Source organism: Balearica regulorum, chromosome 18 (genome assembly GCF_011004875.1).
Source record: "Balearica regulorum gibbericeps isolate bBalReg1 chromosome 18, bBalReg1.pri, whole genome shotgun sequence".
NCBI lineage: Eukaryota > Metazoa > Chordata > Aves > Gruiformes > Gruidae > Balearica > Balearica regulorum.
The window spans coordinates 2,748,879-2,820,967 of NC_046201.1; positions in this window are offsets into that span (position 1 = coordinate 2,748,879).

Here is a 72,089-nt window from a genome sequence, read left to right on the forward strand (position 1 = left end):
GCTCCCAGCTCCTTTGGGGGTGAAGCTGTGCTCCTCCTGCCTAGAAGTCCTAGGGAGCCCCTTTAAAGAAAGGAGTCTCTTCAAAGGCAGTGAAAATAAAATCCATCCAACTGTGAATTGCTGTTTTGCTTCTCCCCCGATTATTTGCTGCCTGATGACTTCAGAGCAGAGGCACTGATGAGTTTTATTTGTTATTACATGGCACTTGACATCAGCGGGGCCAGTAGCTTAATGAACCCCACTGGTCAGCATAGACTCACCATGGTCTCGTTAGCGTGTTGCTTTCTGCTGTGCTCGAGGCACTAATAGATCCAACGGGTTTATCCCATCGATTTGTGTGTGTCTGGGGGTAGGGAGAGTTGGGTCAGGTTTCAGCACAGATCCGTGCATGACACCAGAATGTTGAGCGTGAACGGGAGGTGTTCACTGCACTGCTACGGGAGGAGGACGGCTCTGCCCAGGGATGTACCAACGCCTGGGCTTGGACAGCACAGAGGCGATGAAGCTGTTCGGAGTGAACGCACACAGGATTATCAGTTCCTCAGTGGCCTGTGCTGCTCTCTCGAGTGAGCCCTCCACGCATCCTTTCATATTTTTTAAATGCTTCTTGGCTCCATTATCCCAGCTGCAGCTTCCCGACTGGGGCAGTTGGAGGGAGTTGCACCGAATAGCGATGTGCATCCCTGGCAAAAGGAAGAGCTCATCCAGTGCCCACATCCTCCTCCTGTAAAACATCTGTTTGCTGCAGATAGTTAGTGAGCTTCTTTCAGTGACAGCAGAGGTGTGAGGCAACGGCTTTTTTATTTGCCGTGTGTGTGCCCATGGGCTTGGTTAGATAAGCATCTATATTTTCAGTTCTATTCCTCGTAGATAATGACAAAACTTTAAGCCAGGCTCAGCTGAACTGCTCCTTCCAGGACACGGACGGTCTGAGGCTTGCTCTTTTTTAATCCGCTAAAGCAAACTCATGTTATTTGGACATCTGTAAGCTCAGTGCCACGGGTCAAGATGCTGCCAGGCTGCTCCTGCTAGTGCCCCGCTGGCAGACTGGCCCCAGCCCTCCGAGAGCTGTTTGCGGCTCCGAGTCAGCATAATGGAGCGTATTGGAATTCAGCACCCAAAAGGCTTAATTCCCGTGCATGTGCCATTAACGGGCCACGAGGAGTCTCTAGGAGAAACGCAAACAAAGGCAAAGAAATGGAAAAAAGTTAAAAGAAAGGCCACTGCACTGGAGCAAAGCTGGGTGTAGCTCCCCAGTGAGTCCGAGGAGCTTTGTGCAAGGAGCTTGCAGATGCGAATCATGTAGAAGTTCCTTTTTCTGCTAAGGGTGATGTGAAAAGCCTGATTTCTAACTCTGCCAAGGACAGGATGGGAATCCTTTACGAGGATTAAACTTTTTTGGGAAAAAAAAGAGTTCTTTTCTAAGAAAAGCTGTGCACTTCGCTTGTAATTAGACACAAAACGGACAGTCACACAGAGGCAAATTTGGTGAATTTGTTATGGTTTGGATTCAATCTTTCATATGTAGCTCCAGATTAAGTTATATTTTCCTGATAGGATTATCAGTTTAGCCCTTTATTCTCCCACTGTACAATCTTTCCAAAACTGCTCAGCTTCTGATCCTGTGCTTGACTTATTTGGTCAGCACAGAACATACTTTTGACTAGAGGCCAGTGACTTTTCTCATTGACATGGAGGAAATTTGGACTTCACCTCGATTACAGAATCTTTTTTCATTTGTCTGCTTTATTGCATTATGGAGATTTGATCCTCCGCTGGAGTCAGCTGGGCGATTTCCAAGGGATACAGTTGGATTCCCCACTACTTTGTTTCTCCTTCCAAGATGGAATGGACTTTTATGGAGAGTATAAAATCAAAAAGCAAGCTATCACTTGCATTTGCTACACAACTCTTCCTGTGCGTTGGTGGAAGTACTCTCTGAGGGGTTTCAAGCCTGTTGTAGTATGTGTGGGATGGTAAAATGATGGTAAAAGGAGGACTCGTGAGATGGAGATGGAGGGCTGTGTGGTGACACACCCGCTCCAAACGCCCTGAAAAGCGGGGGACAAAGCCCAGCAGAGCTCTGCGGCACTTGTGTCCCCCGTCCCACCTCTCTCCCTGAAGCAACGCCAGCAGTGTATCTCTCAAGGTGGCAGATGTCCCGTCAAGGCACCCTGTGTGACAATGACATCTCTCTTCTGGGAGGAGGAGGAGGAGGAGGAGGAGGAAGGTGTGCTGCCAGCATCCCCAGGTGCGGGGCAGCGTGCGGGTGCCTGCGGCTCGCGGAGGAGGATGGTGCTGCTGTGACAAACGACGGCTGCTCTGAGAGTGGCAGTGAAGCCGTCTCGTGCAAATGGCATTGTGCACTAATTTACGTTAACGAGTTTATCAACAGCACTCCCACGTCTCTTTTAGAGACAGGAGGAGCAATAACAGATTGGGGGGGGATATGCCTGAGCCGCACTGTGGGTGTGATTGGAGAGGAGTCTCTGGGAGGCAGAGGATGCACGCTCCCTTTACAAACACAACTGGGTGCTGAATTCGCTCTCCTGTGCCTACTTCCTCCATCCTCTGCGGTCTGAGCTGCGAACCAGGCGCTTGGGAGCAGAAATCCAATTTTTAGAAGCAGAAGTCGCATCTGGAAAATAAGGAAGTTGCTTTTTAAGGAATCACGTCTGAGATGAGGTCTTGCTGCCTTGCCAAGGGATGTGTTCTTAGCTCATAAATAAGTCAAGGAGAGCACACCTTATTATATACCTGGCCTGTTGATACAAAGCTTTTCCTGTGGTGAAGCCAGGGCTAGATGCAAGCCAAAGTTGTATAACACACAGTGTAGCTTAGAGGTAAGAGGAAGTGCCAAGCAGAAAACTCATCTGAGAAAACCAAAGTCCATCAAGCACTTAATGGGCAAGTCGATACAACGCTGAAAGTCAAAGCTTCCCTGTAATCGCTCTGCCGTAATTCCCTGAGCACCCATCCCTTTCACAGCAGTTGGCATTGCACGGACACTGATCATTCACCAGGATGAGCCGAGCAGTTGCTGAAGATACACAAATGATGACAGCAGATCCCCAAAATGCCTTTGATCCCCAGTCTGTGTTTAGCTCAGGGAGTTTTTTTCTCAGCTCAGCACTATTCAAGTGGCATTGCTCATGCTGGTGGTTCACAAAGTAGCTGTGGGCAAGCAGCCTGTCCCAAGGACGTTTGCAAAATAGCGAGCAACTGTGCTGAAAACATTTCCTGCTTCAGCTCTGTGCTCTCAAACCAGCAAAGTTACTGCCTGGGAGTAATGTGGAGGAACTCTACTAGCAAGTGCAAAAGTAATGCAAATGTGCAACTCCTCTAGACTTAATTGCAAGGGAGCATCTGTTTACATTTCAGTACCCAAAAGGCACCTTCATTTATTGAGAAGTTTGCAGTCTGCAAAGACAGTGTGTTACTGAGTGAAGTTTTGAAAAGAGCATGCTGTCATTCACCAGTTCCATGCAGTTGCATCTATTCAGCCACTAGCCAGAACCACCCTATTAAAACCACAACTGGGGATATAAGTATCTCTAAGAGCCTTCGTTAAAGTTTCTATCACGGTCTTCAAAGCAATCATTTTGATTGCTCTCAGTTTAACAATTATGGCTGAGTGACACATCTTCAGCTTTGGAAAATGATATGCCTAGCCCAGTTTCCCTATGCATAAGTCTCTCATATACATATATATATACACACACATATTTACCAGCTTTCATGTGCTAAATGGTTTCTAAACTCCTGCCTGTCAAGAAGCTGGCTGATCTGCAAGTAGGATTCCTGTCTGATGGCTGTGTGATGTGTGCCAACAGCTCCCTCTGGGTTTTTTGTCTAAGATTTACTTCAGTCGCAGAAAAATCAAGGAGCGTCTTTGCTCCCAGAAGTATTTTTGGCAACCGAGTGTACAGAGCATGACCCATCCTCGCAGCCTGGTTGCACGGTCTCTAGACAGCCACTCCTCGGGGCCAGCACAACCTGGGGCGATGAGACAAGCCCTGGAATGGAAACGATTGTGCCTTTGTGTCTGGGAAGTCAGAAAGTGTCATTCTTTGAAACACAGAGTCTGTTTCGGAAAGAGCATCTCTAGCAGAGATGGGCTGTAGCTTTCCAGGGCACCATGGAGACATCCAGTTGCATAACCCTGACAGTCACCGGGAGACGGTTTGCTGGAAAGCGCCGCAAATTCCCCCTCTCCTGCTAAACACAAAGCATCAATGACCTCAGTCCTTGGCCGTCCCATCCATCTCCAACAGAAAATGTTAGAGGGAACAACATCTCGGGAGCCCCTCCCATAAGTTGTGAACTAAACCGGCTAATTTTTCAGCTCCTAAAATACACCAAAGTCCAAAACGATAGCTTTGCAAGGTGACTAACTGGTGAATGGGAGCCAAAAGCAGGAGGTACGTTGATTTATACCGAGGTGAGCGGTAGGCAGAGGAGAAGCTCGAGTCCTGGAGCCCACATTTGAAGTTAACAGGTTTATGCTGCATTTCACCAGCTGAGAGTCTGGTGCTGTGTTTTGCAGCCACCAGTGTTGATGTAATCAGATCGCAGATAAGAATCAGGCGGCTTTGTTTCTTTGTTCATTGAAACTGGAAAGAAAGAGCTGACCATTTTGGAAAAATGCTGTGGAATTTGGTAGAAATGGGACTGAGTGTGCCATGGGAATAGAGTCCTATGCAAAAATTACTGTAAATACTTGTAGAATTTAATAAGTGCTTTTATACTTCCTGTTGGGTTATTTTTAACACTCTTGTAGAATTCCATAGTGGGATATGTATTAAATTTTAATAGTTGTTTAAAAAAAAAAAAAAAAGCTGTTGAACACTATCATTTTCTGTTAGGTTATACAGGATGCCTCCATTAGGAGTGTTTTTCTGCTTCCAAACAAAGCCTGAACAGATTTGAACACTGTACATGAGCAAAACAGTCCCAGATCAGGGAAGATATTAATGAAATCCAGGCTGAAAAAATGTGCAGGAAGCTGCTGTAGTGTTTCTATTTCCAATTTCAGTTCACACAGGTGAATTCGAGAGCAAACCAAGGTTCACCACATCCTAATTGTATTTGGGGGCACTGTCAAAACCCTGAACTTTGAGATTTTCCTTAAGGAAAACTTCTTGATCCATATCTTCTTCTGTGATCGAGGAAAAGTTTTCCTGCAATTTGAAGAGACTGTATACGTTTCATGTCTTTTCTAATCTAACCCCATGTGGTACAGATCAAAAGCCTCCATGAAGTTCAGTGCATGAAGCTCAGTAATCTTGCATCCTGTACAAATTATCCTCCAGGAAGACATCTGAGCCTTCTGTGAAGATGTCCATTGCCTTCTATCATTATGTGTGCTCATCTGGTTGCATGATTAATCACTACGATTTCTATAGGACTAACATGGTCATGTCTCATTAGCTGTTTTTGGCCACCACACATTCATTAGTCAGGCATCATCAGAACATCTTTGTTTTTTAAGACCATACTAGGTTTTCACAAATCATGCCCAATTTTTACCGGAGTCTTTGGGAATAGTGGTTGAATTCAAGTCCCGTTGGGCAAGGGGTGAATTTCTGTCTGCAAGCTCATAAACTGAGCATGCCAAGATGAGGAAAGATTGAGGAGGATGTGGTCAGCTGCAAATATCATGTGAGTGTTCCCAGTGTTTGGGGTGGCTAACTTTTTTGGCAGGATTTTGGTAGGAGAAAATTTTCTAAGGAAAAAGGAAAAATGAAGAGGAGATCACCAGATGAGGGTGCCACCACACTGTCCTCAAACCTCAATACATCGGGGGCTGAAAGTCTTCCCCACAGGGGCTTCTGCAGTTTTGGTAGCTGAACTTCTGAGTTGGCTCCTTCGAGCTGTGTTTCTTGGTTGTGCTCGCCTGCCATGGCCAGGCTGGTGCCAGGGAGGGCTCAGCGGTGGGGCAGTGCCCATGTCCCAAAGGCAGAGGGCTGTACGGGCACCTCCAGCTTCAGCCGAAAAGTTAAGGACATCATGTGGGAGACAGGCAAGTGCAGGGATCTGCGTCCAGGGTTTTGCAACAGATGACTTTTACACTGGGCTGCTACGATGCCAGGGGCGATGCAAATGTCTGCAAGAAGCAGACTTTTTCCACTGTAGATTCTGTCTCCATTTATTTCTCATGGAGGCAGTATTCATTCTGACTCCATTTACTTATCTAAATACATTGCGTGCTTACTAATACAGACAGCGTGTTCCCTTTTTTTAGCTTGAGAAGGAAAGTCTCGATGAAATATGTTGCCAGTCTAAATTATTCCATGACTTGCCTACATTTCAAATTAACTGGTGGAATATCAACAAACATAATAGCAATTCTTTTCCAACCCCATCTCCTTCAGTTAGTCTTTAACCCACTTATCAGATACTTGTTATTACAAAAATAATCAAGAGAAGAAAATGCACCAGTGCTGAATCAACACTAACGTACTTTTTTTTTTTTACTTTTTTTTTTCTGTACTCGTGTAACTCCCTTGGTTTCTGTTGGACATACACCAGCCTGAAATTGTAGAAACACATCTGGCTAAATCCATCACGTCTTATTACAGGTTATCAATTCTCCCATGCAATAAACACATTTGACAATTAGCAGTGAATTGATGAGTGACTCAGTTTGGGCTTTGCCATTTAGAGGAAACTATTTCTTTACTGTTTTGTGCTTAACAGAAAAGTTCACAATACAAGCTTCATTTGTAGAAAATGCAAAAGGCTGGTAAAACCATTAGCATTTCTTATAACCAAAATGACAAATGGTCTTTACATTAATCTCAAATCACTTCTGTAAAGCAAGGATCAGGAAAGAATTTTCCTCGAAAGGATATTACTGTCCAAATGAGGAGGTGTTTTTGTGGGGCTTTCTCACCTTCTGTGGGATCGATAGGCATAAGGCACTGCTAGGTTTGCCTTTCTGGGCTTGATAAAGCCATCAGTCTAATTTGCTTTGATGAATCTTATGCTCCTGGAAAAAAAAAAAAAAATTAAAAAAAAAATTGCAAACTCTGCATAGACAAAGGACCAAACCACACTGTGACTCACACCATACAGTAAACCTTTTAGGAGTAATATTGCAGTAATTCACATTTAACTTGTTCAGTTCCATATCTTACTGCAATTAAACTGTGATATTTGGCCAGCAGGTTTGTTGTGGGTTTGTTTTTTTTTTCAATTTCAGCTCTTTATTTGGGTGAAAAAAAATCTGTCTGCCAATGCCAACCGCCATATCAAGGCTCCACAAAAGTCTTAAAAGAGAAACCTGTTCCTTCCATCCCCCCCCAAGGCAAGACCTCACCTCTCCCCTCCCCAGGGACCGAGCTTTCCCACGCGCCCTGTCAGGTACCAGCTCACTGCAGCGTTTCTCCCATTAGGCTTTTTTAGAGGGATGCATCAGCCTTACTGTCTAGAATGGACATCCATCAGGAAAACCAGAAGCTACTTTCAGTGTAGTCTCAGAATACCAGGCAGTCAGCTTTCATCTCTTCAATGCCCAAATAAAATGAGGCTGGTGAGAGAATGAAATCTCTCTCCTTTTCATTTTCCAAGTACGTTAATCTTGATCCCAAATGCTGCTCATTTACTCATTGTAATCACAGTATTTTAGCTTTTCTCTTTCTTTGTATGGGTTTTGTTGGTTTGGGTTGGTTTGGGGAGTATTTTTTGTAATCAAGGAATTTTTTCTGTTTATGCAAGCTGAATGTTTTCCTTCTGTCAAACCTGTCCCAACTTTGCTTTGCAAGTGCATTTTTTCCTTCATTTTGTTTCCCCCTGCCCCAAGTTGGTGCAGAGATTTGCTCCAGCAGCGGAAAGGAAGGGTGCAGGTGATGCCAAGGAAAGTTAAGATCACATGGAGTAGCACTGGTCTAAGCAGCAGCATGAAAATGCCCCACGCGCATCCGTTCGTGAGTGCAAGAGGTTCGTTTGGCAAACCTCCCTGTCCAAAAGCCAGGTGGATTGGGGTTGGGGTTGGGTTTTGGGATGGGTTTTTTTTCCCCTTCCTGACTGGAAGAACAGCAGCTTAGGCATTACTGTGATTTGCTGATCAGCAGGAAATATTTAAACAGAATGAGGTGTCAGACTAGTAATGCCACACACCTCCTTGGTGTCATGTCCTTGGCACAGGGGGTCATGTCTCATCGTGAAGTACGAGCTGGTGCTTTAGGATGTTGCTGTTAGAGACAATTAGAAGTCGCCGCCTCTGCTAATCAATGCTATATGCAAAGCAGCGTGCTGATTCTTCTTGAGACTTCCAGATGTGTTTAACACCCCAAGCATGAGATGCACAGCCCCGTGTTCCCGTGGTTAAGGAGTTTCTACCTGCTAGCTGTAACTGTGTGTAAGCGTGGTCTGTGGTTACTGCGAGGTAACTTTGCTCAGCACACAGCGAGACAGGTTTAAACCAAGATGCCGTGTTTTGCATTTGACACAGGTGGAGAAAACAAAAAAAAAAAAGGCACATACAGCGATTTCCTACAGCTCAGCTGATGCATGGTAACTTGTTAAATCTCAGTAACTTAAAATCTCTTCCTGGCAATTGAAATACAGCTCTCCCTGGGCTGGCAGTGCTTTAGCAGAATACAATGGCACTTCGTAAAACTTAGTGATGTTTCATAAAAAAATATGTCCAAATTATATCATACAGGAAGTACGTAGGATGTAACAAAGAGTAGTGGGTGAAAAGCAGAGGTTCCCAAATCAATCTGTGTTGGGAAAATCATCTGCAGGTTCCAATAACTGTGTCAGCTGAATCGCTTGGGCTGCTTTTGTGTGCAGAATCATGCAGGAAATCCCAACAAAGCAGAATTTCTCGTAAGACTTCTGGTGCATCAGCCTGTGGTCCGAGCCAGAAAGAAACCACAAAAACAATTGCTCTCCTTGCTGTGCGGCTACTACAAGTCCCAGGTGGAACCTGAAAATGAAAAGTGTGTGCGTGTCAAAACATCGCAGGACTTTCCAAAACCCTCTCTTTGGACGTAGTTACAGAAACAAGCGCATGATGAGGGTCAGAGGGTCGTTCTCTATATTATACATTGTTCTCTCATCAGCTTGGCTGGAGTTGACCCAGTGACTTAATTTATTTAAGAATACTTTAAAACATTTCTTATATGTCTCAGTTTGAGCACCCAAGATCATCTATCACTTTGGAACATCTTTAAGAAAACTTTACAGCTTTTATATACTTTACTGAACAATGGACCCATTTCTTCATTGTTGTTCTGAGATGGATATCTGCTGAACCAGAAACGTATAAACAGTGAGAAAAATTGGCTCTAAAAAGTCTTTAAAGCTAATTTATATTCAAGGCTTGGTTAAGGAGCTGGATTATCCTATTTTTACCTTTTAGAGGACCACAGTAAGGAAGGTAGTATACTCACAATGATAATACAAGAGAGGCGTGTAAGTCAAGTCTAAATGTTATTAGTGCCTTCTGAATGCTTGGTAGATATTCAGGGCTTGATGTCTATTATGGAGTTCTCTCAAAAACACACAGCCTTCCTCTCTTGGATGGTTTCTGTGCAGACCTGAGGTCTTCCTCATCACCAAGGAGGGAAGTCTCCCCAGTAGACCTCATGGGTTATCTGTCACAGGGGAAAGCAGAGACAGCAGCATCAAAAACCTCTGGGTTTGTGCCTATGTTGTTCCATCGATGTTGTGATGAAGCTGAGGGACACCAGGGCGCCCAGCGACGTGTCCCAGTTTGGGTGCCTGTGTATCGTCACCATGTCTTGCAATGTTGACACTCACATTGCCGAATCCTGGGGAAGTCTTTGGCAAAGGAGCACAACACCCTGGGAATGGATTTGGCAAACAAGTTAACATTAGAGCAGAAGAGTTAATTTTCTTAAACATCTCAGGAAGAGAGGGATATTATAATTTGTCCACTAGCACTTTAGCTGGCTGGGTTTCCAGCTAGGAAATATTCTCAGTAGAAATGGAACTTTTTTTTATTTTTTTCTTATTTCCTAAAATCCTGTTGGGAAATAATTCTCTCAGATTTCTTCACTAATGTTCATTATCCTATTTTCATTGGATTATGAAAAAGAGAGATGTCTGCAATTTCTTTTTTCTTTAGGAGTGAATTTCATCCCATTTGCAAACTTTATGAACTATCCAAGTCCTTTTTAAATCCTACCCTGTAGTTTTAAGAAAAAGTAATAGTTTTTATCTTGCAGCAAAATTTCTTGGAGAGCAGGAGTAAGAATTCTGAAACATTGGAGGAAAGACTACCAAGAGAAAAGAGCTCTTTGGGTTTGTTAGGGAGATACTACTGGATGAAAAATTGGGAAGTAGCACAAAAACTATATAGGGTAAAAAAAAATTCTTTATGCCAAGGATCTTGTCTTGTTGTCTTCCTCTGTAAAACATCCAGAAACCTGCAGGCACTACATGAAACTAGCAGTGAGGCTGAGGCCGAAAGCACTAAGACTACGCTGAAATTGAAGTCTTGTTAAATTAATTTTTTCCAGGGTTTGCGAGAGCTATTTCCCTTCCACCTGCTGACCAAACAGGATAGCAGTAAAATACTTCCTCTTAGTGACTCACAAATCTGTCGGAGGTGATGAGGCCCAATGGGAGTTGATGATGTCTTAAATAGCGATTTGCTTTTTGCCTCTTGGCAAACGGCGTTCTCTGGACTGGTAACACTAGCTCCATTTCCAGGCTATGAAAATGGGAACCAAGAAATGTCTGTTGTTGATTGTTTTGCACTCAGAAGATTTCCGTCAGGCATCTACAGCTCAGAGCAATTTGAGATGTACAAAAAAAGGTGGAAAATTTCAGAAGCGTTTAGTGATGTGCTTAGAGGCTGAAAAATTGTTTGCTAAAGCTAATAGTCCCACATCCCTGTTAGGAGCATGGTCTCTCCTCCGCTGCATGAAACAAGGTCTTTATTCAAAAATTATTTTTTTGGGGGGGGAAAGATTTTTCCACTTCAGGGTATTGAATGACAAGGGGTCCACAGCCCTTGGAGCAGGCACCTCCCTGCAGATGGTCCAACACTGTCCTCTTGAAATAATGTGCCCCAATCCTTTTCCAAAGAGCAAATAAAAAGTTTGAGTGACCCAGCACAGCTCGTTCAGTGCTGTCCCCGAGGCAGCTCTTTATCTACAGTAGCTGCTGTCGGAGAGCACTGCTCCTCCAGCTGACAGCCAGAAAGCCAGGAGGCAGTTTGCTCTAGTAAATCTCAACTGGAGTTTTTTCGTTTTTTATTTCCCTGCCATAGAGGCAAGACAACAACGGAAGATTAAAGTGAATTATTATATGCTATGGGTTTCGGAAACATCCTTTTGCTTCCTTCCTAGGTCATGCACAGTCCTGCGGTTTGCGACTGCAGGATCTGCTCCCGTTTCCAGCCCGGTAGCTTTCCATTCACATCGCGCCGAGCCACTTCTCCAAACGTCTGACTAAACGTGTCTCCCAGTGTGTTTGTAAGGGGAAATGATTAACTCAAATCGTCTACAGAAAGCAATACTTCCTATTTAAAGACACTCCTGACAAAGCTGAGAGGGAAAAATCGCTATGGTGGTTTCACATAAAATATGCTGTCCTTTTTCCAAAAACTTTTTGGTGTTTTCCATGAAGGATAAAGAGCAGTTTCTGCAGGACAATATCTGCCATCTTGCTGCAAAGAATTGTTTTTCAAAGCAAACATATCCACTGCTTCCCCACTTGAAATAAAATCCTATGCATCCAGTGGAAATATTGATTTCTAAATAATCTTTAGTCAGAGTGCTAAGCTAAAGCATAAACTGAAGGTCTAGTAAATTAGAGAAACTGGATATTTAGCTACACAACTATTAGCATTTGGACTTGCATTTAACTGATGATCTAAAAACGAGGTGACACCCATGAACGGTCAGGCTCAAAACGCTTTGTTTTTATTTTCTTTTGTTTCAGAAATTTATTCAGGACTGAGACATTTATTTAAAATGTCCTCCCATCTCTCAAAGCCCACTGAAGATTTTAAACAAAGGTTACAGAGGGAAAGAAATAGCATAAGCAAATTTCAAGGGACGAGATTAATTACTATGCATCTGTAGATTTTTTCCCATTCTGCTAATAATCTACCCTGAAATATTTCTGTCTTCTTTTTGCTGTACTGGCATGTGCCAGCAGACTCTCACTGAAGTTACCAGAAGACGTCTGAGCAATTCTTAACTCACCGCTGGCCTTAAGTGAGCGACTGCCTCGAAAGCCAAATGAAACCAGTCCTCTGCCAGCGGGGTCACATTTGTTAGCAAACTTTAAAATCGAGATGCTGGGTTTTCTTTTCCTGAGTCATCAGTTCACCCATGCCATAACATTTCCAGGAGCGGGGAGGTTTCTGCAGGCATCTTCCTGGGGTGATATTGAGGGGAAGGGTTCAAAATTTGTAGCAGAAGGTTTCAAAGTTAGTGCCCTGACCTGAGGCACTTAGAAGTAAATGTGATGTCTAAGACGAAGCCGTTCTTATGCATATGCAGGGCAATCTCTCTCTCCCTATAAACAAAAAGAAATGTTTTCGGTTTACATATTTTCAGTTTACATAGCATGGAAGGCTTATGAAGAAGAAAAGAGAAAAATTTCACGAGTTCATAACAGCCCAGCTAGGCACGGTATCCACAGCTAAACCTGTCAGGATCTGGACTGGGGAGGATGCCTGTTGGGAGAGCTGACAAGTGAGACTGCAGAACTACAGAGATTTATTGTATACCAAAATAATTCCTACGCTCGCTGAGCAAAGTTGCTGCCCCAGAGTAACTGCTCTCAAAAATATTTTCCATCGTGAACTCCAAGTCCTTTTTCTTGCCCAGATTCCATCACAACAAACAGCCCAGGGATTTTCGTGCCTCTCACTTACCTTGTGATGACTGCCTGATGTGCAGGTTTTATGAAGACAAGAGGGAAGGAGTGCAGCCCCCTTTGGCGGTCGCGGCAGAGGGAAACTGAGGACCGGTCCATCCTCATCCTGGATGCCCAGGTGGGGTCCTGGGACACAGGTGTTTCTTCATCCCTTGGTCTGGTGGATCTGTTCTAAGAGTAGAGCAAGGACGTGTCTAGCCCAGGGCTAACAGCGACCAACCTCAAACTCACTAGATTTTTTCTGACACAGTAAGAGGCATTTTCAGAAGTGTTACATCACTTCCTCATAGTTGATACCAGACTTTAAAAAGAGCACATTTCGGGTAATGCTGGGGAGGTTTGAAATTCTTATTCTATTGTCATGTGCAGGTGTCCAAGACAAATGGGACAGAATGTCATCTTCAGAAAAGACATTTATTTGCAGTCAGGCAGTTCATGATCTGCTGCTGAGCATACCCAAAAGTCATCACTACCTTGTTGATGTGGATACTTAAAAGTGAAATTCATCTTATCTGACTTCAGGGTGTCTATAAGTTAGATGACTAATCCTGGGCTCATGCCCTGGCCTCCTTTTACATTCCCTGAAGAAAAACAGCTCCAAAATTTCTCTCTGACCGACTATAGGCATGGGTCTGAGGATGAGACGAACCTGCGCCTTCTCATGGGCTATAAAGGGATCACAGATAACAAGCCCAGGCTGAGGTGTCAGTGGCCTATTTATAGGATTTCAATAATAAATCAGGAAAATTATATTGTCGTAGCAATAGAAATCCCAAAATAGCGCCTCTGTACCACTGCCCATCCACATATCTCCTTCTGCTGACAAAGATGGCATGGAAATGAGACGAGGGACAAACGACAGAGGCTTCTGTGATAAACAGGGCTCCAAAAATTGCAAATGGAAAAGGAAAAGAAAGATGTGGCTGCATTAAAGATCACAGGATGACTGAACCGCAGGTGTAACGAGAGCTGAAGATCGAGGCGGATATGAAGTCGATGGGTTCAGGAGGGAGAAGGAAGGTCCCTGCCTTGTGCGGGGCACTGGGACCCACCAGGATCTGGCCGATGGAGCAGGTGCAGAGGAAGATGTGGAGCAATCAGGGCGGTGGAGAGGAAACTAAAATAGCTTTGTTTTGGCTAGGAAAAAGAGGAAAAGGCTAGGAAAAGGATTGCTTTCTATAAATAGTCCAGGTAAACCCCTAGGGAAGGGAGATAGTTTTTTAAGCTAAAGGACAATGTTGGCCCCGAATCAAACTGGTTGTGAGTAAATAGAGGGTGGGAACATGAAGAAGGTTTCTGAGCATCACAGGAAAGATGTTCTAAAGCAACTTCCCAGTCGCGGCAGGAACCTGAGCACTTCTAAATCCGTCAGAGCAGGAAATTGATCTGAGTGCCAAGATATCTTCTAGATCTACATACACATTACTCATGCTTTATTTAATCTTTATTTTGCCAATGACAAATTTTTGCCCTGCCTTAGAAAATAGGACTGGACAAAAACTTGAGAGGCTGTGTAGCTGACAGCTTGACTGAAGGCAAGTTCGTTCATACTAATGGGAGCTGGGCTGGCATCAGTTGGCACATCCACAAGTGACATCCTACAGCTTTCTAGTCCTCCATCACTCTTATTATTGCAACATTTTGTTAAAGGGTTGGGGTTTTTTTCTTGTTATCTAACCTTATCTCCTTCTCTGCAGTTTAAGTACATTATGAGGCTAATAACGGCTAACGTACCGCTGCAAGAATGGTGGGATTTTTTTGGCCAGGGAAAAAATGCCATGAAATCTCTTTGGGAGAAACCTCAGTTAACCAAGACTACAGAAACAAACAAAATCAGGACTATTGCACTGGTTGGAATATGACCGTTCAGCAAACAGGGAAACTGAGGAAACTGGGTTCAATTTTCCTTTCCTCTAATTAGCCTTTTTACATAGCCATATACAAAGAAAATTGATAGTGATGCAGGAAAAACCCACATTCCCACAAAAAATTTAGTGCACACTTTCCAGCAGCAGTGCATAAGGACAAACCAGGGTGGTCTCTCGTTTTGGGATTAGCCTCATACAATCTTTTGGCTTGGCTCTGAACCTAGTAAAAAAAAAAAAAAAAAAAAATATTCTAGCCCAGTTTGCAGAGTTACATTCTCAGTGTTACAGTATTACCAAACTGCTTTCTCTTTTCCTTTTTATATCTGAGGTAAATTGTGCAAGACAGGCACTAGATTTTTAAGTAGTTAATACATTGGTCCAAGGGTTTTCCTTGCTATATAGAAGAGATGTCTACCACTTGGCCCTGAAGCAAATAAGTGATTTTATAAAAACTAGCTCAATTTAAATAGGAATTCTTGTCATGGAAGGAGAGATAAATAAACAATTTCCTTTTTTTTTTTTTTTTTTTTTTTTTTTGTCTTTCCACTTCTAAAATACCAGATTCACACTACCTTAAACTTCTGATTTAATCAGGCTACTGTAATCTTGAGTCATTCACCACTAAACTGACCAAAGTACAGCAAAGCAAGAAAATGGCTTTTTCACAGCTGAACATGAGTCAACTGTCCATCTCGACCCTTCAAATCAAGAAAATACAAGGTTTGTAGCACGCTGAGATGGGGAAGGGAGTAAGGTTTTGTCAATAAAAGCAGGCTGTGACCCCGCTTACATTCTGAATAGTAATAACCCTATGCTCCTACCTAGGAGGGTAAATATAACCTCTGCCAAGTGCATCATCATCCACCTCCCTCATATATCATGTCTGAACCTTCATACCCCAATCACAAGTCTGTGGGTGGTTACCAAGTGTTGATGAACAACCTTTGTTCTTTGGAAATTCTCTATTTAATAGAAGCTCCTGCCGTCTCAACAGTTGCACTAGGAACCCTGTCCATCTCCCATGTCCTAAAAAAAGCCATTCGTGAAAGCAGGCAAGCACAAGAGCTGAGTAAACTTGGACACAGCTTCCAGCCAAATTATGAGCATGTTGCCAAACATGGAGAAAAGTGCATCTGATTCTTCTGTTAAGGCGTCCAAGGAGGGCCACAAAATTATAGTTCAAACTATAAACAGAATGAGTACATTTTGTTCATTTTCCTGTTCTCTTTATAATCGATGCAATATGAAGAGCTGCTATCAGTGGAGAGTTATACAATCAGATGGCAGCAATAAAAAGAATGTTAGCAAGTCTAGGATATCATAGGAGGTTGACTGGAGGAAGCAGTTATAAAACAAGACCATTTATATCTATTTAGATGAGAACATCATATTCGTGACAAAGCCATTTTGATTTCTGTCTGCCCACTTAATACTCAACTAATGGACATCTGCATCCTGATTTACAGTGGTTGCCTGGAGAAGGATCAGTACTGAGGATTATATATGCACAGACATGTCTCTCTGTGCACCTTGAATGTGTGTTATATACAGTAACAACATATCCATGTTTAGGTGAGTTAATCTTATGTACACAACATATGTGCAGAGTGTCATAATTATCCTCTGTTTTACTGTTTCCTCATTCTATTAGACTCATGGAAGTTTTTAATTTTTGTTATTGTCATTTTAGCACAAATTGGACTACAAGTTCCCAGTCTTACAAATCTGTGGTGTGGGGAATACAATAAGTACAAGATGGGCATCTCCAGCAGCTGTCAGCAGGGAGCCTTTACTGTAGCATCTTTTGTTCTTTGGCATCTGAAAAGGTCCTGGTTCTCAGATGGTCTTCAGACTTGTTTTCTTCTCTTACAGCCATCTCTCCTCTGATATCTGCAGAATGCACTTGGAAAATCTAGGGACTATCAAAATGAGAGCTGTAAAGCTTTAAAAACAAACAGACATTTCACCTGTCTCTAATCAGCCCCATCTCATGGCTTGGCTTTGATTTCCCCCATCCAGAAAAGAAACGTACAGGATTTTAATTTCCTTGGCTCCCAAGAGCAGTATGAATGAGACTGCAGCATTGCATTCAGCTTGTGTTATTAATGGGCTCCATGCTTGCAAATGTCTCATTCAATATATTTGCTCAAAGTACTTCCAAAAAGGGGGAAAAAAAGAAGAAAGAAAACACAAGGTTTCTAGGTCTAATGTATGTGACCTGACAGCATGAATACATTAGATCTTCTACAGAAACATACAATTCCAGCACTGTACATTGGATCTCTAGCCTTTTTATCTTCATCTGGACTCTAATCAATGTGCTAGCATACTGCCTGGAAATAAGCCGTATTTTCCTGCCATTCTGGCTCATACTTTCTATCCATTTGAAAGGGTATGGCATGCCTTCTTATAAAGTCACTATAAGCTGGGAATGTTTCTGAGCTCTCTGTTCAAGCATCCTGAGCATCTTCCAATACAAGTGGGGTTTTTTTGCCAAGTTGTTTACTCCCCTATGCCAGAGCCAACACTCCCCCAGATTCTCTGCAGGCACAAAGCAGCATGGCTCTGCTGAAGGCCATATGCTTGTGTCTCACTGCTCATCATTTTCCGGTCATAAAAAAGGTCTGGTCCAATAATCCTAAACTGAGACCTACGAGATTTCAGTTGTCTTCTAAGACTTCAGGCGGGTCATGGCATTTCCCCACTTCGTGTCTGGTTTTCCCTTCCCATGCTCTGGCTTATCTGCAAGTCTTTAAGTTCTTAAAAGGAAGAGCTGTTTCATATTAGGCATCTGGACAGTGTCTAACACAAGAGGGCCCCAGTTTGATTAGGGTCTCTTGTGACTACCGTAATACAAATACTGCTAATAAAATGCATTTGAATCAGAAAAAGGCAGCGATGCTTCTTCTCCAGTTAGCTGTTACCTTGGGAAAGCCTGGGGGAGGTGGGATTGTTAACCAAAGGCACGGTGGCCCGACTTGGCCCTTGAGCTCTCCTTGCATCGCTGCAAACCAAACTTAGCAAGAACTGTGCTCATCTGTGCAATGCCTTCCTATGCCTGGAGTGCTTTGCGCTTCCAAATGTGCCACATATTTGCCTTCCCAAAGCAGGGCTTGCTTCTGTTAACAGCAATTAATCACTTTATAGCCAGTCTTTTATTATTATGAACACAGCAGATGTGCTTCCATTAATAGGTCCCCAAGTGAGCCTTATCCAGCATCACTGATACTTAATGAAGGAGATTATGTGGCCTAAATAGAGTTTTCATTTTCAACATCCTCCCATTTCTATCTGCACTACCAAGTAAGCAAACAAAATGAAGTGGGAATCTCGTTATGGGCTCGGTTACAGTACATAGGATAAACTTGCTGCCAAATAATAAAATGTGTCCACTAGCTTAATGTGATTAGTAATAGCTAAAACTTGCATCGGTATTTTTACAAGGATCTGAAACAAAACATTAAAAACAAGCACGTAGATGTCTTTATACTGTAGTGGTAATTCAAAGCTCTCCGCTTCCCAATTAACCTCAATATTTGAGCAATGAGAGGGCAGGCAGCTGGCTCCCCGGGGACATGTCTGTCTCCAGAATATTGTTCAATCTCGGGGAATTTTTCAAGCGTGCTGGTTGCCATTAAAAAGTCATCACTTCCAACAGTGGCTAAGACCTAGCAAGTCTTTGGGTGCTTATAAAATAATGTCTAACTAATGACAGTAATCATGAGGGTTACCAAGCAGTGGCATGTGAGCTGGCACGGCCACGTGCTGTCAGTCCCAAGAGTCCCTGATGCACCACCCCGGTCTGCTCCTCACCTGCCTCCATCTCCCCTGAGTGATCAGCCATAAAATCTCTGCTCTGACGTGGAGCCTCTGACTTTTCTCCTCCCTGACAGCAAGCAGCCACCACGGGAAGGGGGCACAGGGCATGGCTGCTCTTCCACAGCACAAGACGTTTTGTGAAGAGGATGTTTTCCAAAGCACTTCCTGTGGAAAGTCAGACTTTGCAATTGCTTTTGCTCCCCTAAATTATTTCTAGAACCAGATCCCTTCTACCCAAATGGCTTCCTCACCCATTTTTTGCTCTGCATTGTCTGAGGCTTACTGAACGTTTGTCTTTAACTGATTTGGATCTTAAAAGGAGATAGTCAAGAGGCTACATCTACTCCTTATTCCCAGCACAGTAAATAGAGGAGGCAGTTCCTTGTATAACAGAGACAGAAAAAAATCCTGTGCATTTTGAATAAGTCCTCTGGGATTCATAAGGAGCACCTCCACTGTATAAAAGTATCATATAATTTTAAAATCCAGAAGGATAATCTCATAAATTCTATAGATCTGTCTTCCACTGGTCTGTGCAATAAAGCATGTTAAAATATGTAGTGTCTGCAGTATGGAGCCACTGGAGAGGGAGTTCAGTCACTCAGGACAGAATATTTTGCCATTAGACAGTGACAAACTGACCTCACTCCTATAGGCAAGGGGGAGTGCAGTCGTGTTTAAAATCGCAGGGTATTGTTCTATAGACCACTTAACTCACGAGCGTGTTTTTGGTCCCTGCATTAAATGCTAAATTGGGGTATGACAGAATGGAAAAGCGATGAACCAACTCTCACACACATCAAAACAACTTTACCATAAAAAAATATAGATAACTTACAAATGATCGCCCTTAGCCATGTCTCTTTAAACCAAACCAAAACAAAAAGTGTTGCGTTTTTAATTAAAGCCCAATTAATTTGAGTAAAGCAAGGAAATCACATCTGGGTCCTTGCTGCTATACAGCTTCTAACCACAGCATGCGTGAGGTTACGTCAAGGACTTGCTTGTCAACTTTGCTTTAGCTCACATATGGGACCGGGTATGAAAGAAAACCCAAGAGTTTTTACTTTCTGCAGTAAAAGCCAAACTAACATAAAATGAGATTAATGGCAACAGCGGTGACTGCTTTCATTTCCCAATGAACTTTCTCAACAGTACCAGTAATCAAGATCAGGTTGTTTTTTTCTTTTTTTTTTTCTTTTTTTCAGAAAAAAAAACAACTTTTCATCAGAGAAAAGAAAAAGAGATACTTAAAATACATAGACACATCTGTTCTCCCATATTAACGACATTACGTCTTTCTCCATGTGATGCATAATGAATCATCTCAGTGTGTTTTGCTTTATAGTTTTGTACAAATCCAATTCCTTATGACTATTACTGTAATAATAATTTTTTCCAATTCAACAATACCTTTCATTTTGAGTTTCTCAGTACAAAAAACTATAACAAGAAGTGAAGTGTGTTGAACCCATTGAAACAGCTAGAAAAAGGGAGGCACAGCTGTAATTACCAGAATTAGAATTTATCTTACAATGGGGAGAAGATAACTGTGCATATATTTTTTTTTTATGCAGACATATAATTTTCACTACATTTTGGTTAAATGAGTAAGTATTGTCATCTTCATTTTTAATGCTTGGAAAAACAAGGCTTATAGCATCTTACAAATGCTTTTGTCTTTTTTTTTTTTTTTTTCTTCCTTCTTAAGAAGAAGTAAATTACATCTCTTGCACATGCTGAGCAGGTAAGACTTGTCATTGAAGCCACTGCTGGCACTGTGCGATGAACACAGGGCAGAGGTCCTGCAGCCCATCCATCTTTTGGGCAGATGGTGCTGAGGCTTTAACAGAGCAGAGACGTGAACATCCAGCATCCTGCATTCTGCTCCCTGCTCTGCTGCTAATTGGATGCCCTCGGGCAACATATTTACCTCTATGGGCTTCACTCAGTACTGCTATGGATTTTACTGATGCTCCTCGTGGTCCAAAATTATATCCAGTTTTCTTTGCCTTCCCCATGGCTACTTGGGAAAGGTAATCCGAACTAACTTTTTTTCCAATGAATTAGTTAAACTGCAGTAAAACTCAGTTCATATGCTCTGGATTAGTGGGGATTAATGCTCCTAAGTGGGCACCAAAGCCGTTTCTACATACTTCCAGTCAGTGGAAAAACCACAAAACTTGGACATCTACATCAGTTTTATAGGAACTGTTAATCTGATTTGGCAGCAGTAATTAACAGTTCCTCGAAAGATATAGATCCTGATTCATTTGACCATGTGTCTTAAATGCTGCTTGAGGACAAAAGTCTTGTTTGTGTTTGCTACCAACATCCAACAGGAGCGAAGGAATGTTTTCTGCAGCAAGGAATGATAATGATGGGTCTTTATTTAAAAAGGAAAAAAAAAGAAGAGAGAAGAAAGAGCAAGAATCCTTGATTCAATTAAGTCTTAGTCATGTAAATAGTTGGGAGTTTCCAGAAAGCAATGTCTTTATAGCAGGATGCCAATGCAGTGTATAATTAAAATGTAAAAAATGTAGGAAGGTCGCCAAGCCTTTGATGATAAACAAGATTTTCCTAACCCACCCATGACTTGGCATTTTGATCCTGAAATTTATCAACAGGAAAAGGTGATGATTTCTTTTTTCGGACTGGAATGGAAAATAAGTTAGTTTGTAGAGAAACAAATCTTGTTCACAAACTTTATTTGCTCATTACAAAGGCTTTTAGTATTTGATCACACTTTAAACGAGAAGGATTTTCTGGAAAGGATTTTTGTTTTGTTTGATTGGTTGCTTTATATAATAACTGCTTTCTATTGTATAATATTAAAAGCAATGCAAAGCAATCATCTTTTACATAACAACAATTTAATTACAATAATTTAATTCAGCTTTACGGTGCTGTACCAAAATGATAACAAGACTAAGCCAGACATTGGCAGCAAATATCAATGTTTAGCACAGAAGAATCCCAAAATATCATTGAACACTTTCTCCAGTTTCTCAACCAGCACTCCTAAGCAACTTCATTATCAAGACCTGCACAGCTTTGTTATTATTTGTACTCTCCTCTGATCTGGAAATCAGATAGAGCCATTGACAAAGTTGTACATTACTATATAGATGCAATATCATTGAGCAGGGTTAATCACTGGGAACCCGCTAATGTCCCACCTAAAGCCTCTAAGTCCAGGAAGAGTTTTTCCATGGACTTCAAGCGCTGAATGAGGGTGAATTTTAAAATGCAATATTGTCTTTTACTTTATTACATTTTCCCTTGCATGAAAGTAGTCATTAAATGGAATATTGTAAGCAATAAATCTTCTTACACAAAGTAGAAAGGGTGAACAGAAAGAAAAGGTCTTTTAAACTCTTTTACTTCTTATAAAGTTCCTTCTGGTATGGTCAAGTCTTATGGAATTGGCAGAAAGCTGAATCTATCTCTGATAGGACTTTTCCATCTGAGCTCTTCTGTGGTCTTTTCATTATGACCCTCAAGAGCATAAATGTCCTGTGCCAATGTTCAGTAGTCAGCCCTGTCTGAGCTGCAAGCTGGCAAAGGAGATCAAATCTATAATAAAACCTGTCCAGAGCCAGGCAGCTCGGTCAGTTGTGAAGTTAACCCTCCAAATGGTTTACTCCTGGTGCCCCAGTTGGGTGCTACCGTGGGAAGAAATGAAAAAAAATTGGACACAAGTGCTGCCCTCCTCACTGGACAGCGGAAAGGTTCAGAACCCCCAATGCCACAAATTTAAGCTTCTCTTATGCTTCAAAGTAGGACTCTCCAAATATCTGCAATCTCCAGGGTAGGGTCTCAATTCATTGTCCTGTTGAACATTTATTTTTCCTTGTAGTACTGTGTGAAGTCCAGGCTTTACATTTAAAACCATGAACAGGTAGGACTGGTAAAAGATCAGATGGCACGTATCCTCCCTGATTAGTCAGTTTATGGATTTTCTTATCCAGGTGTCTCTGACACAAGGCACATTCCTCCCTATGTTTTTATGGAGGGGTTGTTGTGATTGCAAAGCTTGAACTTTTGCAAAACACAAGCTGTGTGATTTCATCAGACTTTATTTGTTATCAGGCAGCTAAAAAGCAACATTATGCCTAGAAAACGCATACAACCCCCCCTCCCTGCAAACAACCAAGTCATATATTATTCAGCTAAACTTCTCAAAGTCTATTTGTGTGTTTTAATATAGCACCAAGCATGTTCGCATTTTTTATTACAGAATAGAGCATTCAGCAGCCTGTGATACAACAGTTCAGACTGTTGGCAGCAGTGATCCAGTTTCCATTTCTTTGAGTGCAAGATTCAGGGTGTGGAAACTTTCTACTTCCTTGGAAACTCTTCTGAAAACGGGTTTTCACTCAATTCAGCCTCTAAGTGTTTAAGAGGTGACTGAAATTCTGAAAGTGGACTGACTGTTTTAGTGCCATTGGCAACCTTGGGAAGTTTCTCACTATGTGAAGGAAAAGGGGGGGATAAAAGTGGGGGAGAAATCTACATTATTAAAAATCTAACTCAGGATTTTCAGTGAGCACCTTCTCTCTCTCTCCCTCTACTCCTTTGAAAAGCAGGAGGTGAAAATAGCATGATACTTTTCACTTCGAAATATTATGCACACTCTGCATCAAAATTTCTACCCATGTAGTTGTAGCTTGACTTTCTGCTATTGCTCAGCACCGCTGATTCAATGTGATTGGCTAAAGGCTTTATTTAACAAAAAAAAAAATACACTTCAGAAAATTCCCACCATCATCCAAGTAGCAGGCAAGATTTTTCCTGAATATATGTCATGACTAAAAGGATATTTCAAAAGACAGTAGAAACAGGACAGGATTAACTGCTCTGAGATAGAAAATCCCATAGGATGGGATTAATTTCACCCAAATTTACTGATCTAAAGTTAGGCATCTATTTAAAGCCAATTGTCTGGTGGTGGGAGATGACTGCTTTCAGAGGGTGATTCACCCCATCCGGAGCTGGGTGGATGAATCACCCTCTGGATGCTCTTGCCATTCCCTGCTGACAATGGCAGAAACTGGATGATGATCTCAGGCCATGTGCCACTCTGCAATGGCTGCTGCCAAGTGGGATGAGCGCTGCGCACAGATTTCTCTCCCCCACGAGGCCATTGATGGTGTGCATGCTGGAGGACTCGGAGATGCTTGTCTTTGTTGATGCTCCATCTGCCATGGTACAGTCAGGTCAAGAGCTGGTGTTTTGTTGCCTCAGGCATATACAAAATCAGCAGCAGCCTACAGAAGGCTAATTAAGAAAAGGTAGTCACTACCCAGTGTTATTAATAGGTCAATATTAGCTGGAGAAGAAACAAAAACCTCTGTGGCTGTTGGGTAGTGAGGGAATCCTCCAAAGCTGGACTAAGTGGAAAAATGCATTACTTAAAAATCCATTGTATTATTGGTCCGTCTATCAGATACTAGCACCTTAAGAGAAGGAAAGGAATAAAACTACTCATAAATTCAAAGACAGAAATAAACCCAGAATTTCTCAGAGTTTATTAAAAAACCAATCCTATCTTATTCAAGCTGTATCTTGTCTCGCTGTGTCTGATGTTACGGTGGTGCCACCAGTTCAGGACTGGTGCGTTGACAGTCCCAAGAAGACTAAAACACAGACAGGGCGCTGCTCTGCTGGGCACCACGTGAGCACAAAGTAAGAGATGATTCCTGCCCAAAGGTTTACAAATCAGAATGGATAAACTTTGAGACTGAGCAAGGATCATCATCCATGGCTGAGCAGCATGGCAACCCAGTGGGTCAACAGACAGTGAAGATAACTTTTTCAGAGTCATACAGCTGAGCCTGTGGCCATGCGGCAAACAGGAGCCAGGATGGGGGAATCCTGTCTCAGATCTGTTATCACAGGGTAGGTCCCTACACCCAGCTTTCTTCTATGACCTTCCAGTAATAGCAGGTATAAACCCAAGGCAATATACAACCCATTTTTAAGCCCAAATTCCCCTAACCGTATGACCCTTGATTGGTAAAGTAATTTAGAATCATTTTGGTTCTGGCATCTGTAAGTAAAATCTAATAGCAAGGAGCACTATTTTATTCATCATGTTTATTGATGCCTTAAAACATACCGTAGACATTGGGCAAGACTGCCACATAATAGAGAGAATTTTTGAAACCTGTGTCCAAATAGCTTTATTGCTTTATTTACAACTGGCATAGCTGGCTGGAAAAGGCTTCTATAGCCAGTGACTTGATATATTTTTGTGTATTATTTAACAAGACAGTCATAAGCTTTTATGAACTTTCTTGCCTAGCTGGAGTAGTCTGATTTGTGTCTCCACCTAACTTTAGTCCCTTAATCTTGACCTAATCTCACTTTTTCCTTTTTACTTTTTTTTTTTCGCTCCTCTTTTAGACCTTGACATTCCTTACCTTTGGGCAACCTTCATTATACAAGAAAAAATTAGTACTGAGCAAACTAACCTTGGGATGGTTAAAGAAATAACTCTTTTCCCAATGGAAATATCTGAAATTCCTCAGCAATACCATGAGAAACTAATCTTGAATTTGATCTGATTTTACAGGATGATTCATGGTTTCTGACTAAAGAAAAGTAAACTTTTTGATTATAGTTTAGGTGTCTCATCTTTAACAAAGAGACGCTATTTGTTTTGTTGCTTTCTCTCTAACCAAAGAATTATTATTTTTCTTTCTATGTTGGCAATATATTATGAATATTAATATCTGCCATCCACTGTGGACAGAGTAACACACGGAAACTTAACATTTCTCACCAACCAGCCAAAGGAGACAAGGCAGAACCCAAAGCAGCTGGGGGAGTTTGCAAAGAAGCTCTTCTTGAGCTGTGCAGTGAGCGGATTCAGGGACAGCAAAGCATCGTCTCAGCTGTACTCTCCTGACCTCTGTTTCGAGTTGGCCGTGTTGTTTTTTTTGTTGTTGTTGCTGTTTTAATGGAACTTCTTGGAACAAGCTGTGCATTTCTCAGGGTGAGGCTAATGCACATGCCATAACACAGCATTTTCAGTTGCCATGGAAGGATCAAGGCTGCTTTTATATCCTGGGTGAAGTTTTCTTGGTACTCCCTGGGATTTATTCACCCCACTGGCAGGTCTGGATGGGGAGCTAAGTGCTCTGTAATGTGAATAGTCAGTCATTCCTCAATCCCAGTGCTGTGTTTGCGTTACTATACCCAGATGTCTGTCATCTGACAGATTTACAAGAGATTCTTTTCTTGTATGGCATTTATAGTAGCTTCCTACATCGCACTTCCCTTCAGGTGTGGGTGGGACTTCTGCCTTTTTGTGTGAACGTGGCAAAACCATGCAATCCCATAAACCTCTGGAGTAATAAAGAGAATATGAAGTGAGTAGAAAGCCAATGCACACCGCTGTCTTGCATTTATCCTAACTCATACTTGACTTACACACTGTCAGTAGTCCCACTGACATCAATGGATTTGCCAGCTTAAGGGCAATGAGAAAGAACTGGCTCGTCCTTGCACGCTGGCCCTGCAGCGATGGGGACGCACGTCGTGAGCTGACATCTGAACTCAGGCACAGACACCCAAAGCAGCACGGGTGTTGTCTAGGCTGTTGCAGGAGCTGAGCTTTAAAGCAGATGCTGGGCTAGGAGGGGAACTGGCTAGGATGCCTCTGCCTCACTTGCTGGGAGAGAAAAATATTAAATTATGAATATTTTATTACTGTTGTCTACAATAAACCAGCTACACTTGCTGTTGTCAGAATGCTGTAGCAGAAGGAAAGACTATTGAATTATTAATTCCTGAAGGCTAATTAATAGGAAGGATGCTAGAAAACTCTGCAACTAGAGGTTCAAAGCCTGCACGTATGTAGCTGTGAACAAACATCACCTGGCCCGGTCTTTCAGTCAGCCAATTGCGCCATTCGGTGTCATACACACATCCAAACAATACTTAAAATAATGACACAAACATGCTAACCTGGCAATAGAGAGCCTTTGTTAGCAGCAGAAGACAACTGAAAGTATTTGATTTACAATTGATTACCAAAAAAAAAACCAACAAAAAAAACCCCAAAAGCCTCTTGCCAGCTGTTGCTTTTAATCGAGCCAATTCAGCACATGATACAAAGCAGATTGCCCAGACCGATACAGGCTGAATTTCTGATTTCTAGACTTGTCCTCTTTTTGACACGGTAAAGATGTTGCTGTAATTATCTGTTGCAGTTGTTGATAACTTAACTTGCTGATTCACTGCTATAGCTTCTTCTGTAAGCAAGGTCCGAAGAAAGGATGAGATTGCAAAACAGCATGTGCTGGGAAAATGGAAATTGCTTTTGCTGCTGGACCAGCATTGTTTTAGCCAGAGTTTTGGGCTCTGCTGGCTCTAGCTCCACTTGTCCTGTAGGTACAGGATCTGAAGGAACTGGGAGTTGGGAGTGGTGGGAGGAGGCAGCGGGAGGTACTCAAACCAAGGTGGCTGCTTGCAGCCATTTACTCTTTCTGTTGGTATTTGCAACCTGGAGCTGCTCTGCAGTAGCAGCCAGGTTGGCACAGTGGATCATGTTCTGGATGAATAGCATGGGCATCCCTGCTTGCTTGCAGCTGGGTCTGTGCAGGACGTTGAAGAGCAATGCAGTCCGTATCCCACCAGATAATTCTTAGCTGTGCTGGAAGGAACCAGATTTATCCACAAGGCCAAGCTGACAGCTCCCAGTGGTTCCTTCTAGCCTTTTTCCCTCAAGCAGGTTTCATTACAGTGCAACGCAACCACTTAAAAGCCATGTGCATTCCCTGGAAGCAATGTAGAGTTTCAAGGGATACATAGTGAGTTCTTTACAGGGATTAATATTGCCCTTTTTCATTCAGATCTATTATCTGACAATTACACAGGCAAAGCTGAGAGCATCTATGGCTGATGATAACAAGGAGTGCACAAGAAATTTCATCAAGGACAGAAAAACATCAGCAAGGGCCAGAAAGTTGATTAGAATAAAGGAATAAATGTTTCACATCAGAATAAATAAACTGCTAGAGAAGGCAAGGGAAGAGACTCATGCAGCTATAAGGCACGAGCTGGAACTTCATTATCACATAATCAAATCACCATTTCTCACCTTGTTGTCTTTTGGGCTGATCTTGCAAAACATTGACCATCTCCAGCTCTGATGGAGGGAAGCGTAGAGCTGATGACCTGCAGCTGGGAAAACTAGGGCCTTTTTTTTTTTTTTTTTTTTTCTTTTTTATAAACTCTGATTAGCAGAATGAAACAAATTTCTTGGGTGGCAGAAGAAGGTATTATTATCCCTTATTATTATTGATCATAGAGAAAGACCCTATGACTCAGAAACTGTGTACCTGGGACTGCATGGTGTAGAACCAAGACTCTATCCCTGACCTAACGATGCTAACATTCAGCAAGCTCTTTTCTTGATATCTTCAAAAATACGTAGAGCAAGAGTCATGGGGAATTATACTTATGTTAAGTGCAATTATCCTATGGTCCCAGAGCTACAGCATGGAAGCGTGCTGGGAACCAACCTGCTCTGGCTGTTAGTTGAAGCACGTGGACTCCGAGCTCTTTCTTATGGCTCTGATTCCCCTTGAAGATGTGCTATATCATGTGTTCACACTCTCAGGTCACATGCAAGTATCAAATCAATTTAAGAAGGGATGTAATCCATCCATATCAAAACTGGGTTCTGTGTAAGCAGTGGCAGCATCCGCAGTTAGAGCAGCTTAGCTTACATTTATTTTACATTGAGGAAATTTAAGACAGTAAAAGAACTTATTTTGGCTAGCCTTAATCCTTAGCAACCTCCTAACGATTTACACAGCTGCTCATTTCTGAAGGACACATCTCACAGAGTAAAGGTTAATATCTGTGAGAGAAACTTTTCCCCCCCTTACTGTATTTTCCTTGCCAGATTTTTTTTCCAGATGGAGGATGTTTGCTTGCTTGTTTGCTTGCTTGTTTGTTTATTTGTTATAAATTGTACCCAACAAAGAAGTTAAGAAAGTTCTCGAATTTTTTTTTCTTTTAGGGGGAGGGGAACTAACAAACTTAAACTGAGGAAATCCAGGCAGCCAGAGATGTCTGGACTATCCTAAAATATGTCATCCTCATTTCTGCAAAAACAATAAATTTCACAAAGTTACATTTGGTTGACAGAACATATCCAAGGGGTAGAACTCTCTTTATCTTGAGTTAAGGATGCTTCAGCCAAAGGCCTTGTTTGAGATTTATTCCGAATTCTGCCTGAATATAATCTACTTCACCACATATCATCTTATAGCATTGCTGCTCAATAAAAGTGTTAGAAAGCAGCGATTTTCCATTTCAGCCCTCTCTTCGGTGGTGTGGCGAGGGCATCGCTCAACGCCTTAGCAATGTAGGCACAACCATGGTCACTCATGAACTCCGCTCTTTCCCCTCCTCCTACCTCTGCCCTTCAGGCTCCTTTCCCAGCCACATGCCAGAGGTCTCAGTGAAAATGGAAAATGTCCGAATGTGTATAAATATTTCCTTATGTCAGTAATATTAGTAACTTGAATAAGCTGTCCTTGGACATGCTGAGCTGATCATTTTTCTCAGTGTTACTCCAGTTAAATCACTGGATGGGTTTGAGGGGTTTTCACCACCTAAATGGAGAGCGTGGTCTGGCCCTCCAGTTCTGAACCACCACTGCTACTCAAATCCAAGAAGAAGGAGGATGAAATGCTAGCAGAGCCATCCCTCCTTTGGATTGTATGCTGTTGTTACCTCCCAGTTGGAAAATAGTGCAGTATACCTTGGCCTGGAGACATCAGCCTTTAGGAAATTTCAACAAGTAAAGATGCAAAATTGAGAGGACCCTGAAGACAGTGAAAGAAGATCTTGAAAGAAAATATTGTGACCTCGGAAAAAAAGACAGCAAATTGATCTGAGGATCCATCTGATCAATGGAAATAAGAAAAAAAAAAGTGAAATAATAAGGCATGTGATGGAAGAAGGGATGAAGTGTTTGATAGCTCATCTAAGGAAGATATTCTAGTATATTATGCTCCATTCTGGCAGCATGATGAGGGGAGATTGCTGCCAAAGAGGAGGATAACTAGAGGAGAAAAGCAAACAGAAAAAAGGATAGGAAATGTGTCGGGCTTGATTTGTGAAGAAAGGTCAGCAGAGGTACACATGTCCTCCTTGTTTGTGTAGCAACAACATTGAATGAAGCAAATGGCAGCTAGTTAAATAATTTTAAGAGACTTACTCTGGAAACACAGAGGGATGCTGAGGCCAGCGAGCAGCCTCATCCCCGTCAAAAGCCTGTGCTAATATACCGGTTCTGTTGCAGAAGTGTAAGGCGAGGTGCAGGAGGTCTGGGTGCGAAACAGGGGATAAAGCAGCTTCACGCAGTGTTGTTTTACCAACTAATGTATGTGAGGACACAGTGGGACTGTGAGGAGGAAAAATGTCCATTATTTAGGATGGGAAAGAGATGAAAGCAGTGGGTTTGGGTCATCAGGCACCTCCCAGCATAGCCCTCGCCCTGCCTGCGCCGAGCCTCGATGGCAGCGCTGCTCCGTGCCCTGCCTCGAGCAGCCCCTCGCTGCGGCTGCTGGTGCTGCAGCTCGCCTCGGTGATGGATGGACTGATGGGATCCCCATTCCCACACTTTCCAAAATACATCTGCAAATCCTAAGAGGGACAAATGCAGACCAGATGCCAATTGGCCTTACAGATTTGAGGGCTAACATCCAGTTGGCGTCCAGCGGGTTATTCACACTGGAACAGGAAGCAAACTTCTTGCTGCAATTACCCTCCAATTTCTACTGTTTACCCCAGGAATAAACTAATTGCTGCTGTAAAACACCCCTCCCACCAGGTCCAGGAGTAAAGTATGGAAGAAACAAATTTCAGCCAGTTGGTCAGTGGCCAAATGACTGGCCAGCAGCCAACTGGCATCCCATGTCTTATTTGCAATGGAGGAGGGCTCAAAAAGCCTTGCTGCAGATAACCTGCCTGGCATTTTCTCCTGTTTACCCTACAAATACACCAAATGTCACACACTAAATCAGCGTTTCCCTGGTGTCCTGGCAGAAACATGGTAACCAGCATAGGTCTTCATTCTCCCACTGCATAAAGTCAATTTATCTGAGAGTTAGGAGCAGGGTCTGAAAGGGAAGAGTGAGCAAGCTGGAGAAGGGCTAGAAAATTTCCATGGAGATACACAGTGGGCATCTCACAGTGATTCAGTCCTAAATGCCACCTGCCACTGTATATCTTGAGTCACTTTTTGTGCAAGGTCCTGCACATGGGTTGGGGCAATCCCAAGCACAACTACAGGCTGGGCGGAGAATGGATTGAGAGCAGCCCTGAGGAGAAGGACTTGGTGTTGGTGGATGAGAAGCTCAACAGGACCGGCAATGTGTGCTCGCAACCCAGAAAGCCAACTGTATCCTGGGCTGCATCAAAAGAAGGGAGGTGATTCTCCCCCTCTACTACTACTGGTACTGTGTCCAGCTCTGGGGTCCCCAGTATGAGACAGACAGACCTTACAGCAGCCTGCAGTCCCTAAAGGGGCTCCAGGAAAGCTGGAGAGGGGCTGGTGACAAGGGCAGGGAGTGACAGGACAAGGGGAATGGCCTGAAACTGAAGGAGGGGAGATTTAGATTAGATATTAGGAAGAAATTCTTCCTGACGAGTGATGAGGCACTAGAATGGTTGCCCAGAGAAGCTGTGGCTGCCCCTGGCTCCCTGGCAGTGTTCAAGGCCAGGTTGGATGGGGCTTTGGGCAACCTGGGCTGGTGGAGGGTGTCCCTGCCCATGGCAGGGGGTGGGACTGGATGGGCTGGGAGGTCCCTTCCAACCCAAACCAGTCTGTGATTCTATGAGTCTGTGATTCTAACTCTATGATTCTGTGATTCTTCTCTTCTTCTTTTATAATTGCTTGCAAGAACCATTGCAGGGGATATTGTCCCACAGCTGTATATGTGCTGACAGGCTGGGGGGATTACCAGCCAAAGAAAAGAGCAAAGCACTGCCTTGCAGTTCTTGATCCCTGCCTTTGATTTTCTGCCACTGGTTATCTCGGGCCCTTAATCCCTTTGGGAGGGGGCAGACTGGTTGGAAAGCACAGCTGTAAGCAGCGTGCTGCATCCCTCCCAGCCATGCAGCTTTCTAGCAGCTTGGCATCCCGTTCAAGAGGCAGTCAGCCTGGATGGAGCCAGTCCGCCTCTGTTTTCAGCTGTATCCCTGGAGGAGGATCTTACTGGGCTGTCTCTTAATTGCAATGCACTCCATAATCACTCCTCTATTTCTGTCTTTCTAAATTCTGCTCACAGTGGCAAAGCCAATTTTGGACACCAGGAATAAATATCATTTGTTTTTCCCTTTAGTGTTGTCATCCCAGCAAAGAGGAGTGACAAGAGTGAGTCACTGTGGCGTTTTGCAAAATATCCCAGGAAAAGTGTTTGTCTGAAAAAGCAAGAAACCTAGACCTAGGGGAGGTGACAGGATCCTTTAGGGCCTCTCAAAAATTATAGGAATGGAATATTCCAGCACGGGTGGACAGCGATAAGCAATAAAAAGCAGCTAACTCCAGAGCTGTTTGAGTGCTTGAATTTGCCTGGTAGATATTAGCAGTTGTATCGGATTGCATGCCTGACTTTTCCTCTTTTTCCATGAGGAATGACGCTTAGCTCAGCAGCTCAGGTCCCCACGCTAACCCCCTGCTCCAGGCTGAGCTTTGCAGACCTGATGTCCCCGCTTTGTAAGTCAGGGCTGCTCCATGGAGGAGTCCCTGCACCCCTGGCCCCGCTCCCACTGCCTCAGCTTGTCACCGGTGCCTGGGAAGAGCAAAGGACACGCGGTGATGTCCCTGGGGGCAGCAGCCTTGCTCCTTACGAGGGTGGGAAGGCTGCACCGGGGCTGCCCCGGGGCTCGCAGGAGAGCTGGAGAGGGCTTTCCACAAAACAGCCTGCAAAAGTGCCAGGAGTCACTGCTTTTGCATTTCTGCAGAGCATTTCAGCCAGCGATCATCGGTTTCTCACCACTGAAATCAGTGGTAAGGTAAGCAAATACCTGCCAAGGTGTGTCTGCGGGACACTGGAGGTGGAGCAGGTTAGCCAAGGCCAGCCAGGAGGTGAGGGCAAAACCCACCGCTCCTAAACCCTCGTCCTGGGCACACACCAGGGCTCACTGCCTCCTGTGGAAACAGCCAGCAGCTCCAGGTGACCTCAGGGATCCCGGACAGGGACACAGAAACCTTACGATTGTGAAAAGATTATTTGGGGAAAAACAAAAATTAAAAATCCAAAATTTCGCAGTCTAGCTAACCCTGCCTCCTTTAAAATGCTGCCTTGTGACACTTGTTCTTAAAGCTTGCAAGCACCTCAGCCTGATATTTTTTCTTCATCAAATCTATATGTTCCCCTTAAAAGAAAAAGCCCCCACAATAGAACCTATGTACATTGCTGCAAGACTGTAAAATTTAATAGCAAACAGATTACATACTTAGCAATAGACTAAGCACAATTAGGCTTCACATTCCTCTCACTCCTATAAATAACTCTCAGTTTCCTCTCTGTGTCTGCAAATTTCATTAGTATGATGGAAAGAAAAGAAAAATACACACACACACACACACACACACACAAGCCTCAAGCTCTCTTTTCTTGCAAAGTCCAGAGCTGATCTCTCAATCAAGGGCTTTGTTCAGCCCTGGGGGAGGGAGCAGGGAGTTAAAACACCCACCTCCACCAACCCTTGGGCCATGTGTTCCTGGCCACGAAAGGAAAATTTTTTGCAGATGGCTTAGGAATTCACCTGCAAGAAACAACAACAACAAAAAAATCCCTTCTCTTCACTAGTCTGTGCAACCTGCAGCTGAGGCTGTGTGGAGCAGGGATGTGCCTTTGGGAGCATCATCATCTCTGCTTGTCCTCAACACCAGCAGGAAGGGGGGATGTCATCCCTAGGTCAAAGCCATCCCTCAAACACCTCTGCTATAAGTGTGCCCTCTTGAAGGTCTCTGCCTGGGCTGGATGGTTCACGATGCTCTGATTCAGCTGAGAATTTCATTCTCTATAAAGGAGATAACGCTACAGCTCAGAGGTCTGTACAGTACTGGGCAGGTCTTCAGCATCTCAATCTTCTCCCCTGAGTGGAGAGCCACCAAACAGCCTATGCACTAAGTGCATGTAAATACAGGGTGTAATTGCACGGGGTGTAAGAGTACATAGTGCTGGCCTCTTCTATCCATGTGCTGTACTGAAGTGTCATCAGCTAAGTTTCTTAATAAAGAGAAAAAAATTGTTTAAAAGGTTCTTATTAAATGCAAGAAGGGAAAAAAACAACAATCAAGCTCAGACAGGAGTGCACAAAGCCATGGACCTGATGTAGTCAACACTATGACTTAGCTGACAAAAGTTGGAGATGTTTCCTTGGGTCCCAGTGCTGTTGCGTTGCGCTGACTGGCTATTTTGTCCAAGGTAATTTCAGACATGTCAAAATATGATGGCTGAGGTGCAAGGCAGTCTGGGCAAATGGACTTCTGCTACATGGAAATGGTGGTAGTAGCAATCAGGTAAGAACATAGGGAACTCAGGCTGTTTGTCCCATGATAGGTTATCTGAAACTCTGCACCAGCATAAATGTTAATTGTTAACAGATCTTATAATGTTTGACAGGAGAGAGATTTGGAGAGTTGCATCAGGAAAAAGCTCCTGAAAGACAAAATTGGTGTTTCTGCTTTGCAAAAGGTCACACTGTGCAAGGATGAGCTGTGTGTCACATCCTCAGAGGGAGGAACGTGTCTGCCACTGCCACCTGTACCACATCATCTGCAGCTCCATGGCGTAAGTAACAGCAAGAGGCACAGCTAATGCTACCCTGCCCTCAATCTGCATTCTGCTAATTCGGCTCTATTCTTTTGGGCATCCTCCTTCATAAGCCATGTCAGAGGGAGAGAAATGAGGTGGTGGGTTTTTCCTCTTGACAGCAGACACATCTTTACTTTCCTTTCTAGATGTTCTCAGCTGACTCATGTGCTAGTATCCCAAAGTACATTGCATAAATAATAAAACCCATGCAGTTCAATGAATTGTTTTCTCTTTTTGTAAGAAAAGGCAAGATTTCTTTCTCTTTCTTTCCCTTCCTTTCCCACACCCTTCTCCTTTCATCTTTTGAAGAAAGATCCATATAAGAAATGATGGGCAGCCATCCAGGAATAATGAGACAAAGATGATAATGTAAACCTCAGAAGAAAAAGAGCTGGCTATTGCAGGCAGGCTTTTTGCATTTGCAGTGCTATATATGGCCAACAGAAAGAAACACAGCCTGTCAAGCATGTAAAGCAATCCAAGATACATTAAAAAAACATGTATCAGCTGAATATAAGGCATAGACACGAGCCTAAGTCTACATCTAGGTGCTAAAACGTAAGCACCCCAACTCACAGAGGAGCTGAGCACCTATAGGTAGATCCAAAGTTGATGGATAGACTCTCCCAAGTTTTTTGGTGTTTGTGCTTAGGGCTCCTCATAAAATCATTGCCAACCTCAAAAGGGTAGAACTTACCAGCTTAGACTCTGCCATTTTGTCCTCTTTTTCTTACGTCAGTATCTCAGTGACCCAATTTACTCGTTGCACGGTTATCTTCCTCTGACTTTACAAATTCCATTAAATTTTTACCAAAGTAAAATAATTGCCTGGCTTTTTTTCTACATTCAGTTCATCGTTGTTTTAGTCTCCAGTGGCTGGAGGATGCTGAGACTGAAATATCCAGATGAATCTAAGGAGTTAAAGGCTGCAAGAGCCTATTGTTCTGCCTCAACATTTAATGAGTTCTTACCCAATCTATTACTTTGCTTCATCTCCCCGTTCCTATCAGCAGAAGAGTAGCACTGTGTGTCTGCAAATAATCAGGTCCCGGTCCTAAAGCCTGTAATGAGTTCATCCCAATGCACAAGAAATGTTATCTCTAATGTGTTAAAAAGCCAAATTGCTGCCTACCTTTGAAGTAGTGTAAAGTCCCAATCAACAGTATTGAGGAAATGAATCACTTGCGAAGCCACGCTTTGAACGCCACGTCGTTATTATTAGAATAGGGAAGCAGAGTCAAAGATAAAGTTTGATTCAACACAATGGAAAAATACTGTACAGTGGGAGAGAGGCCTGCCTGCTAAATAGATAATGCCAAGTTTGATGAGAAAATACTTTATATTTCCTCTCCCTTGAAATCTGAGTGTACATTTTCCAGGTCGACTGGAAAGAAACAGGTTGTAAGATGTCACTCAACACTTGAGGAGAGGAGACCTCCCTTTTCCAGATGCAGTTATACAGAGGCAACATGCAGTGCTCACCAATATTGGTTTACATAGTATGAAACGTTTCCATCTCTAGACTACCCGCACACTGGGGATAACCAGGCAGGCTGGCATGGTTCTGACCCATGTTTTAATCCTCCAAGGGGCCCTTTAGAAAAATTCATTTTAATTTCATTGCACGCTTCCTTCTCTTGATAGGTAAAGAAAACAAAGTTTCCCTGACTTTGGCTGCCACCTTCAAGAGCGAGTGAACCCCTCAGTTTTTGGGGGTCCTATGAATTAATTTGAACCAGACACAGATGCAGGCTGTGGTTTTCTAAGATGTGATTTCTGCAGAGCAAATCATCTTTGCTATCCAAAGCAAGGATATAGCGGGGAAAGCATAATGTGCTTCCTTCGTAGCACTCGGTAAGCATGGGCCACTGGCAGACAGGGGATACAGCTTTGTAATGTCCCTTTTACACTCATTTCCCTGCCCTGGGGATAATGGCTTCTCAAATGTGTTTTTTAATACACAGTACTCAAACTGAACCTCATACCAGAGCTTTGAAAGGGTAATTTTGCACTTGATGTATAAACCATAATATCCAAAATAATGTAGACAAATCTTTCCATTAAATAAATGACTTCTTCTGAATAGGTTGTAAAACTTGGTTTCCTTCACTCTGGATTCAGTTAGCCTCACCTCCTCAGCCGTCCGTGGCAGCAGCTGCCGAGAGAAGAGTGCTAAGCAGAGCTTTGCAAACTGTTTTCCCACTTTCCGGTCATCTTATAAATGCAAAGCTGACACCAGGTTCATGGATATGCTGTCTGAGATCAAGGACACTCTCAAATACCCCGACCTAGAGCATGGATTTGCCACAAAGCCCAGGATTTTGACCAAATTCCCGTGATCAGAGTCAAACATGGGAAGTAAGAACTGACCAATGAGCAATGCAAAATAACATATTCCCCTGGGCTGAGGCTCACCCAGAACAGAATAAACCAGCTCAGGGTCTGTTTGCTATTTATATCCCATTTTGTCACTGTTTTTAGCAGGGCCTGGGTAGGAGTTTGCAAGTGCAACCCACTGCTCTGGAAAGCCCTGGAAAGAGAGCAGTGACGGGACCTTCACACCAGCATACCAACTTGGGTCGTCTTGTTCCAGTAGCAGACTTCACATCAGAAGAAACCCTGTTGATTTGAACAGCCAGCTCCTCAACAGATATAATGTCAACTCCACTGGTTTTGACAGGTTGAACATCTGCTTTTGCTGATGCGTGAGTGAGAAAACACTTGTTTCATAGATCTCACAGCACTGTTGTCTGTTAGACAGGAAGGTCCCTCTGTGGTGCAGAACACATGGATAGTCTCTCCTGTGGCTAAACTGTATTCTTATTTATTCACCTGATTTCCACTTTGGCTGGATAAAGCTTTTTTTTTTTTTTTTTAATGTTCCCTTTTCACTCGTGCACTCAGTAACATTCATGTCTTTTTCACCCAAGGATAATTGAATCTCCAAAGCACACCACCGCTATCAACATTAAATCTTCCCTGACATATATACACTTTATTGAATTTTATTAAAACACATTGGTGCTTCACTGAAATCATGAAAAAACATCTCCCTGGAAAACTAAATCTTTTCCAAGAAACCAAAAGTCTGTTTTGAGGAGCCCAGAGCAAATGATGACAAAGTCTCATTTTACTGGGTATAAGTGGAAGGATATTTTCACTAAATCTGGGAAGATGCACAGGAACCGGAAATTTTATTTTCCCCATAGTGATTGTGGCTCCACATGGACTAATAGGAGGAAGAAGAAGAAATATGTCATATCCAAAATAAGACCAGAAAGAAATTTTAGGCCACCAAATCCATGTCGGACCTGTGCTCCATAGCTCCAGGTGGATGTTCCCTAGGAACTGTGGAGCTAGGGATAAATAATGCCGAAGAGTGTGGTTTTTTTCCTGATCCCTGAAACACATTATCAGAATGTCCAAGGGAAGAAACTGCTTTAGCCATGGCTGTCAACCTCTAATTAGCAGCAAGCAATCCAGTGAAGCCATGGATGACTGGCATTTAAGTTACTCTGCAATTAATAAAGTTTCAAAGGCATTGACCTCCCTAATGGGTTTCTTTACTCACTCTTTATGCATGGGGCTGGAAAGGGGCTGTGCCAAGTGTCTGTTGCATGTGAGCTTACTCAGCAGCAATGTAATGTGATGACACTTTTAGACTGGTGCATATTGTGTAAAGCAGAATATCCTCAGCAACAGCTGATTGAAACCACAAAAAAGAGCCTTGATGAAGATTTTAGAATTCGGGTTTGAGACTCAGTTCTGAGCCATTTCTGCATGGCACCTAATGGTGTAAAGTCACAAAAAAAACTTTTATAGAGGAAGGAAAAATGTCATTGTTGTTTGAGCTTGTCCTAGACAATCTCAGTGAAACCTGCTCCTTCCGATATTACACAATGGAGCATATGCCGAAATTTGTATTTTTGTTTCTGCGAGGCAGTCTTAAAGACACAGTGAGTTCTGTGAAAACCAGACTACTTTTTTCCTTTAAAAAGCTGTAAACATCAACATGTAATAAAATGTTGTACTTGAGAATGTGCCCATTTTACAGAAATGAAGATGCAAGTGATCTGAATTAGTGACTGAGTTCTGAGCAGCTTCATACTTAAATGTGGAAAAAGGGCTTGTCAAAGCCCCCCAACTCTTACTGATTGTCCCTGGGAGCACTTTTCCCTTTGCCTGTTTTTGGGAAGCTTGAAGTTAGATGTCCAGCCAAGAGTGTCTCCGCAGGTGATGGAGTGAGTCAGGAAATACAGGACCATTTGTCCTAGAAGGAGGTGAATCGCTCTTTTAAAGGATGAGATGCATGCCACCTGACTGTAGACATCTTTATTGTCCTTGCCATGGTGTTTTAAACTGAAAGGGTAGATTTAGATGACATATTAGGAAGAAATTGTCCCCTGTGAGGGTGGGGAGGCCCTGGCACAGGTTGCGCAGAGAAGCTGTGGCTGCCCCTGGCTCCCTGGCAGTGTTCAAGGCCAGGTTGGATGGGGCTTTGGGCAACCTGGGCTAGTGGAGGGTGTCCCTGCCCATGGCAGGGGGTTGGAACTACATGGGCTTTGAGGTCCCTTCCAACCCAAACCAGTCTGTGATTCCATGATTCTGTGATTCTGTGATTCTATGATCCCAAGGGCAGTGGGTTGAGTGTATGACATGCAGTGTAGTTGTTGTCACCTCTGATGAGAATGCTGTGACACATTTAGGCGTACAGATTCTTTAGGAATGCAAAACACTTGCTTGTGAAGTATTAAGCTGCCTTTGCCTCAAGCGTTGCAATCAAAACAAAAGAAAATAGTACTTTTGTTTTACTAATCTTCTATAGACTTGGTAAAATATATAATACATTCCATTAAGCTCAAGTTAGTTAATTACTAGTTAGGAAATCCAATATATTCTCAGGGTTATTTTCCAGTTGTCATTTTGCAAGAGAATTTTGCTTTGACGTCATTGAGAGACAAAAAACACTCTGTGGACAAAAGAAACCACAAATAGAGGAAAATACATCAATATTGTTTTTCTTACAGCCTGCCACTCATTGGGTGGAATTTTTTGCAATATTGCAAGCCTGCCTCTGGCAAAGCTCCGTTTTCAACCCTAATGTGTGCCGTAATAGAAGACAGCTTATGGAGCCATTCCTGGAAAAGTTTTGCAGATCTTGCAAGTCCTTTAAGGGCTATCTTCAGGGAGGCTAAATACTGACCTACATCTCAAGGAAGCATCCTCATTGAAAAAAAAAAATAATAAAAAAAATATAAAAGTGTGTTTTCATGTTGAAATTCAAGAATATTGTTTAATTATTTTTTCTTAAACTCTTTTGCACTCCCAACCAGGTGGAAATCTGTTCCATGACCTTCATCAGTTAACAAGAAAATTAGCATTACCAGGATGCCATACTTGGAACAGAGAGATAATTATGCTCATTAATATTAATCTGAGCATCCACTAAATCTATTGTCCTGTTTCAGCAGTAGCCAAATTAAAATAAAAAAAAAAAATTCATTATCAATTACAGACTGACTCTAGCAAGGTTTCTAATCTGATTAATTGATATCTAGTTTTACATACAAAAACATAAAAGCATCTGTCAAATAAAAATACCTGGTCATTTGTTCTGTACATGGTGCATGTTGTGTATGGAAGTGCTGACTCCAAAAGTTACTACAAAAAACCAGATTCTGTTGGATTCTGCACAGCCAAAGTGGAAGTTAAGTAGAAATGCTTAATGAAATGTTGGGGTTTTTTCCTCCTCTGGAATTTTGTTTTGGAAGAGAACCTGAGGGAAAAAATTCTGACAATGTCAAAATATTCTGTTTTGACTATTTCAGAACAAAATGTTTAGAGTTTTCTTTTCAAAATGGCTTTTGTTTTGAATTTTTTGGTTTTGTTATATTTTCTCTAATATTTTCATATATTAAATATATTATATTATAGAAATAAAAGTTAGAAAGCTATAATGAAAATAATTGGTTTTATCTACAGAAAACATTTTGTGGATTCTTCCTGTGGAAAATTTGACTTTGGAGCTTTGCATAGTCTCTGGTTTGTAGAAGAGAACTAAACACTGAGTTGGCCTTGAAGGATGCAGTAGAGGGAAACCAGCCACGATATCTTTCTTAATCCTGTGGCAGGACCCAGCAGACATGCATTTTCTGCCACACATCCACCTTGGGTTAAAAACGCCAGGTGCTGTTTTTATGAAGGGTAAACTGAGGGAAACCAGTGCGTACGAATCTCATCCGGACTGCCCTTCGCTTCCCTGCCATTTACCACGAGATTCCTCCAGACTTATCGGCAGCAATGTCAAATGATGGAGGAATAAAGAGAGTTTATGGACTGGTCTACATCCCATGATGGATATGATATTTTACCATACTGTTATTTTGATGTTTGTGATACCGACATAGAAGAAGGTATTTCCCTCCGAAGGCTGCATCCATGCTATGTGCATCCAGCCATTACAAGGAGAACAACTTTTTGAGGAGATTAAGCTTAATCTCTTTTCTCTTGACTTCTTAGTGCTCATTATTTTAAGGGTTAATTGCCTATTTTGGACATGCGGATTGCAGGGAGGTTGCCCAGAGAGGTTGTGGGGTCTCTGTCCTTGGAGGTACTCAATACCCGACTGTACACCATCCTGAGCATCCCGTTCTGGGTGACCCTGCCTTGAGCCATGGGACAAGGTGGTCCCCGGAGATACCAGCTCACCTTGGCCTCCTGTGAGCCCAGGGACTGAGACAGCAGAGAAAGAGACAAAAATTGATGGTGAGCCATGTGCTGTAAACATGAACGAGTTGCGCGTTTCCTGTGCAATAACAGGAGCGTATTTTTTTTTATGCACCAACTGCAAGAAAGGGTTGAAGAAAAAAGCTGCAATGCCATTTGTCTATTAAAGAGGTTCAAATGCAGATGTGTCTTCCGGGTAGCAAATGCACACATCATCTTTCCTTGCATATTCCTTTTAGTACAGGGCTGCCTGTTGCTCCCTCTGCTAGCTGACAAACAAAATGCCAGCACTCTCTAAGCTGAAAGAAGATGTGTTATATTAATAAAATTATTTTCCTAATGAAATTTAAGCCTGGAAAAAACCAATGAGGTTTGTTCATGGAGCGGGGAATTTCGTTTATCATGATCTGCTTCTCTTACCTCACTCTGTGATGGTGGCAGCTGGGAGGACGGGAGGAGACTTCTCATCTGAAAAGTTATAGCATAAAGTGGTACTGGAGAAGGTAGCTTATTTTTAAACTCTTTCTGGATAATTAAATAGATAACACGGCGTGACCTTGCTCCTGGTCCCATCTCACAGTCAAAAAAGTCCCAGGCTGGATCCCCCACCTTGACTAGCGATGCCCCCAGAGACCTGGAGCCTGGCTGAAGGTACTTCCCCAGGAGGACGTTGCAGATCCTGACATGCTGGCGCAAGGCTGGCATGGGGCAGCAGCCACGCCGGGGAGCAGCACCCTTGGCTGGAATATGGAAATTTGGAAGCTTATTGCTATAATCTGTGGTTATGATTTCCAGCCCTGCCAGCAATGCCGGGAACCAAACCACAGTCTCCTGAGTGCAAAGAGCCTTTATTGTAATCCGATAAAACCTTAACAGCCAGTCGTCTTCTTTTTATGGTAAATTAAGGGCCTCATTTACTCTGCAGTGGCCTCCTAGCCCTTTTGTTTAAGTCTCAGTAAGAACGAGGCAGGGGAGCGTGGGGAGGGAAAATGGATCCCAGATTCCCCTATTCAGCCTTGCGGCTTTGAAGAATACAAACAAAATCCTATTTTCTCGAGATATCTGATTTCCGACTGGCACTTTGGCACCTCGCTAGAGCACCTAGAAGCCGTAAACAAGGCCAGTCGCGAGGCTGCGTGGTATGAACTCCAGTGCACCTACTCTGCAGTGGTTCCAAGTTTCCCTGTTTTGTTTCTTGGAAATGCAATCAGCTCTGAATCTTAGATTTCTCCCATACTGGCAACAGCAAGCTTTTGCCTCAAACGTCTTGACTGGAAACCTTCCAGCGAAACTGTACTTTCAGCTGTCTTGGTTATTTCCATATTAAATGCTCCCACTCGCAAAGCACTGTCCTCTCAGATGGAGACGTATGTACGCTGCACGCGGTTGTGATAACTCATGGCACTAATTACAGGTATCTGTTTCTTTATGGGATACAGATGGGCTACCCAGGGACACTGCTGCTCCCTGGGTCCCTCTGCAGAAGGGATCTGTTTCCATAACTCCGGGGTAATTTATGAACTTCCTTCATCTTTTTGGCAGTCGTACTCGAACTGATCCACTGCAACCCACACTTACAACGTAATGCACTCATCTCACTGCAGCAAGTGGTGCAGATTCATCAATCAACCCTACATCCATTTAACGACTCAACCTGTTCAAAGCCATCTCCTGACCTCCGGGGAATTCCTTTTATTCTGAATTAGCTCGTAGTTTGTTTTTGCCTTCACAGCACTCTCTGTGCTCTCCTGTTAACTCCTCTGTTTCAGCCTTGCCGTAGCAGAGACTTTGCTGTCAATCACTGTGCTACTGTGATGGGACTGAATGCTGAGAGCAAAATACTTGAGAATAGTTATTTTTGGCTAATTTATTCAGCTGTCATAGTCCAGCGTGTGAGTGGCGATGGACACCAGGTAACATGTCGAGAGCAAGTCCTGCCCGCTTGGCAATAGCTGCCACCTCTGTGTAGCTGCATCAGGATTTGGGAGGGCTTGGCACACTCCACATCACCGTGAATGATTCCATGAATAGGTGTCAACCCCCTCATATGCTTTAATAATAAAGGAGAAACATGTTTTTCTTCCTTCTTGAATATTTTATATATTCTTAAAAAAAAAAAAAGGAAAAAAGAAAAAGCAGTAGTTAAAAATACTTTATGACACAAACATTAGATGATCTGTAAGCAACATTAGATTACCAGTTCCTTCAGGGTGGTAAACAAGAGAGAGGGAATTACAATTTGAATTTTGTGCCCAGCAAGACACAATTTTGGTCTGCTTTCAGGAGTGCTGAGCACCTTCACTTTCCAAGCAATTCAAGCATCTTCAAGCATTTCTGAAAATCAGGCGTGAGAGAGGTCAGTCTGGATTTCCAAACATGGAGAGACTTAAATCAGAAACCACTTGGAGCTTGAATCATTGGCCTTGAACTTCTCAGTCAGCTTCCCTGCTTCTCTTCTTATTACGCAGAGCACAAACTTGAGTGGAGCTCGTTATCTGCCTTAATAGTGGGGCTACAGCAGAAAAGAGGTGACTAAACACACAGCATCGTCCAGGACCGTCTGCCGCAGTCAGGATGAGCCATCTCCACGCTCTTGGACAGGAGATAGCTGCAGAAGAGTGCAGACATCAGAACCAAGAAATAAAATCATCTCTGGCAAAGAGAACTCTTGGACTAAAGTGGAATTGCCTAACAAAGATCTCAGCAAAGCTTCTTTTCGTCAGGTTTTTTTGCTGTAGCAAGCAGATCTCGCTCACTTCGGGACAGGTTTTCAGGGCAGCTTCAAAAGGCAGAAACAAACAAAAGAAGTTGGAATGAAGGAGATTTCAGGCATTATAAAATGCTGAAAGTACCGATGGTTTTCAATAAAGCCATCTTGATTTATGATTATTTTTTTTTTCAAAAACTGCAGATCTTGATTATTCCTGGGATATATTTAAAAAAAAAAAAAAAAAGAACAACCAACAACCAACCTTGAAGGCATTTTTGTCAAATATTTTCATTCCTTTTCCAAAGGAAATAGTTGATTTTATAACTGCAGATGCCTCTTCGTGAGCTGTTCAAGAAAAATCCCATGATTTTTCCATTCATTAGCCTATCCAGGCTCACTTTTGCATCCACAGTAAGGTGTTGCCATTATAAAACTGGGACACCGTGTTTACATTTTTATGATGTGCTCATAATTAGCAACTTTCTTCGATGTCCCTCTGGTTACTAATTACAAAGCAGCTAATACTCGATGGAAACTTTAAGAACATTCTGGCTTGAGATTGTTCTGTCCCATGTTTTATGCTTTTTATTAAAACTAAGGGTAATTCTAGAAAAATAAGCTCATTATTGTTTAAGGTGAGACCTGGTGCTTCCGCATACTCCCCAGCTGAAATTGTCATGTTGCTGAATGACATCATAACGTTACCCATTGCAACTAGCTCTGATGCCACAGTCATAGAGATGTGATCTCAGGTGGGAAATGAACAGCTGAAGCAAATGAAATCTGAAATTCAGTGCAACAGATAAATGAACCCCTGAACGTGCATACATGTACACGAGGAGAATAAAAACGAGGCAAATAAAAGCTGAGCAAAAATATTTTCCTCTAAAATGTACCATGAGCTAGAGTTCAGAGGGCAGGCTTTTGCTGGTCAGGTTTACTGGTGGACTGTCATAGCTGCAAAAGGCTCTTTGCGTTCCCGCCGTGCACTTGTTTCCATGCTGCTCCCGCAGTGCCTGCACAAGCGGCTCGATGTATGGTTATTTCTGCACGCAGGACGTCTTTGTGCATCAGAAAGTAAGGCAAACTATCCAGGAGAGGGAAATATGTCTTTGAAAATACCGTGCACCTGACATGCTTGCTAAAATTATAGCAAGAAATGGGTATTTTTTCTGTTCCCTCATACATGGGAATTCATCTGGGACAATGAGAGTTTCCACCACACAGGTGCCTCTCATTTTCCATCCAGATCAAGCCTGTAGACCCCAGCAGAGGCCCCAGTCCTGCAAGGTACGAAGAGCCCCAATATCTCATTGGTTTCCATAGAGCTGAGACCAGCCTGCTCCTCACTGGAGGTCCATGGTCACCAGCAGCAGAAGACCCTCTTGGCTCATGTAGACCTTTGCAGGACTCCACTGGAGCCGGTGGGAACTGGGATTGGAGACACTCAGCAGGTCTCTAGAGAAGCCTTTCTGATACTGCGAGTTGTTATTTATGCCTCTAACTCCTGGTCTGCTACGCAAATCTGATGAAAGTTATTCACCCCCAAATTTCATGTCCCTGGAGAGGATCCCTGGTTGGCTAGAAACTAGTGAAATTTGTCATAAAGTTGGATCCCTTCCATATAAACACTTACACGTGAATAAGAGGAGGGCTGTTAAATCCATCTGTGTGTAGCACAGGGAATTTTCGCTTTATGCTCTGCCTATGTTCAGGCTTCATGTCTCTATTGCCTGCCAAAACAAAAAAACCAAACCAAGCCACCCCCATAGAAGTCGTGGGATCACTCCAGAGTCCTTGGACTGGAAGGTAATTCTGAATTAAATGAAGAACCTTCCATTTACCAAAGGCTGGCAGATACTGCATTACAGCCTTTTGCCTTTTCTCTCCTGATGGATTATTCACTTCTAGTAAGCTGATATCATTTCCAGGTTACATGTGATACAAAATTGCTCCAAAATAGTATTAATGTCACCTTTTATCTTAGCAATTCTCTTGCAAAATACCTCTTTTAACTTGGTTTATCTGTCTGTCCGCCAGACATCGAAAGTAAGACGTAGGCAGAGAGTTTGTTTTTCCCACTGGTTGACAAATTTTGAGCTTAAGAAGGGATCACTGTGGGCATGAACTCAACTTTCTGTAAGATTCCGAGAGCAGAGTCTCCCTTCTCCTCAAGCTCAATAGCTGGTTTTGGAGGTAGGAACATCTTCCAGGGGGCATCTCAGCTTAAAAGAACAATTTTGAAGGAATTTTGAAAGACTCCACCACTTCTCTTTCTCTTTTGCTGCCTCCTACAGCTATTTTTGGATTTACCCATGTTGCTGTTACCGATTCTGTCCAACGCTGCCTTGCAAAAGACCGTTTCCCTGCGTATTTGTTGAGTGTAAACATAATCTTGCAAAATAGAGTATGTGCTTTTGGATGATCTGAGGAATAGCAGAGAAAAGGGGAGTTGCTCAAAGCACATCTGATGAGAGATGTCTTATTAACAGCAAAGAGTTTCTCAAATAAGAAATGTGGCTGCAAGATTTCGGTGTCTCGGGCTACTGGAGCAGTTAATGAGTGAGGAAATAAATAATAGATAGAGACAACAAGCCCTGCAAAGCAGATTGGAGCATCATGATACGACATTTCCTGTCTTACAGGTTAACGAAACATTAGTACCCCCCTTGTATCAGCTCTTTGGGGAGATGTATCCCAAATTCACACACCTGGGTAGCTGCTGAACAGGGACAAACCAGACAAGAAGCTGCTCAGTGCAGACCAGAGTCCTGCCTCATAGCCAGCCTGAATTTTCTGAATGATACAGCACGGCTGGGCGACACCGGGGCTACCCTTTGCTCACCAAACATCTCCCCTTCCCATCTGTGAGGACAAAGTTTCATTTTGGTTTTTGGGTTTGTTGGTTTTTTGTTTTGTTTTTTTTTTTTACCTTTGCAACCACTTTCAGAGGCAGCTTAAAATTTAAAAATAAAACACAGCTTCTGCAAAGAAAACAGGTGTCTGCTCATTAATTCTTCATCACATGGATTTTACAGCAAGTGAAGGGACAATGAACACATGGGAAAATATACGACTCTGATAGTGCATTGTTTCTTATATTTTTATATCGATAAACACTGACTCACCTTCAAAAACATAATCCAAAGACAATAAAGGGAAGTACATAGGGATCTCATGGTCTTTGCTGACTTTGTTTTTTTTATGACCCCAAAACTCTGTAAACAAAATATCCATAAGCGTGTCCTATGTCTGCAAAGTATGGACTACAGTCCTGTATAAGAGCTGAAAAATCATGCAGAGCCTCTGCCTCCTCACACAGCTGCAAACATTGTAGAATAATAGCTAACCACTTCAAGTTTGCACATACAGTTGATTTTTTTCCTAGCTATTACTTTTTTCAGAGAATGAGAAAGTACCATATTTTTCTCATTTGTCTTTGTCTTTCCCCCCAAATGCTGCATTTCATAACATTTGAAATGTTGGTAAATGTATTTCCGATTCTTAAAGGGGACCATGCATGAAATCAGCTCCAAAAGGGGCCAGCAATGCTCATAACTAATAAACATCAAAGGGGAACATTCTTCTTTTGCACTGCTTGCTGTAAAAGCACCAAAATTCCCACTTCAAAGTGGATCTGCCGTGCTGCAGCGGCAGGCATTAGGAACATGTCCTGAACACGACGTACCAGTGTTTTGATGAAACGCGACAGAGAAGTGACCCTAAAAATACTGTGCGACCACATGCAGTAAGACGAAGGTGATGAGATCTCAAGCTTCACGCCCTGATCTCTTTTGCAGGGAATCAGGAAAGACGTCCAGACCTGCAAGACCAGGAGATGGTTTGAAGATCATCTCTACGAGGTGTAGACTGTTGGCAGAAGCAAGGAGCCAGGTGTCCGCTCACGCAGCGACGTGCCGGTCCAGCGTGGCAAATCCTTCCTTGCAAAAGTATGACTCGATGTTAAAACTGTTCTACGCCCCAAAAGGTCAGTGGGAATTTCTTGTTATTCTCACTAACATCAGGATATTACCTTACATGTCCTAAAGCTTACCAAAAATGTTTAGAAGTTTTCTCATTAAAAAGAACGAAAAAGGCACAGCTTTTCCTATAGGCGCTATTGGCTTGTGACGTGTGAAACCCACGCTGCCGGGATTTAAACTTCATCCTTTAGTAGCCTTCCTTTGAGCTCATATTCACATTTTCCCGCGAGGCTCAGGATGATGAGATGTAAGTACCTCGACTCCCCAACCAAGATTAATTGCACAGCTCCGAGGGGGATTTTTTGGTGGCAACAAGTCCTGGACAAGAAATAGATGATGGCGAACAGTCAGAGCAGAGTCTCCCACAACACATTTTATGGCAAACCACAGCCCGAGCAGGGGCAGGGGCTGGCTCTAGCAGATACCCACCAGCAAACCCGGCTGCATCGCTGTGACCATCTGCCCGCAGACGGAGGCAAAGTCCTCTGCTCCCCCCAACACACATGCGCGTCTGTCCCCCGCACACTAAATGGCAATCGTAGCCGCAGTCAGCTCTCCCGCCAAGACTCCAGGGCATTTCTCTCGGTCCTCCTCTTCCCTGCAATGCCGTACTCGCTCAGCCCGTGCCGCTCCGCGCTCCTTGCCCGGGCAGACGTGAGGAAGCTGGTACCTCGTCGATGACAGCTTGTCTGTGGCTGGGCTGAGGGCAGCGGGGCTTCAGGTCTCTGCTCTCTGGTTGCTAAACCAGAGCCCTCGTCCTGTCTGCGATAGCTGTTTATCTGTTGTTACTTCTACCTGCTGTTCCAAGAAAAGTGACTACTTTCTTTTCCTTGATTTTCCTTTTATCACACACAAACATCCCACCCAAATTTCTCTACGTCTCTTTTTTTTTTTTTTTTTTTCTTAGTTACCACATAACAAAAATGTTTCTCTTATATTAGTTTTGTTACTCAGGCAAAGTAAACCATCGCTCCTCAGCATGTCATCTAAAAGCCAGAAATGGAGTGACTCAGTCATGCAGGATTTTATTTAAACCATTTGTCCTGTGGTCAGAGTAGATTAAAGGCAGATCAGGTTGCCCTTGGAGCAAGGCTGGGACAGTGAGAGTGAGAGATGTTGGCACTTGCTTCTTAAACCACATGCAGCTCGCGTGACTGCGGCTTCCTCCGGCCTCTCTCTGCCTTCTGTAAATGCATCCCCGTGCGGGAGCACCTGCGTGCACGTGGGCTGGGGGGACCGGCGTGTCCCCAGCCACCGGCACCTTCAGGGCACCACGGCGTGGTGACCCCCGGGGACGCGGCAGCCGGCTGGTGTGCACCGGGGATGGGCAGGACGGGACGGGGAGGTGGTGGGAAAGCACACTGAGCATTTCCTCGTCCCTCCGCATACCCAGGGGTACCTGCTGGGGTTTTTTCCCTGCCTCGTGCTGCTCATCTGCAGATGGATTAATCGGTCTGGGAGCATGGGGTGGGTACATCAAAGGTTTGGGGATGACAATCCAAAGCCTCACAGAAGAACTGAAATAAAATACATGTGATAAAGTGGCTGTTCTCTGCACAGCTGTCCCTGCTGGACCATAACGATTGCAAAAAGATCCAGGCGTGTTTTAATTGATTTTAATAGTCGCTGACAGTGTCACCACGGTGCACTTGGTGCAGACCTGGGGTGAGGTGAAAGGCGGTAAGAAACAAACCTGCTGGAGGTGCCTCAGACCACGGTTTCACACTATGAAGTGGTCAGGGATGATACCAGGTCCTCTCCTCTCCCCGGCAGTGCCTGCTCGCCCTCCTACCACCCCGAGCAAGGCTCCCTCCCTTGCCAGCGCAGCTGGCCACACGATTGCACCGCGAACCAGACTGGGAATTGATCTGGCTTTAAAATAACCCAGCAGCAAAATGACATTTGGTTTAATTTTAAGGAGCATCATTTCCCTGCTCTGCCTCTCAGCACGTGCCAGCACTAGAGGAGCAGGAACCGCGGGACGAGGAGGGAAGAACCAGCCAGGGAAATACCTTGAGCTGCTATTGCTGCAGGTAGGCACAGCCTCCCTGAGCTCCGGGAACATTAACCATTTAATTAGAAGTTTAATTTAGGGCTTAATTAGCTCTAGACAAAGCATTTACAAACCTGAGCCTTTCTTCTTTCCCCGTCACACGGTGACTGCCAGCAGATGGCCAGGGTCTCTTCTGGCTCTCTCACCAAAACACAAAAGTGCTGCAAAAAGAATAAACCCAAACCTGCAGTGTGAACTGTTGCAGACTGTCCTTTTCATGGCTGGAAAGGCCATTTCTAGGGGCTTATATATACGCACATGTAGAAATATGTATGTAGCACATAGGAGCCTGGATAGCTAAGTCCAGGCAGTGCCCATGCCATGCACCATAGATTTATACAAAGCTTTTCTCCAAAATTTATCGGTTCAGCAACTGGCATAAACAATAATTGTCCCTATATTAAAAAAATATGTTGGAGGTTTGGATTAACTGCCTGGTCTTTCTGAATCCACCCTTTAGATCCGGGTAGTGGGGTTGCAGTCTGGGCCACTTTCTGCTAATGTCAAATCAACTCGTTACCCCAGTCCTCTGAGAAACAAAGCCTGGCAGCGTTGCCTGGATTTTTATTACAGATTACAACTCTTGTGATCAGTTAATCCAAGAAATTACTCACTTCTTCCAGTTTACAAAGTCAAAATATGATTGCTCTTCAAAGAATGCAAACTTGTATGAATTAATCTCTTCATCTAGGGATATAATTGTTTTTTACTAATTTTATACAAAAATATTGCCATGCGTGGGCTCCATAAATCTGTCTCACCCTGTTACTAGTTACTTTCCCCAGATGCTTTGAACTTTTGCAAAAAGTTGCTTAACCGAAAAAACACAGCTGCCACATGTTGTAATTTCCTCTTTGGGGGCATCTGTTACCGTCTTTACAAAGGTTTTGCCAACTTTCCTGAGGATTTTTTCTCTATTTGTTGTATTTCTCAGTATCTTTTTAATTTTATCCCAGAAAACAAATCTGCTCATTACTGTGTTTTCAGCACCTTCCCAATACCCTGAAGGATGCAGTTGCATAAACTCAGGTTACGTTCAAGGAATTACATTTCCCAGCTCTTTGAACTCTATCAGACAAGTTTTCCAATGCTTTTTGGGTGTCTGACTTTTTGTCTGACCTACATTGGTGTTGAATTCGGGGGCGGGGGGGAAGGGGAGGGAAGAGGGAGGAAAAACTTCTGTAAGACAATAAATTTTTTTTTTTTTAAAAAAAAGGTCACAGTGTGAAGCTTTAAGTTCCACTGCCCGAACACTTTGCCTTGTGCTCGTGAGTGCTCCTCCTGACTTCAAAGGGGTTTATTTTCAGAGAAGGTGAGTAGGACTTGGCCCGTATTCCTGATGACAAACACTGACATTCCTTGGGTGACCTCTAAGCCCAACACATCGCAAGTTTTGCTTAAGTTGCACCTACAAAATATGCCTGCAGAGGCACAAACAGCTTTTCTATTGTAAAATGAGCAGGCACATGCCAAAATATATAAAGCAACAAGCAGAAGGCCACGAAGATCTCTGCTCTCTCAAGAATGAGGTCTTTGAGATGGAAATAAGTGAAACTTAGACCAGGGTAACGTGCAGCACGAAGCAATGTGGGAGCACTTTTGGAGTCCCCACATGGCGAAAAGCAGCCATCTGGAAAATGCCAGGCCGTGCCTTGCCGTGGCGGTGGTCTGACATTTGACATGGGGAATGGAAACAGCGTAATGTGGTCCTGATGTTATTAGGGTCTCTAATGCACGTCAGGGGTGCTGGTGGGATCGGGGTGGGGTGCTGGAGGAATGCTGCCTCCGTGTGAAATGAAAAAGTACCCAGAAATTTGTGCTGCAATGCACAATGAGTGTTCCCGGGTTACAGCTGTATCCCCTGCCCACTGACCCAATGCATGCTGGTGCACGCAATCTGCTCCTCCTCTCCAATATCCAGCAGTGCTGGGAGCTGAGTGATGCCCTGTAGATCACCATTCTTTGCTCTTTTCAGCCCAGAAGCTTCTCCACTTTTGGAAAGACATGCGAAATTTGGCAGGAAGGGCAGTAGCTGTGTCTGCAGTAACCACCTCCTGCTCCTCAGGCTTACTTTGAGGTGCCCTCCTGCTTGTCCTCTGCCACCACGTGCGGAGATGAGTCACGGTGGGTTTCCAAACACTGCAGCAGTACGGAGATATGACACAAACAACCGCACTCCCACACAGCAAATTGGCTCAATTACTCCGTCTCTTCTGTAGTTTGCATTAACTCAATGGTCTAAATAACCATATCTATTTCCAGACCTTGAGGGGGGCATAGGTGCCATTTTGCAGCAATGTGCCGTTTCCCAAGAAAATGCAGAGCAGTTCAAGGAGCTCAAGCAGGGATCTTGATTCACTTTTTTCTAACTATACTTGGGGATCTCTTTTACTGTGTGGCCTTCTAGAAGTTTATTTCTCTCCTGACTAATATGAGGAGTGAGTGAATGATTTTGTTTGGCAGATATTGCTCATTTCTCCCATTGTTTTTTCTACTGGCTTTTTTTTTTTTTTTTTGGTTGTTGTTTCTTTTTTAAACCACAGATAAAATTAGCTGAGTTTGAGTTTTGTTTTGACTTTTGCAGCTTAATTTTAAGTGGAAATCTTGCCATCATTCCCCTCCCGTGAAGACGAGGAGCTGAGAGAGGAGTGAGTAAGCCAGAGCTTATCATCCCCTTCCTGCAGAGGAGATGTGTCTCAGGTTGTCAGAGCACTGGTAACTCTGAGATGAAACATCAGCCGGAAAGCAAATGTTTGACTTTTCCTCTTAGCTTACTCTTAAAGAAATCTACTTTTTTCATTGTGGCTAAAGCAAATTTGGTCTAAAAGCTGGTGTGATTCAACAGGAATTGCCTGTAACGTGAATGCCAGGGTGCAGAGGCTGAGTGATGCAAGAGGAGCGACCCCGGCTACGAGGTCCTTCCCTTCTCCTCCTGCACACTCCCACGTGAGCCACCACTTGCCCCATCCTACAGCCAACTTGCCAGGAGCTGGAGAAGTAACAGGGATGGACCTACATTTGGTGGAGTCTGAGTTGTCTTCCACCTTCCTTGATTTTATTGCACTGACTAATACGTCTGGGGTTTTTCCTATCGCCCCATCAAGGCTTATGGGCATGATCTGTATTGTGTCTGACGTTGCTATTTAGGGCTTAGGCGGTAATTAGCAATAAGCACAAAGGGAATTATTAGACATCTCCCTATCCCATATGACCGGCCATTCACTATAATCCTAGGCTTAGTACCTGTGGTAGCTCTGCTCTTGGAGAAATGCAATATACTGTCAGAATTGCAGCAGGACAGTTTTCCAAACACATCATTTTATGGAACGCCAGCATGAAATTTGAAAAGGAAATAGGGAAAGAGAGGCCAACCTAAGCTCCAGGAGCTCAGCACCTCCAAGAGTTGGGCCCTTTGGAAGCAATACCCTCTCAGTTGTCCCTGCTGTCCTTCTCTTTTAATGATCCATTTGACTACAATTTGCAGAAGCAGACACTGTAATATAATTAATCTTTGACTATAAAGTAACTGCTGTGTTGCAGTGAGATTGAGAAAAATATGCCTTCTGGAAAGTGCTTTGTCTTATAATATGCTGCTCTCCTAATATGTATTCTAATAACAGTGTAAAGGGGGAAACCATTTGGAAGGGTATGTTATTTCTCGGTGCTTCGTGTTGGAATTCATGTCACTGTAGAAGTTATTATTGTAATAAAAAGTAGAAATGAGTTCTCAAAATACACTATAGCATATTATTCAGGACAGCCTGTAAGCAGAGCCTTAATGTTAAGCACATGCATGGATCACTCTGAAGTCAAACCAAAGACTTCTGCTGCGAATAGGGATGAATTTAAGTTAGCTGTTTTCCTGACTCAGGACTCCACACCGACCCTCCAGATAATATAAAAAGACAGACACAAACTCTTGGGGAAAAAAAATCCTAATCATATTAAATCAGTGGTAAATTCCCCTTGACCATATTGTAGCCCAGACTTCATTGCTAGTTTAGGACAGAGTAAATTACTGTATTTGTTTTTAGGAACATTTCTGTGCTAGCTGTGAAGCCAAGCATGCATGTGGCACTGCATTCGTACGCTCCTGGCCATTGCACAGCACCCATTTCAAAAGGGATTACACTCCCTCTTTCGGTTGATTTGCCTCTTCTTCAGGTATGTGAAAGTTGCTCCAATCCCTCTTGCTCTGATGGTTAGAAACCTTCCTCGCTGCATCCAGGGTCAGTTTTGCCTTCTCCTGTAGTTTACAGCTCCTCTCACTACTTACAGGTTCTTCCTGACGTTCTTATATGTATTTTGAGCCTTCATTGCACAGAGCTGAGCAAACCCAACCTCTCCTATTTTCCTGTTATAGGAGGAGTTCCATGTTCCAGACATCTAATAGACCTTCTCTGAATCTATTCTAGTTTAAATTATTTTTTCTTGAAGACAGTCACCAGAACTGCACAGTTTTTTGAGATGCCTTTATCTAGACTTTGCTCAATGACAGGAATATTCTCTTATCTCTCTTGGAAATAATTGGATGGACACACTGAGAATTAAGTTTGCTCTGTTCATCAGCGCATCATGTGCTGGAGTGCCGTTATTATGCCATAAAAGTGTAATGCTCCATCTCCTCTCTTTCCAGTTGATGAAATTGCTTCTCAGCCTTAACTGTGTGATTTTTCACTGCTTGCACCTTATCATCCTGCTCCCGCATCTCTGCAGCTTACAAAGCCAGAATCTCAGCTTGGGATCTTCCTGGATAAACTCACTTACAGTCTAAATTTTAGGACTATAATAAATAATTTTAGAATGATGCTCTCAGCATTCACAGTAGGAAATGTCGGGCTCTCGGTGAGGTGTCCCACTCATTTTGTATACATCTCAATCGGTGATCAGATTCGTGCTGGAAAACTCTGAATGCAGAAAGCAGCATCAAATCCTGCATTAGGCTTGCTGAGGATGGCTCACGCCGTCGTTGCTCCAATATTAATAACGGAGAAGGGAAGCCGTAATCTGGAGCGATGCACACGCCGCGTCTCGCGCTGCTGGCTGCCACCCTGACAGCAAAACATTTCTGCCGCTGGCGGGGAAGCGGCTCATACACAGAGATCTGTAAACGGGACAGCGTTTGTAATAGCGGGGAAGGAACACGTTGCGATGATGTTTGTTTTATACGGCATTTCAGATGTATAGGCATGAAATCAGGGTCTCTTGAGGTCTTTGTTTATCAGAATAGGAGAAAGGTTTGTTTGGGTGTTGTAACGCAGCTATCACCTCTGGGCTTACACATATTTCTGCAGTAGGTTTCCTGGAGATTTCTCTGTTTTATTAAAGATTTATTGCGTTATTTTCATGCAGAGAAAAAACAGGATGCCTTATGCTCCGGAAATACTAACAAGACCATAAGAGCCGCCCCACCGAAGCAGATCAGTTTCGACACCAGCATCCTGTCCCTGAGAGGTGGCTGCCGAGGCAGGGGGGGTGACATACAGTGACCCCGTAGGGATGGCTCCCAAAATGCTCTGCCGGTGGCCATGGCTCAGGCACGTCCCGAGCGAGAGCATCTGCCCTGCGATTCCTCGTAGAGGTGCTGCTCCATGCCCCTGGCATCACCCGGTCCCGCAGGGCTGCGTGTCCATCCACAGCTTTCCTAACTGATCCTGATAAAGAGCGGTGAGATGATATGGCCACTAACAAAAACGCAGGTGACCTCAAAAGGAACATGAAAATCCCTGACTTTTTAAGGAACCAATGTAGGAAAAGCAGTAAAGCAGAATATGTGGCGAATACAGACTGTCTGAAATGCCAGGAGATTCAAATTCTGCAACTTAGGATCAGGTTGTTCGGAAGATTTACAAAGGGTAGTAGTAACTCATGCAAAACATTTTAACAAACCCTCTGCATGGCGTTTCTCATCCAAAACCCCCACATATTGGAATCAGCACAACGTATTTGATCTTTCATCTGGTTCAACTTCCATCACCCTGAATTCAGGGGAAAAAAATATAATACTTTGGAAAGATTTCCCAGCACTGAAGTTTTGTGAAGAGCTTGCCCTGCTGTGCAGGAATCTTTAGCAGGGACAACTGGTGCCACCTAGGCCAGGAAAGCTGATAAATCTAGCAGGCAGCGGACAAATCTCTTTAATAAATAATGAAAACAAAATAATACCCACAGATACACCCATGCAAACTCATTTAAGTCTTTGACACTATATGTGAATTAAAACCTTTCATTACTAAAGACTTTTAACTGACATCATGAAATAGGGATGCAAAGTAGATGGAAAGTGTTGTCAGCAGTACGTCTCCTGCTTTTTGCTTTTTATTTTTAAACATAGTGGTATTGTCATACTTCCCCAAGAGGTGAAACAAGCCACTACTGACCCATACCTACACGTCTGGTGAAACCTGCCAAGACCACAGCTCTGCAAAATCCATAACCTGTCCCTGCTTTATCAGGAAATATAGTGTGTAATAACCCACACTATTGCCAGTTAACGTGATTCAAAGATGTATTTCTCATCCTTTCCATCTCTTCTAGATAGTTGCTCATTAGAAGAAGTTATTCAGGCAAAAGTCAAGAGTGAAGCGGCCTTCCTTCCTATCGTGCAACTTGTCAAGATACTTAAAGGAACTTTAGGAAAGAAAACCCGCACTGAGCATCAGACTGACGGAGGCAGAGAGCTGCCAAGTTATTATTACAGCATTTTGTTATTATTTAATAGGAAGCATCCCAGACATCTTAACAAATAGGAGTCCCTTGCGGCTATTTTGCACAGTATTTCTTGGATCCTGTGACTCAGCACTTTATCGACACAGCAACGATATAAAAAATAAGACTCAAAGAGGCTTCGGACAGCAGCTGCAGCAGATCAGAAGTGCTGGGTGCACGTGTCAGGACAGCCTGGGGAACCACAGGACTGCTGGACCTCTGGGCTTGTCCTTTCCCACACAAAAGTGCCCATCCCACTGCCCAAAGAAGAGCTGCTGTACCGATGCTGGGTAAACAAGGTAACGTATCCGTCTAAAGGAAGACTCCAGTCATGCTAGTGCGTTTCCCAACCTCCTCATGGTGGCCATATGAGGGATGAAAACTGGTTTCACACCAGCATCTGCTGACAGCAAAATATAATGAAAAACATTTATATGAAACAATGTAGACCACATACTAATTGCCATTTTATGTAACCACCCCGAAGATCATAAGATTTCAATTTAGCATAGCTAATCACGGCATCGATTGCGTTCCCCTGGAGCCATGCATTACTCTGAGGGCGTACGGCTGCACCGCTGTCCTGCAGCGCCAAAGCACGTCCGTGGAAGTATATTCTCATCTTGTCAAACCCTTCAAAGCAAAATAAATGCTGAGCACAGGAAGCCCAGTGGTGGTGGCTGTGAAACAGGTCTTTTGGCAGAGTCCCAAGAAAAGGAAAAAGAAGGAATTAAAAGTCAGTTTAGTCCATTGAACTTGGCCACCACTGGTGTGTCAGTAGCTGCTAGGAAGCCTGAAAGTCTCTTTAATCCTCTTTAAGGGTATCTGGGCCCTGGGACCTTTGGACTTTGCATCTTAGGTAAAGACACATAAAGAACAGCAAATGCAAGCGGACAGGAGGACATGGCTGTGGAGGACAGGAGGACGCAGGCAGGTTTCTCCACCTGCTGTGTCCGTGGTTCTGCGTGGGATGGCATCCTGGCCATCAGTCCAAGCTCACCCAGGACATTTCTGCCGCAGCAATGAGCAGATGCCCCAAAGTGAGATCTGAGCTGGTCCTGTTCAAATGTTGGATCTGTGTTTTCAAATTTACAGACAATTTAAAATGTCCAACCCGTCCTCTTGCTGGTTGGCAAGGAGAGCAAGCTCTCAGCTCTGGGCCACGTCCAGAGATGTGGCAGCTGAAGCAGCACACCCGGCGTGCGAGACCCGTCGAGCCGGCAGCTCAGCTGAAACCCTGGCTCAGTGGTTTGCACCACTCGCTAACGTCCGAGGTCTGGCATTACCTCAAGACCTGGAAATGGAAACATTTGTAAGCACTGTGACTTCTGACCAAGCTTGCCAGGCTGAGCATCTTGCTCCAGACCTGGACCTCATCTTGATTTTGTCTGCAAGGTTAGCAAAAATTCATGATGGACCTCTTCTAGGAGTCTCCTCTTTCTCCCAAATATTTGTTAAGGAACCACACAGAGATGCTGGACTGAATGAAATAATTTCATGTGCTGGTCATGATCTGCCACTGCTCTTGCGCATGTATGTAAATAAAACTAGTTGCACCATGCTTCAGTTTTTAAACTTCTGAGTCATTTCTGTCTAAACATCATTTTTGGCATAGCATCATCTTGGGCATTTTCTACCTTTAAAGGTTGCGGGTTTTTCTTTGCAGAAACCCCAGCTACTGTAAAAACCTTACTTTTAATAAGAATCAGGGGTTGGAAAAAGGAGCAGAGACACTTTTGCTCCCTTTCGCAAGCTGGGGAAGGCAATGCAGCAGTTTGGTCCCACTCGTGGTTTCCCCAAGTGTGAGTCTGCTCCCCCAGTCACCCCCAGCCCTCTTTGCTCCATGTCCCGAGATCCAGAAGCAAAAAAAGACAATGCCAAAAGTTCCAGTTCCCTTCTGTGGGCTTCGCAGAGCTCTGGCGTGGGGCTGCTACGCTCCCACCTGCTGTGGACCTTCTCTAGGAGCAGCAGCATCCCACAGAGAGCCTGAAACCCCCAGAGCTGCATTTTGCTTCCCTCCTTTCCTCCCCCCGCCGCTCCAGAGCATAAAAACTCAGCCAGTCGCGCAAGATGAACATTAAAAACCCCCAAGAGCCAGCCGCTGCAGCGGCAGGGTGCTCGAGCAGCTCCGCGGCCGCTCGGCAGGGTGGGTACGTGGGCGGCCGCGAGCACCGGCAAGAAAGTAGGTCCAAGGTAATCAGAGTTAAAAACAAACCCACCACGTCCCGTACCCAGGGTTGTTGTTTTCTCATGTGAGGTTACTCAGGAAGTTTGCAGCAGGATATGCCGATGACCTCTGCTCGGGCAATCGCGTTAACACTTCGCTTACCTTTTCTCCCACAATAAACGGCATGTTTCCTCCCTGGGAATCTGGCTTTGGCTGCAGGTTTCCTGTGCTGGGGAGCAGCTTAACCCTTTGGGAGGTCCCGTGCCCCAGCCCCTCTGGGCACCCCATGGGCTGGTGGGGCTGGGGTGCATCCCGTGGGCAGGTGGGAGGGCGCAGGTGGGGCCCCTTTGCTCCCCAGTGGAGACACCAGAGCCAGGGCAAGGTGGATGGGGTCTCCTCGGAGGTGGGGCGGCTGCCATGGTGAGGTTTGGAGAAAGGAAGGAAAATGGAGGAAAAAGCAAAAAGGAAGAATGGAAGAAACCAGCATTGGTTGATATTTCCAGGCAGAAAGCAAGCAGCGTTTCAGCTGGGGGATGGAGGGAGATGGGCAGGTCCAAGCCCGTGGGGATGCGTTCACGTTAACCTTTTGCCTGAAGTCACCTGGAGAGAAGCAGCCATGATGGGGGTGCAGACAAGACAGGAGATCGGTTCAGCCCTTAGGCAGGAGCCCAAGGATGGTCCACGGGGCTGCGGGGTGATGGGGAGACGTTCCTGCATGGGGACCTTGGCAAAAGCTGGAGCACTGGGTGGGATACGAGGTGGCGCTGGAGGTTGCTCGAAGGGCCTCTCATAACCCGGCAGAAGAAATGCTGCACATAACATTAGGATAACACCTACCGATAGTACAGGGTACGGGAGTGGAGGACGTCCACCTCCTCCATGTGCCAGGACAGCAGTGGGAGCCTGCCCAGCCAAGTGCGACAGTTCCCGAGGTTAAGAAAACACGTTGTTCTCCTCCAAACAAACCGGAAAATAAATCTGGGAGCAAGTCATATCATGATAGTCAGACACTAATAATATCCTGGGGTGGCTGGGAGGAACCCCAAAGCCCAGAGGGGCTTGAGCTGTGGGAGATGTCATGCAGGAATAGCCCGCGCTGCTCAGCCCTCCCAGCCTGACCAGTTAGATCCCTTTGGGATACCACAGCAATTTGGACTCATTGGCAGCCAGCAATGCTGTACTCAGTTATCCATGCTCTAGGGGAGGGAAGGAAGGAATGAGTAATGAAAAGCAAATTAACAAGTTGTTTGTTTGGCCTTTTTTTTTTTTTTAAATTGAAAATAAAATTCAAGTCATTTTCAGTCAAAAAGTAGCCAAAATTCAAGGCCTATGCAATGTCATGACCATGGAGGAGAGAATATAGGATGGTTCATTCCAGAAACATGTGGAGGTTCTACCACGTGGATGCAAAATAAAGGTTTGTTAGCCAGAAAAAACATCTTCATTGTGGGGAGTCCTGTGGAGGGACCTCTCTGCAAGGAGCATGAGTGACTCCTCCAGAAAGCCTTTGCCGTGTCCCAGGGGTGCTCAGTCCCCATTGCTCACTATGATCTTGCAGCCCCTAATAAGCTTTGGACTAAATATTCGGAGTCTGAGGAGAGGAAATCACATCCTACCCATGTATTTCAGCCCCTTTGGAACTAGAAGTACCCTGGAAGAGAGCCGGGAAATATTCTTACCCCCCACCTCTACACTACCTGCCCTTGCTGGGTCCATCCAGGGCTGTAGCACTGCAAGAAGGAGCGGGGTACCACCATCCCCTGGGCTCTGATGACTCCTACTATCTTGGTTTAATTGCACTTTGTTGCTGGGGGTGGAGGGCATGGAGGCTGCAACAATGGCTCAAAAACAGGCTTTGGAAAGAGCGACTCACTTGCTGAGCCATTGAGGATGTTGTTTATATGTTAGATCCTGTTTTCTTCCTCCAGCAAAGTGTTTCTCCTCCCAGGTGCATCTCCCGCGGCTCCCCGCCACGCCGGGGCGAGAGGCGGCTTCCTGCCGGTGTGACCCCGCTGGGAGAGGCAGGGCTCAGCCGGGGGTCCCCCCCGACACGCAGGGCAACGCCGCCTCGGCCGGGGGAGAAGTGCTGCAGGCGAGGACCTGGGCTGGCGATAAATAAAATGCCCCTCGTCGCCGTGGTGGTGAAAGCAAGACCTGGGTTGAGCACGATGCACGCTGCTGTCTTGCCTGGGTTATCTGAGTCCATGCCGGGGTCCGGGCATCCTGCAGCCTCATCGGGGACTATGGGGCAGCAACACTAAGTGTCTGGGGATCTTGGGGTGGAAGGGGTCACCATCACCACAAGACTCTCTGCCAACATGAGCAGCTTTAGGTGTGTGTGCACAGAGGCTCCCGATGCTGCGGCGTGATTTCCCATAACAATTACTCCTGACGATGCTTCAAAATGACAGAAAATGGGACAGTGGTGCTGTCTCCAGCACATCCTTGCTGGAGCTGCTCTGCACACTGGTGGTGGCAAGGAAGTAGATGTAGCTGTGGGGACACTGACTCAGGGGGACAGACTGTAAAATTTGATATTTCTAATTTTACTCCAAGGGAGAGAAGCTGTGAGCCTGGGGAGGCTGCACAGGCGATACAGCGGTGCCGTGTATGAGAACGTGGTGGTGCCACCGGCCCAAGGGGCTCTTGCTGCAGCTTGTGATGCCCAGGGGGAGCCTGGGAGGGGGGGGACCTTCCTCCCACCCTGCCTTCAGCATCTCCCACCTTGTCAGTGGCCGAGGACACTGCCTGGGCTGACACGTCCCCTCATTAGGGGAGGGGAGATGGGAACCGGGACGTGGACCGGGAGCGCAGCAGCAGCCAACATGGGAATGTTTGAACAAGGAGCGAAACCTCATTTAAACAAATAAATAAACAAGCTGACATCCTCTGGGCCCAGGTTTATGATAATAAAAACAGAGCGCACAGCTTGTGGGAGGAAAATACATCGTGTATTTTCACATCTCCCGTTTCCTCCTAGACCGTCGCAAGAATTTCCTCCAAGTCCATCACTTCCTTCTGACATTTTCTAGCTCAGAAATCCATATCAGAGCCCGGTGCCCTCTCCTTGACGAGTGACGCAGGAAGAAGCGGCTTTGAAGGATACCTCTCAGCCAGATTTTTGCGCCTGGTTGCTTTGAAGTGCTGGAGGCAGGGCAGAGACAAAGCAGAGCCAGGGATGGGAGCCGACCATGTCCCAACTCGGTGGTTTTCCCCTTTTTCCAGCTTCATAACAACCCCAGAGAGCTGTGCAGAGCAGTGCTGTCCAGGTTCATTTACCCCCATGAGGGTCTTCTCCAACCAGGCTCCTACTATTGATTTCCAGGGGATTTTCAAGCGTATCCTGAATTCTGAGAAAATGAGATGCAGCTCTGAACTCGCATCTCTAGCTGAACCCATTCCATTATTTTTTATTAAAAACCTCTCTTGCAGTTTGCGGTTGAGGAGCGGATAGAAAAATCCACAGCCCACTGATGCTGCAGGGCACAGCAGTCATTAACTCAGTGCAAAGCCATGGGGTTTAAGTGGGTAAACTGAGGCACTAAGCGAGCAACTTGCTTAATTGCCCTCCCAGCTCCATTGCAGAGTCCAAAATAGACTCCAGAAGCCTTTATTATTATTTTCACTTGAGGGTGCTTAAAACTACCTGTGCTTTCCAAAAGTGGGGGGGGATGAAGCGTTTTCCTGATGCCTCAGCACCTCTCGTGCTAGAGCAGCACTTCGTTGTTTGCACTCAGTTGCGAATGAGCTCGAAAAGCTTGCGCTGAATCTAAGATTACAGTAAACAGGTTATGGAGATGTGAGCTGGGATATCCTGGAAAGCCCCAGCTGCCCTGAAAAGGAAAAAAAAAAAAAAAGAAAAAGAAAAAAAAAATGTTACAAGTGCATGCCAGAGTCCTTTAAATCGAGGTGAAGTTGCCCTAACTCTGGCTCCAGCCAAGGCAATTTTTTTATTTTTTTTTTTCCCAGGGAGCAGATAATTTGGGCACCTTTGGCCTAAAGCAGTGACCTCCAGCTTTCACCTTGGGGCCATGTCCCCAGGGCAGTGCCATTCATGCCGCACCAGCCCCCCAGCCTGAGAGAGACCCAGCGGTACTATCACAGGGGAAAAAAATAAAGTCACCTTGGGAACGAATGCTTCCCATTTTTTGGCTCTCAGAGGTGTCAAAGGAAGCAATCTGACGTCGAAGGGCCGGAAAAAAACAGCTTCTTGGCTGATGTTGCTCATGTACAGCGAGGTCACTTAGAAAGCTATCAGTGGCTTAAAAATAAATGCGGCATGGAGGTTGCCATTCAGCGATATCCTGTATCCGAAAGCTGCGAGGGGTGTAAGCAGGAAGAAACTGGAATGACCTTCCCTCCCCCCACCCCCATTCCCACTTTTTTTTTTTTTCTTTTTCTTTTTCATGCTCCTGGCAGTAAATCGCTGAAATTTCTACATTCAAGTGATTACGCTTCATTAAAAATAGCCCGAGGAATGGCCTCCGGTGGGTGACGCCCGGCCGTGCGTGCTCCCGCTCACCTCCCCGGCCAGCCTGGCAGAAGCGGCCGCAGGGTTGTCCTGTGACGGTGAGCCGTGCTCGCAGGCAGCGCCGGGGGAATTGCTGCGTGCAGCTTTTGTGCTCCCTGCCTGGACATCCGCTGCTGGATGCTGAGCTGAGCGTGCACGCTGGCCTTGGGCAGCATGGCAGTGCTAAGAGGAGGATGACGATGATGACCAGCTCCAGGTAGTTAGTAGTCCACGCTCCCATCCTGTCTGCAAAGCAAGCTCAGAGACAGGCACATGGGAAAAATTAAAATCCTCCATGTAATATATTTAGGTTTTCATAGCTCCTTCTCCAGCAGATTAAAAAGGCGGCACAAACACATCAGTATCTTCCTAACGTGACTTGTCCAGCCCAGAGTCACCGCAGTTGCTGTGGGGATGTTGAGGACAAGCACATGGGAGGCGAAGTTGTTGGCAGCAATGCAGGCAATGCTCGCTTGCTCAAACAAGAGCTCAGCGCTAGGAAATGCTCTGACATTTGCAGAGCTGGCCCTGCGCACTCCTGCTCGTTGGACATCACTTTTATTCTCACCTTCCTACCTCCCTCTGGGTCCTTCAACCTCCATCAGAAAGGGGAAGGAAGCTCTGAATGAGGGACCTGGGTCAGGCAGGGGCATGAGCAGACCCCCTTTGGGATGGACCCCCCAGCCCATGTAGAGGCTTAAGATTTCAGGCACTTTAAACATGGGGTAAAACAGCCCTTGGCCCAAATGCTTCTCACCTAAGAAGACACCAGGGCATCATTTCTGCTCCATCACCCAGTGGATGTTGGGAGAAGCACCACAGCCAAGCCAGGCAGCTGTAAGGCTCCATGGGAATGGGACACGAACCCACAGCTTCTCCCCCTTAGAGGAAAATTAGAAATACCAGGTTTTTGGCCTGCACTGCCAGCTTTAGTGGGGCTGCCCTGATTCATCCCAGCGATGTCCATGGAGGGGATGATTTTGGGAGCCTGGTTCTGCTTCTCTCCCTGCCTGGCCACACTGAAAAGTTGGCACCACCGTTATCAGCATCAGCAAACTGCTGGAGGCATCTCCCCACCGCAGCAGCGCAGCCACCGGTTTTCTAAACCAGGTCTGTTCACTGGCAAGTCAAAGCTCCTGCTCTCCCTTCCGTGCCCTGCTCTAGTCCTTTCCAAACGCTGTCAGTACGTCATACAAGGAACAGTAACGGTAAGGATCACCAGGGTAAAAATCTGTAGGCAGATAATCAGCTTATAAACCCGCTTACATTTTCTCCTGAGAAACTTCGGAACACAGGAAAGAATCGACACCCAAACAGGGAAAGAAAGAGGAAGAAGATTTATGTCTCCTATACTTAAAGGATCAAAACCAGCCGTGATGTAAAATGCGATCGAGCCCACAATCCCCTTTTGATGTCTGCAGGAAGGAAAGAAGATGCTGAGAACTTTCTCAGCTCTGTGGACGCCAGCTCTTATTTCCACGTCCAGGGTCAATAGGTGGTGGAAAGAAAAATAAAGCCCAACCGGGAAATAAGAAGTTGAAAGAGCTCTTTCCTTCCCCGAGCTGCCGGGCAGGAGCAGAGCCATGCCTGGGGATGGTGGGACAGGCAGGCAGGTGCTGCCCAAACCCACGATGAGCGTGAGCACGCCAGAGCCGCAGTCCCATCCCTGCGCCGTGCTGCACGGGTGTGCAACGCCCGCACGGCAGTAGTGCCTGCAAGCAGCTGTGGAAGGTTGCAAAGGAATTTAGAAAAGCAAATGCCCTCGGCTGCTGCCGCAGGTTGACCTGACTGTCCCCACCGTGTCCCCTTGAACAATACTGTGTGATCCCACTACACTGTTCACAGTGGATGGAACCCCTAAATTTAGATATACCAGCTGTGGGCGGTATGCAAGGTATTTAAGGGCCTTTAATTTTAGACTAAGCATAATTGTGAGACATATTTAATCATGTTATATCTGGGGCTGAGCAATGCCAAATATTTTCCACAGTTATTCATGCAGATCTTTACATGAATTAGCAATAGCCATGATCATCCCTTTCCAGAGTCCGTCGCACAAGGAAGTGAAGGCGCAGCTGAATTTTTCATTTTACACCAGTTGGTGTTTGTGAGAGAAGCACTCAGGCATCCCCCGGAGCAAGGAAAAGAAAAATCCCCGGCTTGCCTGGGATCGGTCACAGGCGGACAGCATGCCTGCAACTGGAATGGATTCTGTCCATCACTAAAGTAAACACAAATAAATCAATCAATAAAGGGGGTTTATCAAACAAACCAAGAAATTTAGGGAAATTTTTATCTGTTCACAGATTTTCCACAAAAAATAATTAAAAAAAAAAGGGCTGCTGGGGCCAGGTCAGTGACTGGGGTGAAGCGGCGGAGCTGCCTTGAAGTCAGACTACTAATGTGCAACAGCTGAGGAAATCTGACTTTGGGGTCCTGGTGAGTCACTGGGGAGTTCTGGTTGTGGAGCCGGTGGCTGCCGTCCCCATAGCCACGAGCAACCAGGACATGCCTGTCTGTCGGGGCAGATGGCCGCGCACCTCGGAAAACTCCTCCGAATGCTATCCATCCTGTAGGGATGGGTAACACAGCTATTCATTTTTATGCCATCTTCTGGGCAGCTTGGTAGGATTCCAAGGCTTTGTAGGAAGGCTCCATTTGGGCCATCTCTGCGTGGCAGGATCAGGCCCAGTGGGAAAGGGCAGCTCCAGGGAGTCCTGGAATTGCATCGGGGTGAGAAAAGCCGGGGTCCCAGTCACTCAGTGCAACAGGCTCAGCAATGTGGCAAATATTTTACTGCCTGGTGCATGCTTGGGGATTTTTTTTTAAGCAGTTCTGCACATTTTCCTAGCGCAAGTGGTGGAAGTGATGGAAGTGAGCCTCTCCTGCCGCAATCCTCCTTCTCCGTGGGTCAGGCTTTCACCCCTCTGCCAGGGATGCTGCGCTTCAAAACCCAGAGCACCTTTGTTTTTATAGCCTGCTGAAGGATCATTCCCAGTCGAGCCGGTTGGTCTCAGTTACCGACCTTGCCAGACAGTGTTTTAACTTATGTCATTTTTAATAAGTCACAGCCAAAATGCTGACTAGATCGGTTTTGTTTTGCTGGCCGAATCTCCATGCCGTCACCGCTATAAGCGCTCGCGTGCCTGGTTTCTAACCTGATTGCCTAATCTAAGCTGATTGCCCGTGTTGTCTTAAAGAATTCCTTCGTGCCAGTTTGAATTATTCTGGGCAATGGAAAACCCACTCGGCGTGCTCTGGGGTGCTCCTCCTGACAGCCCAGCACATGCTGGGGAGATGGAGAGCTTTCAAACTGCACCTACAACGTGCGTTCATAAACTCTCCAGCCTCCAGGGGAAAAAAAAAAAAAAACAAAAAACCAACAAACGGAAAAAAACAAAACAGTTTTAAAAGGAAAGAGGTGGTGCTCCTGGGGCTCAGCACGGAACAACGCCGTGGAGAGAAATTGCTGCTGCAGAAAGGCAGCACTGCAAAGGGGCATGGGGCAGCCCAGGAGAGCACTGACCCGGGTGAGGAGGGACCACAAATGAGGGATGGGGTGTCTGAAAGAGCATCTCCCAAATCCAGTGCATATGCCCTAAATGCAAGATCTGGCTGCTCTTGGTGCTCTTTGGTGCTTTCTTTTAAAAAAATGGAAATCTGGAGAAACTAAACCCACTGAGTTTTGGTAGGAACACCAATGGGCTGTTCTGATGTGGTAGAGTTACACCAAACCAAAAGTCATGATTAGTTTTATCTGAATTGCTCTGGAATCTCCCGCAGGGCTGCAGAAAGGGCTCCCGGAAGGGTCCGTCTGTCCATCGTGATGCACAGCATCCCTGGAGCTCCCACAGGAGCATCATCACACGTGGACCGGTCGCTCCCCTGCCCCATGCCATCCACAGCCAGACCCACCGCGGCACTGGCCGATCCCAGCTGGTCCCCTTCTGCAGCAGAGACATCACCCATCATGATGGCAACGAGTCTTTCCTTCCCCCGAGCGTTTCCAGAGTTTAATGCTGTAAAGGCCACATGCAAAGTCCGCTGCCAGGTTTTAGCTCCCAGCACTTCCCAAATAACCTGGCGCAGGATTAGCAGGCGTTAATAGGCGTTGTGGTCCTGGGGAGACAGCAGAGTCATCAGAGCTGCTCCGAGGAAAAACAACGGCACTTTTTAAGTTGCCCCGATTTGCTCCTCTTGTCCCCCTCCCTTCTTCTTTTCATCTTGTATTTTAGGAGGGAGAGGAGGAGGAGGAAGGAAGGAAAGGGTAATTTTGACTGATGACGAGGAAACAATTTGGTGTAACTCTAGCCAGATTTTTGTCAAACACTCAGCACCCAGCATCATTTTCCCCAGCTTGGGGAGGCTCATCTTACCGTACTACCTGGAGGGTGTTTAACAGGCTGCGTCCATCCCCCCAGCAGGTTGGAGTTCTCCACACTTCCGTGGAATGGGGGAATTTGTGGTTTGGTTTTTTTCATTTGCGTTTTTTCAAACACGACTTGTCCCCTCTGCTTTGGGGCAGGCTGGGGAGCAGCTCCTGAGCTGGCCCCACGCTGTGGGAAGCAGCAGCACCTCTTGGCAAGGCAAAACATCCCAACACACGGAGAGAGTTAAAAATTGCCATTTTGGCTTCTGTACTGAAATGTCTTCGATAGGGCACAAAAGAGGGAATGCAGCTTTGCAGTATTTATGCTGATAGGGATCAAAATGGAGGCAGGAAAAGGCTGAAGAACTACGACTGCATTGGAGGGACTTGATGCAACAGGCTGCGGCTCTAAGAATGGATTTTAATAAAAGACGGCACGAAAGCATCAGTCATCAGGAGCTGGTCCAGCTCACAGAGGCCATGGGGGTCTGAAATTTCACTCTAGTGTTTGAGAGGGGTCAAGCCTCTGTTTTGGCATCTCTCTGTCCCCTGTGGTCCCTCCAGCTCAGCTCCCAGGGCTCCCTCTTAACTTCGAGATGTCTTTCTGCACCAGCATCTTCTCGATGACGATGATCAAGGAAAGGAGAGATCACCCAGCCATGTTCTAGCCATACACAGCCCTCACTTCATATTCACAGTGTCAAATGTGAATAGTCTTGGCTGATAACACACTGTACAAGAAAGTATAGAGAAAAAGGTGAAGTAGCCCCGAGGAAGGACAACTGGAAGAGAGGAGTCATTGTCAGCGCATGAATCACAGGTACAGGCAAAGACATTTGTCTGCATTATGAATAACACTCATTCCTTAGCTGACTAAAAATGATTAACTTTTAAAAACCCAACTGCTGCTTATTATTAATGTTCTGCCTGAGTTGCCCGCACTTGTGAATAAAATAAATTTGGCTTGTTTTCCGATTTATCTTCAGGTGGTTTCACTTCAAGCACTTTAGAGATGAAAAGTGGTTTGCAAACAAAATAGAGATTTTTTTTTTTCTATGTTTATAATCAAATGGTTTCATGGGCATATTATTTCCAACTCATAGAAGCTTTTTCATTTCAGTTGTTGGGGTTTTATATTTGCTGATTGCTTTGAATAAAACTGAGTTTAGGAATTTTTTTGTTTGCTTTTCTGATATGGGGTGAATAGAAGTACACGGCATCTGGTAAAGTTGTGTGAGCATGTGGTTTAAACCTGCCTTGAAGCAGTTGCAAGTGTGTTATGCATATTTATCAGGGACAGAGGGATTATAATATAATTATTCACTACTAGTCAATAAAAAAAGAATTATCATAACAGCTTCCATGTCACACATGGGATCACATTGCAATTAGGAAGGAAGAGCCCACAGTTAATCACTCCAAATGCTTTCTTCGTGTTTTACAAGGTACTGAGGGGAGAATTTCCAGGGAGAAGTTACAACCTGAAGATGCTGCGGCTCAGCACCCGCTGCCTCTGGGCAAAGGCGAGGGTGGCAGGACCGAACCAGCGACACCTTTTTGCAGCAAGGATGGCGGCAGCTCTGAAGCACAGGGCACGGGCACAAGTCCGCAAAGCTCTCCAGCCAACGCCTGTTTGCCACAGAAATCACTAGGAAGTGATACGACTAAGAGGATTTATGGCCTGAACAACTTCTGCAGGTCTGGGCAGATGTGGTCCTGTATCGTGGCCAACGCACAAGAAAATTTAACCCAATCCCCTTGCATTAATCCCGCTATGGAAAAAAGAGTCTGTGCAGGAAAAGCAGAGAGGGAGAGGGCTGCGTGCTGCCCCCGATCGCTTGGCTGCATGAGAGGGGGAGGCGAGGAGCAAAGGGCAGCGGGGACGGCTGCCCCCTGCCACGGCAGGCTGCCGAATTACCTGTGCCAAGCACGAAGCTGCTCCCTGTCACTGCAGAGTATTGGCTTTCAGGGGATGGCAGCTGTGCCCATCGGAAAAGGCAGCAGCTTCTACACCGTCCCATATTCTGACTCAGTACCATGAAATGGAAGAAGCTGTACATGCTACTGTCAACATCTAGAGACAGTGAGGGGTTCACGACTCATTTTTCTCTGTTAGCTGCTCAAGTGGTTGCGAGAGAAGTCACTCTGTCATCACCCAGGTTCGTTTCCCCAGGCTTCAAGGGAAACGTGCAATGGTTTTCCAAAACCTGCGCTATCGTGAAGTGCATCCAGCCGTGGATGTGATAACAGTCGGAACTGTTGCTGGCGCTGGGTTAGTTTGCTGTTGCTGTAATAGGTCAGTCCTCTTCCAAGCACAATAAATGCTGCAGCCACCAGCCCCAGAAGTCTCTCTTCTAGTTAAAGGCTTCGGGTCTGGATATTGCAAGAGCTGCTGAGATCCGGTGGAAGCGGGACAATGTAAACACCTTGGAAAATGCCTCAGTTTCCAAATGAGTTCCCCACATAAAAAGCTGTAGCGGCTGTGCTAGCAGAGCAGACCAGCAGTGAAGCCAGTGCATCGGCCTTTGCTGTGCTAAGCCATCAGGGAGATGGAAAAATACAGTGTATTCCTTCATTCCTGATCATTACTGATCAGCAGTGGTCCAGAAACTTGGTAACTGAGAGCTATTATTTTTTTCCAGCTTTTGTATATGAGAGTGTCTATTACTGTTATTGATTCCTGTCCCATTGCACTGAATTTCATGCTCTAGGATGGGTTTAGGACCTAAAAACCAAAAACTTTTATTCATCTGTGGGCAACAGGGACTGGAAACATTTGCTCCACCTTTTCAATGATGTTCTCCGTGGATTTTCCTCTCCCAGGGAGTCTGTGACCTTGGGCATGGCCCATAAGGGGTAGTAAAAACTGTTCTGCATACTTTGACATTATCTTCCATCAAACAATCCCTGAGGCCTTTTTACACTCATTAATTAAACCTCACATGCTGTCTGGGAGGTAGATTCAGGTTATCCACCTCAATTTATGTTGGAAAAGGTTAATTGGCTCATTGGACCACACAGAGCCAGGCTAGCAGGTGCTGTCCCATTCCTGCCGGGCTCCCAAATAACCTGAGACCAAGTAACCTCGCACCGGTGCCATTTTCTCTTGAATCCCATCACAGACCACACAGGGGAATCAAGTGAGCAATACCAAAAAACCCCCCCTCCTGCCTATATGCATCGCCTGCTTACCCTCTTGCTTTTCTTAGTATCCAGAAGACAGAAAGAAAAAAAAAATTTAAAGGCAACATGAAACCATTCCACACTCCCAATGAGAAAATAAAAATGGATGTTGCAGGCTCATGTGTTCTATACGTTTCCAAATATTTCCATCTGCTCCTGAAATTTCCATTAGGAGTTGCCAAAAAGTCTTACAAAATTGTTAACACGATGGTAAATTTAGATTCTTTTTATGGAGAGACGTTTCCCCACCCTCTTAAAAGTCTGGTATCAATTTGTTCTGTCACTGATAAGCCAAAGGTATTGCTGAATTTGCCCTTTTGCCCTGCTCGTGGGCTTAGTGCAGGCAGACCCGCTCGCTGGGACGGGGATGGGAGCAACGAGGCAGCACCCACGCGTGGAGCGGGTCCGGCTTCACCCCTCGCTCTGTCCCCCTCCATCCTCCCGGAATCAGCACGAACAATAGAAATACCTTGCAAGAAAATTACGGACCGCCTGTACCTGGTTTCCCCAGTCATCACCCCATCGACCTGTTCTGCAGTTTGGAAACTCCCAAATGAAGGTCGGAGGCTGTTGGTGTTTCCTGCCCATGCACCACCCAGGCTGCCAGCCCCTGATTAAAACCTCTGCGCTAACGAGCAGGTTTCTGTGCTCAGAAGGGCTCAGGGCAGCTCTGCCGTTAGCTGGAGGAGGGCGGAGGGTTGAGCTGGATGTGTCCCCATCGCCTGCCATCAGCGCACCCACAAATATGGGAGCTGGCTTGGTGGCTTTGCAGGAGATGAGGAGGGGGCCAGGAGGAGGTGGGGATGGGAAGGGGAGCATCACCCAAGGATGACGGAGGCTGAAATGAAGGAGCAAGATGAGGTGGGGAAAGGAGGGAGCAGCCATAGCGTCTCCTTGGCCAGGCGCCGGCTGCCATGAGGATGCTGCTCGCTGCATCGGCCATGTGCAGTGGATGCAGTCATGAGTGTTTATTTGTGCAATGATGGCCCACAGGCACAGCTCTGGCGTAACAACTTGATTCAGATGAAGCTGTGTCATTGGGCTGTTTCGTCAAGGACGGTTTGATCAAAATACTGGCGCTTTTTCAGTAAAACGGTATTCTTTCCTTTTCGAGTTGGCTCTCGCGTGCGCTCCATTCGGTGAATTAATAGTGGCATCATTCAGGGCTGATCAACCTGTTATTAGAGTAACTGAGCAAGAGCACAGTGAGTGCTCCACAATATTATTTTAAAGCAATTACTCTCTGCAACCATTTAATAATAGTCCTGTTCC